Here is a 72,089-nt window from a genome sequence, read left to right on the forward strand (position 1 = left end):
ACCACATAAAGCCAGATCTGGGATCATTTCTACATAATAATAATAATATTAATAATAATATGCCATTTAGCAGTTGAGCTACAGAGGACCACATAAAGCCAGATCTAGGATCATTTCTACATAATAATAATAATAATATGCCATTTAGCAGTTGAGCTACAGAGGACCACATAAAGCCAGATCTGGGATCTTCTACTTACATAATAATAATACACATAATAATAAGGTAGAGTTGAGCCACAGAGGACCACAAGGGTGTTACAGACTGGGATCATTTCTACATAATAATAATAATAATAATAATAGTTTGCCATTTAGCAGTTGAGCTACAGAGAACCACATAAAGCCAGATCTGGGATCATTTCTTAAAAATAATAATAATATGCCATTTTACCGCAAAGTTGAGGCTACAGAGGATACATAAAGAGATCTGGGATCATTTCTACATAATAATAATAATATGCCATTTTAGCAGTTGAGCTAAAGGAGACCACATAAAGCCAGATCTGGGATCATTTCACATAATGAATAATAATAATAATAATTATAATAACAATAATAATAATACATAATATGCCATTTTAGCAGTTGAGCTACAGAGGACCACATAAAGCCAGATCTGGGATCCATTTCTGCATAATAATAATAATAAAAATAATAATATTGCTTAGCAGTTGAGCTACAGGGACATAAAGCCAGATCTGGATCATTCACTATAATAATAATAATAATAATAATATGCCAATTGGTAGTTGAGCCTACAGAGGACCACATAAAGCCAGATCTGGGGGATCATTTTACATAATAATAATAATAACATATGCCATTTAGCAGTTGGAGCTGTACAGAGGACCGCATAAAGCCAGAGATCTGATCATTTTCTACATTATAATAATAATAATAATATATATGCCTTATAGTTGGCTACACAGAGGCCCATAAAGCCAGATCGGGGGATCATTTCTACATAATAATAATAATAATGCACGATTTCTAGGCTGAAGGACCCATGAAAGCCAGATCTGGGATCATTTCTACATAATAGTAATAATAATAATAAATACATACATATATGCCATTTAGCAGTTGAGCTACAGAGGACCAACATAAAGCCAGATCTAGGATCATTTCTACTAATAATAAAAATAATAATAATAATAATAATAATAATAATAATATGCCATTTGCTTAGTTGAGCTACAGAGACCACATAAAGCCAGATCTGGGATCATTTCTACATAATAATAATAATAATAATAATAATAATAATAATAATACATAACATAATAATAATAATAATAATAATAATATGCCATTTGAAGTTGAGCTACAGAGGACCACATAAAGCCAGATCTGGGATCATTTCTACATAATAATAATAATAATATGCCATTTGTAGCAGTTGAGCTACAGAGGACCACATAAAGCCAGAGATCTGGGATCATTTCTCATAACATAATAATAATAATAATAATAATAATAATAATAATAATAGATAATAATAATAATATGCCATTTAGCAAAGTTGAGCTACAGAGGACCACATAGAGCCAGATCTGGGATCTTTCTACACATAATAAATAATAATCATAAAAAACACATAATAATAATAATAATAATGTGCCATTTACCAGTTGGAGCTACAGAGGACCACATAAAGCCAGATCTGGGATCATTTCTACATAATAATAATAATAATAAAAAAAAATAATAATATGCCATTTTAGCAGTTGAGCTACAGAGGACCCATAAAGCCAGATCTGGGATCATTTCTACATAATAATAATAATAATAATAATAATAATAATAATAATAATAATAATAATAATAATATAACATTTAGCAGTTGAGCTACAGAGGACCACATAAAGCCAGATCTGGGATCATTTGCTATAATAATAATAAATATAAAATAATAATAATATAATAATAATAATAATAATACAACACAAATATATATTTAGCAGTTGATTTACAGAGGACCACATAAAACTAGATCTGGGATCATTTTTACACAATAATAATAATAATAATAATAATATGCATTAAACATACAGAGGACCACATATAAAGCAGATCTGGGGATCATTTTACATAATAAAAATAATAAAAATAATATGCCATTTAGCAGTTGAGCTACAGAGGACCACATAAAGCCAGAAAGATCTGGGATCATTTCTACAATAATAATAATATGCCATTTGCTATTTGAGCCACAGAGGACCGTACATAAAGCCAGATCTGGGATCATATCTACATAATAATAATAAGTAATATTAAGAGTACAAACATAATCTAAGGATATTTCTAATAATAATAATAATATGTCCATTTAGCAGTTGGCTACAGAGGACCACTAAAGCCAGAGATCTGGGATCATTTACATAATAATAATAATAATAATAACATAATAATAATACATAATATAATAATAATATATGATTTTACAGTTGAGCTAAGAGGACCCATAACAGATCTGGGATCATTTCAATAATAATAATAATATATGCCATTTAGCAGTTGAGAGCTACAGAGGACCACATAAAGCCCAGATCTGGGATCATTTCGTGCTACATAATAATAATAATAAATAAAAAACATAATAATAATAATAATAATAATATGCCATTTTGCACAGTTGAGCTACAGAGGGCCACATAAAAGCCAGATCTGGGATCCATTTCTACATAATAATAATAATAATGCCATTTAGCAGTTTGTCTACAGAGGACCAAGGCATAAAGCCAGATCTGGGATCATTTCCTTACATAATAATAATAAAATATAATTAATAATAATAATAATAATAATAATAACAATAATACATAGGATAATAGCATGTAGCAGTTTGACTACAAGAGGACCACATGGAGCCAGATCTGGGATCATTTCTACACACAATAATAATAATAATAATAATAATATGTGATTTAGCAAGTGAGCTACAGAGGACCACATCAAAGCCAGATCTGGGATCATTTCTACATAATAGAATAAGGAATAATAAATACTAATAATAATAATGCATTTAGAGAGACCACATAGCCAGATCTGGGATCATTTCTACATAGGACATAATAATAATAATAATATAATAATAAAATAATATATTAATAATAATAAATAATATGCCATTTAGCAGTTGAGCTACAGAGGACCACATAAAGCCAGATCTGGGATCATTTCTACATAATAATAATAATAATAATAATATATAATATGCCATTTAGTAGCAGTTAGCTACAGAGGACCACATAAAGCCAGATCTGGGATCATTTCTACATAATAATAATAATATGTCACATAATATAGCAGTTGAGCTACAGAGGACCACATAAAAAGCCAGATCTGGGATCATATCTTCTACATAATAATAATAATAATAATAATAATAATAATGATAATAATAATAATAATAATAATAATAATAATAATAATATGCCATTTAGCTTGGTTGAGCTACAGAGGACCACATAAAGCCAGGGATCTGGGATCATTTCTACATAATAATAATAATAATAAGTAATACCATTTAGCAGTTCCGAGCTACAGAAACACATAAAGAGATCTGGGATCATTTCAAAGTAATAATAATAATAATAGAAGAATAATAATAATAATAATATGCCATTTAGCAGTTGAGCTACAGAGGACCACATAAAGCCAGATCTGGGATCATTTCTTTACATAATAATAATAATAATAATAATATGCCATTTAGCAGTTGAGCTACAGAGGACCACATAAAGCCAGATCTGGGATCATTTCTACATAATAATAATAAAATAATAATAATAATAATAATAATAATATTATAATAATAATAATATGCCATTTAGCAGTTGAGCTACAGAGGACCACATAAAGCCAGATCTGGGGATCATTTCTACATAATAATAATAATAACATTAGCAGTTAGCCAAAGAAATTAAATAATTGGGATAATAGAATAATAATAATAATATGCCATTTAGCAGTTGAGCTACAGAGGACCACATAAAGCCAGATCTGGGATCATTTCTACATAATAATAATAATAATAATATGCCATTTAGCAGTTGAGCTACAGAGACATAAAGCCAGATCTGGGATCATTTCTACATAATAATAATAATAATAATAATAATAATAATAATAATAATAATAATAATATATTTAGCAGTTGAGCTACAGAGGACCACATAAAGCCAGATCTGGGATCATTTCTACATAACAATAATAATAATATAATAATAATAATATGCCATTTAGCAGTTGAGCTACAGAGGACCACATAAAGCCAGATCTGGGATCATTTCTACATAATAATAATAATAATAATAATAGCCATTTAGAGTTGAGCTACAGACCACATAAAGTTAGTAGGATCATTTACTATGCCATTTAGCAGTTGAGCTACAGAGGACCACATAAAGCCAGATCTGGGATCATTTCTACATAATAATAATAATAATAATAATAATAATAATAATAATAATAATAATAATACGATATGTGACACAGAGGACCACATGCAAGATCTGGGATCATTTCTACATATATAATAATAATAATAATATGCCATTTAGCAGTTGACAAGCTACAGAGGACCACATAAAGCCAGATCCGGGATCATTTCACATAATAATAATAATAATAATAATATGCCATTTAACAGTTGAGCTAAGAGGACCAGCATAAGCCCAGGATCTGGAATCATTTCACACATGTAAAACATAAATAATATGCCCAGTTTAGACAGTTGAGCTACAGAGGACCACATAAAGCCAGATCTAGGATCATTTCTACATAATAATACAATAATAATAATAATATGCCATTTAGCAGTTGAGCTACAAGAGGACATAAAGCTAGATCTGGGAATCATATCTAATAATAATAATAATAATATGTCCATTTGTAGTTAGAGTTACAGAGACCACATAAAGCCAGATCTGGATTCATTTATAAGTATATACATAATATGCCATTTAGCTAGTTGAGCCACAGAGGACCACATAAAGCCAGATCTGGGATCATTTCTATAATAATAATAATAATATCACAATACTAATAAACACAATAATAATAATAATAATAATATGCCATTTTAGCAGTTGAGCTACAGAGGACCACATAAAGCCAGATCTGGGATCATTTCTACATAATAATAATAATAATAATAATAATAATAATAATAATATGCAATTAGCATTTGAGTTGAGCTACAGAGACCACATAAAAAAGCCAGATCTGGGATCATTTCTACATAACAATAATAATAATAATAATAATAATAATATGCCATTTTCAAGTTGAGCTACAGAGGACCACATAAAGCCAGATCTAGGATCATTTCTACATAATAATAATAATAATATGCCATTTAGCAGTTGAGCTACAGAGGACCACATAAAGCCAGATCTGGGATCATTTCTACAAAATAATAATAATAATAATAATAATAATAATATGCCATTTAGCAGTTGAGCTACAGAGGACCCACATAAAGCCAGATCTGGGATCAGCTACATAATAATAATATAAATAATAATAATATGCCATTTAACGCAGTTGAGCTACAGAGGACCACATAAAGCCAGATCTGGGATCATTTCTACATAATAATATATACAATAAATATGCCATTTAGCAGTTGAGCTACAGAGGACCACATAAAAGCCAGATCTGGGATCATTTCTACATAATAATAATAATAATAATAATAGTATACAGAGGACCACATAAAGCCAGATCTGGGATCATTTCTACATAATAATAATAATAATAATAATAATATGCCATTTAGCAGTTGAGCTACAGAGGACCACATAAAAGCCAGATCTGGGATCATTTCTACATAATAATAATAATAATAATAATAATAATGCCATTTAGCAGTTGAGCTACAGAGGACCACATAAAGCCAGATCTGGGATCATTTCTACAAATAATAATAATAATAATATGCCATTTTAGCAGTTGAGCTACAGAGGACCACATAAAGCCAGATCTGGGATCATTTCTACATAATAATATAATAATAATAATAATAATATGCCATTTAGCAGTTGAGCTACAGAGGATCAAGCATAAAGCCAGATCTGGGATCATTTCTACATAATAATAAAATAAAATATGCCATTTAGCAGTTGAGCTACAGAGGACCACATAAAGCCAGATCTGGGATCATTTCTACAAATAATAATAATACACAATAATATGCCATTTAGCAGTTGAGCTACAGAGGACCACATAAAGCCAGATCTGGGATCATTTCTACATAATAATAATAATAATAATAATAACTATGCCATTTAGCAGTTGAGCTAACAGAGGATCACATAAAGCCAGATCTGGGATCATTTCTACATAATAATATAATAATAATATGCCATTTAGCAGTTGAGCTAGAGGACCACATAAAGCCAGATCTGGGATCATTTCTACATATAATAATAATAATAATAATAATAATATGCCATTTAGCAGTTGGAGCGTACAGAGACCACATAAAGCCAGATCCGGGATCATTTCACCATAAAATAATAATAAAATAATAATATAGCCATTTAGCAGTTTGAGCTGACAGAGGTTACAACATAAAGCCAGATCTGGGATCCATTTCTACAAATAATAATAATAATAAACACACATAAATAGATCTGGGGATAATTTCTAATAATAATAATAATATGCCATTTAGCAGTTGAGCCACAGAGGACCACATAAAGCCAGATCTGGGATCATTTCTACATAAATAATAATAATAATTCACATACGGTAATAATAGCAGTTGAGCTACAGAGGACCACATAAAGCCAGATCTGGGATCATTTCTGCATAATAATAATAAAATAATATGCCATTTAGCAGTTGAGCTACAGAGGACCACATAAAGCCAGATCTGGGATCATTTCTACAATAATAATAATAATAATATGCCATTTAGCAGTTGAGCTACAGAGGACCACATAAAGCCAGATCTGGGATCATTTCTACATAATAATAATAATATGCCATTTAGCAGTTGAGCTACAGAGGACCACATAAAGCCAGATCTGGGATCATTTCTACATAATAATAATAATAATATGCCATTTAGCAGTTGAGCTACAGAGGACCACATAAAGCCAGATCTGGGATCATTTCTACATAATAATAATAATATGCCATTTAGCAGTTGAGCTACAGAGGACCACATAAAGCCAGATCTGGGATCATTTCTACATAATAATAATAATAATAATATGCCATTTAGCAGTTGAGCTACAGAGGACCACATAAAGCCAGATCTGGGATCATTTCTACAATAATAATAATAATAATAATATGCCATAGCAGTTGAGCTACAGAGACCATGAGCTAAGCATCTGGGATCATTTCACATAATAATAATAATATGCCATTTAGCAGTTGAGCTACAGAGGACCACATAAAGCCAGATCTGGATCATTTCTACATAAAATAATAATAATATGCCATTTAGCAGTTGAGCTCACAGAGGACCACATAAAGCCAGATCTGGGATCATTTCTACATAATAATGAATAATAATACAAAATATAATAATAATAATAATAATAATAATAATAATATAGCCATTTAGCAGTTGAGCTACAGAGGACCACATAAAGCCAGATCTGGGATCATTTCTACATAATAATAATAATAATAATAATAATATGCAAAGTTAGACATAGATGGCTACAGAGGACCACATAAAGCCAGATCTGGGATCAACATAATAATAATAATAATAATAATAATAATATGCCATTTTAGGTTGAGCTACAGAGGACCACATAAAGCCAGATCTGGGATCATTTCTACATAATAATAATAATAATAATAATAATATATAATATGCCATTTAGCAGTTGAGCTACAGAGGACCACATAAAGCCAGATCTGGGATCATTTCTACATAATAATAATATAATAATATTAGAGGAGAGGACCACATAAAATATTTAATAATAATATGCCATTTAGCAGTTGAGCTACAGAGGACCACATAAAGCCAGATCTGGGATCATTTCTACATAATAATAATAATAATATGCCATTTAGCAGTTGAGCTACAGAGGACTACATAAAGCCAGATCTGGATCATTTCTACATAATAATCAATAATAATAATAATAATAATAATAGCCATTTAGCAGTTGAGCACAGAGGACCAGCATAAAGCCAGATCTTGGGATCATTTCTACATAATAATAATATATGTAGCCGTTTAGCAGTTGAGCTACAGAGGACCACATAAAAGCCAGATCTGGGATCATTTCTACATAATAATAATAATAATAATAATAATAATAATAATAATAGAGGACCACATAAAGCCAGATCGGGATAATTCAATAATAATAATAATAATAATAATACATTTAGCAGTTGAGCTACAGAGGACCACATAAGCCAGATCTGCGGATCATTTCAAATAATAATAATAATAATATGCCATTTAGCAGTTGAGCCACAGAGACCACATAAAGCCAGATCTGGGATCATTTCTACATAATAATAATAATAATATGCCATTTAGCAGTTGAGCTACAGAGGACCACATAAAGCCAGATCTGGGATCATTTCTACATAATAATAATAAGTAATATGCCATTTTAGCAGTTGAGCTACAGAGGACCACATAAAGCCAGATCTGGGATCATTTCTACATAATAATAATAATAATAATAATAATAATATGCCATTTAGCAGTTGAGCTACAGAGGACACATAAAGCCAGATCTGGGATCATTTCTACATAATAATAATAATAATATGCCATTTAGAGTTGAGCTACAGAGGACCACATAAAGCTGATAGCTCTATGATCATTTCTACATAATAAAATAATAATAATAATAATAATAATAATAATAATAATAATAATATGCCATTTAGCAGTTGAGCTACAGAGGACCACATAAAGCCAGATCTGGGATCTTTCTAGCATAATAATAATAATAATAATAATATGCCATTTAGCAGTTGGAGCTACAGAGGACCACATAAAGCCAGATCTGGGATCATTTCTACATAAATAATAATAATAATGCCATTGCAGTTGAGCTACAGAGGACCCACATAAAGCCAGATCTGGGATCATTTCTACACAATAATAATAATAATAATAATAATATGCCATTTAGCAGTTGAGCTACAGAGGACCACATAAAGCCAGATCTAGGATCATTTCTACATAATAACGATAATAATAATATGCCATTTAGCAGTTGAGCTACAGAGGACCACATAAAGCCAGATCTGGGATCATTTCTACAAATAATAATAATAATAATAATATGCCATTTAGCAGTTGAGCTACAGAGGACCACATGAAAAGCCAGATCTAGGATCATTTCTACATAAAATAATAATAATAATAATAATAATAATAATATGCCATTGTTGAGCTACAGAGGACCACATAAAGCCAGATCTGGACTACATAATAATAATAATATGCCATTTAGCAGTTGAGCTACAGAGACCGCATAAAGCCAGATCTGGGATCATTTCTACATAATAATAATAATAATAATAATATGCCATTTAGCAGTTGAGCTACAGAGGACCACATAAAGCCAGATCTGGGATCATTTCTACATAATAATAATAATAATAATAATATGCCATTTAGCAGTTGAGTTACAGAGGACCGCATAAAGCCAGATCTGGGATCATTTCTACACCCGGCAGTGAACCAGTATGGTTTTACTGGCAGAGGGATATAGTGAGCGTCAGGTTGCTTCCATCCTTAAAATTTCAAAGACGCTGGTTCATAAGAACAAGGTCAAGCAGCAGACATTGGGGACAACAAAGCTACAGACCAGCAGAGGGGCAAATCGACTCTCTACTGACCGGGATGACCGCCAACTCATTCGAATGTCACTCAACAACTGTAGGATGACGTCAAGTGACCTACAAAAAGAATGGCAAACGGCAGCTGGGCTAAAGTGCACCGCGAGGACGGTTCGAAACAGGCTCCTAGGGGCAGGGCTGAAGTCGTGCAAAGCTAGAAAAAAGCCCTTCATCAATGAGAAGCAAAGAAGAGCCAGGCTGAGGTTTGCAAAAGACCATAAGGATTGGACCGTAGAGGACTGGAGTAAGGTCATCTTCTCTGATGAGTCCAATTTTATATATATATATATATATATATATATATATATATATATATATATATATATATATATACACACACACACAGGACCAGTCAAAAGATTGGACACACCTACTCATTCACTTCCTCAACTGTAGTCTATGATATACCATTTTCTAGCTCTGAGTCTCCACTTTCATCCAATGAAAAAAACACAATTTCAAATTTTGCTACACAAGACCGAATCGAGCCGGTTGGTCACATACACTACCTGTCAAAAGTTTGGACACCAACTAATTCAAGGGTTTTTCTTTATTTTTACATTGTAGAATAATAGTGAAGTCATCAAAACTATGAAACAACACATATGGAATCATGTACTAACCAAAAACGTGTTAAACAAATCAAAATATATTTTATATTTGAGATTCTTTAAATAGCCACCCTTTGCCTTGATGACAGCTTTGCACACTCTTGGCATTCTCTCAACCAGCTTCATGAGGAATGCTTTTCCAACAGTCTTGAAGGAGTTCCAACATATGCTGAGCACTTGTTGGCTGCTTTTCCTTCACTCTGCCGTCCGACTCATCCCAAACCATCTCAATTGGGTTGAGGTCGGGGGATTGTGGAGGCCAGGTCAACTGATGCAGCACTCCATCACTCTCCTTCTTGGTAAAATAGCCCTTACACAGCCTGGAGGTGTGTTGGGTCATTGTCCTGTTGAAAAACAAATGATAGTCCCACTAAGCCCAAACCAGATAGAATGGCGTATCGCTGCAGAATGCTGTGGTAGCCATGCTTGTTAAGTGTGCCTTGAATTCTAAATAAATCCCAGACAGTGTCACCAGCAAAGCACCTCCTACACCATAACACCTCCTCCTCCATGCTTTACGGTGGGAACTACACGTGCGGAGATCATCTGTTCACCCACACCGCGTCTCACAAAGACCAAACATCTCTAATTTGGACTCCAGACCAAACCATTTTGGGCTGCAATTTCTGAGGCTGGTAACTCTAATGAGCTTATCCTCTGCAGCAGAGGTAACTCTGGGTCTTCCATTCCTGTGGCGGTCCTCATGAGAGCCAGTTTCATCACAGCGCTTGATGGTTTTTGCGATTGCACTTTAAGAAACGTTCAATGTTCTTGACATTTTCCGTATTGACTGACCTTCATGTCTTAAAGTAATGATGGACTGTCGTTTCTCTTTGCTTATTTAAGCTGTTCTTGCCATAATATGGACTTGGTCTTTTACACCCCCTACAGTGGCTTGCGAAAGTATTCACCCCCCTTGGCATTTTTCTTATTTTGTTGCCTTACAACCTGAAATTAAAATTGATTTTTTGGGGGTTTGTATCATTTGATTTACACAACATGCCTACCACTTTGAAAATGCAAAATATTTTCTATTGTGAAACAAACAAGAAATAAGACAAAAAAACAAACATACTTTGTAGAGCCACCTTTTGCAGCAATTACAGCTGCAAGTCTCTTGGGGTATGTCTCTATAAGCTTGGCACATCTAGCCACTGGGATTTTTGCCCATTCTTCAAGAAAAAACTGCCCCAGCTCCTTCAAGTTGGATGGGTTCCGCTGGTGTACAGCAATCTTTAAGTCATATCACAGATTCTCAGTTGGATTGAGGTCTGGGCTTTGACTAGGCCATTCCAAGACATTTAAATGTTTCCCCTTACACCACTCGAGTGTTGCTATAGCAGTATGCTTAGGGTCATTGTCCTGCTGGAAGGTGAACCTCCGTCCCAGTCTCAAATCTCTGGAAGACTGAAACAGGTTTCCCTCAAGAATTTCCCTGTATTTAGCGCCATCCATCATTCCTTCAATTCGGACCAGTTTCCCAGTCCCTACCGATGAAAAACCACCCTTCACTGTGGGGATGGTGTTCTCGGGGTGATGAGAGGTGTTGGGTTTGCGCCAAACATAGTGTTTACCTTGATGGCCAAAAAGCTCAATTTTATTCTCATCTGACCAGAGTACCCTCTTCCATATGTTTGGGGAGTCTCCCACATGCCTTTTGGCGAACACCAAACGTGTTTGCTTATTCTTTTCTTTAAGCAATGGCTTTTTTCTGGCCACTCTTCCGTAAAGCCCAGCTCTGTGGAGTGTACGGCTTAAAGTGGTCCTATGGACAGATACTCCAATCTCCGCTGTGGAGCTTTGCAGCTCCTTCATGGTTATCTTTGGTCTCTTTGTTGCCTCTCTGATTAATGCCCTCCTTGCCTGGTCCGTGAGTTTTGGTGGGCGGCCCTCTCTTGGCAGGTTTGTTGTGGTGCCATATTATTTCAAATTTTTTAATAATGGATTTAATGGTGCTCCGTGGGATGTTCAAAGTTTCTGATCTTTTTTTATAACCCAAGCCTGATCTGTACTTCTCCACAACTTTGTCCCTGACCTGTTTGGAGAGCTCCTTGGTCTTCATGGTGCCACTTGCTTGGTGGTGACCCTTGCTTAGTGGTGTTGCAGACTCTGAGGCCTTTCAGAGCAGGTGTGTATATATACTGAGATCATGTGACACTTAGATTGCACACAGGTGGACTTTATTTAACTAATTATGTGACTTCTGAAGGTAATTGGTTGCACCAGATCTTATTTAGGGGCTTCATAGCAAAGGGGGTGAATACATATGCATGCACCACTTTTCAGTTTATTTATTTTTTAGCATTCATTGAAACAAGTTATTTTTTTTCATTTCACTTCACCAATTTGGACTATTTTGGGGTTGTCCATTACATGAAATCCAAATAAAAATCCATTTAAATGACAGGTTGTAATGCAACAAAATAGGAAAAACACCAAGGGGGATGAATACTTTTGCAAGGCACTGTACCTTGTCACAACACAACTGATTGGCTCAAATGCATTAAGAAGGAAATAAATTCCACAAATTAACTTTTAAGAAGGCACACCTGTTAATTGAAATGCATTCCAGGTGACTACCTCATGAAGCTGGTTGAGAGAATGGCAAGAGTGTGCAAAGCTGTCATCAAGGCAAAGGGTGACTATTTGAAGAATCTCAAATATAAAATATATTTTGATTTATTTAACACTTTTTTTGGTTACTACATGATTCCATATGTGTTATTTCATAGTTTTGATGTCTTCACTATTATTCTACAATGTAGAAAATAGTAAAAAATAAAGAAAAACCCTTGAATGAGTGTCCAAACTTTTGACTGGTAGTGTATACAATGGGGAAAAAAAGTATTTAGTCAGCCACCAATTGTGCAAGTTCTCCCACTTAAAAAGATGAGAGAGGCCTGTAATTTTCATCATAGGTACACGTCAACTATGACAGACAAATTGAGAAAAAAAATCCAGAAAATCACATTGTAGGATTTTTTATGAATTTATTTGCAAATTATGGTGGAAAATAAGTATTTGGTCACCTTCAAACAAGCAAGATTTCTGGCTCTCACAGACCTGTAACTTCTTCTTTAAGAGGCTCCTCTGTCCTCCACTCGTTACCTGTATTAATGGCACCTGTTTGAACTTGTTATCAGTATAAAAGACACCTGTCCACAACCTCAAACAGTCACACTCCAAACTCCACTATGGCCAAGACCAAAGAGCTGTCAAAGGACACCAGAAACAAAATTGTAGACCTGCAACAGGCTGGGAAGACTGAATCTGCAATAGGTAAGCAGCTTGGTTTGAAGAAATCAACTGTGGGAGCAATTATTAGGAAATGGAAGATATACAAGATCACTGATAATCTCCCTCGATCTGGGGCTCCACGCAAGATCTCACCCCGTGGGAGTCAAAATGATCACAAGAACGGTGAGCAAAAATCCCAGAACCACACGTGGGGACCTAGTGAATGACCTCAGAGAGCTGGGAAAGTAACAAAGCCTACCATCAGTAACACACTACGCCGCCAGGGACTCAAATCCTGCAGTGCCAGGCGTGTCCCCCTGCTTGCCAGTACATGTCAGGCCCGTCTGAAGTTTGCTAGAGTGCATTTGGATGATCCAGAAGAGGATTGGGAGAATGTCATATGGTCAGATGAAACCAAAATAGAACTTTTTGGTAAAAACTCAACTCATCGTGTTTGGAGGACAAAGAATGCTGAGTTGCATCCAAAGAACACCATACCTACTGTGAAGCATGGGGGTGGAAACATCATGCTTTGGGGCTGTTTTCTGCAAAGGGACCAGGACGACTAATCCCGTGTAAAGGAAAGAATGAATGGGGCCATGTATCGTGAGATTTTGAGTGAAAACCTCCTTCCATCAGCAAGGGCATTGAAGATGAAACGTGGCTGGGTCTTTCAGCATGACAATGATCCCAAACACACCGCCCGGGCACTAAGGAGTGGCTTCAGTAGAAGCATTTCAAGGTCCTGGAGTGGCCTAGCCAGTCTCAGATCTCAACCCCCATAGAAAATCTTTGGAGGGAGTTGAAAGTCTGTGTTGCCCAGCGACAGCCCCAAAACATCACTGCTCTAGAGGAGATCTGCATGGAGGAATGGGCCAAAATACCAGCAACAGTGTGTGAAAACCTTGTGAAGACTTACAGAAAACGTTTGACCTGTGTCATTGCCAACAAAGGGTATATAACAAAGTATTGAGAAACGTTTGTTATTGACCAAATACTTATTTTCCACCATAATTTGCAAATAAATTCATAAAAAATCCTACAATGTGATTTTCTGGATTTTTTTCCTCATTTTTGTCTGTCATAGTTGACGTGTACCTATGATGAAAATTACAGGCCTCTCTCATCTTTTTAAGTGGGAGAACATGCACAATTGGTGGCTGACTAAATACTTTTTTGCCCCACTGTATACCAGGCGGTGTCAGAGGAAGGCCCTAAAAATGTTCATACTTCAGTCACCCGTCATAGACTGTTCTCTCTACTATCACACGGCAAGCGGTACCAGTGCACCAAGTCTGGAACCAACAGGACCCTGAACAGCTTCTACCCCCAAGCCATAACACTGCTAAATCGGGTAGTTAGTAAATAGTTACCAAATAGCTACTTGGACTATGTGCCTTGACCCTCTTTGCACTAACCTTTTTGACTCATCACATATGCTTTTTAGTAGAGTTTTTTGTTTGTTTAATAATTCATAAAACTTGAAAAAGCCGTACATGCACATGAGTAAAATCATGGAGGAAAACACACATTACAGTCTGGGACTTCTTTCCATGGTGGTCCTCCGGAGACAAGATGGCTGGCAAGATGGAACACAGTATGACAACCAGATTATAAAACGAAGAAGAAGAACATCTATCTCATCATTGCAGTTACATCGTAGGGGTCATTCATATGGGCACAGAAGACATCAAACAGGTTTTTACTTTATTTTTAAAGCTGCCCAGAGAGGACATTGTTTCTATGGGTAGAGGCAGCTCATTCCACTCTGAGGCCCCAGTAGACGTGATAATACCTTTCACAGCATTACCCCTGAACCTGTATAAGCACACAGCATTACCCCTGAACCTGTATAAGCACACAGCATTACCCCTGAACCTGTATAAACACACAGCATTACCCCTGAACCTGTATAAACACACAGCATTACCCCTGAACCTGTATAAACACACAGCATTACCCCTGAACCTGTATAAACACACAGCATTACCCCTGAACCTGTATAAACACACAGCATTACCCCTGAACCTGTATAAACACACAGCATTACCCCTGAACCTGTATAAGCACACAGCATTACCCCTGAACCTGTATAAGCACACAGCATTACCCCTGAACCTGTATAAGCACACAGCATTACCCCTGAACCTGTATAAGCACACAGCATTACCCCTGAACCTGTATAAACACACATTAGCAACACCTGATCTGGTGCTGTGATTGTGTGCATCCCTAACACGGGGAAAGTAATCAGTTAGATATCTGGGCGCAGAACCATTAATACTAGCCTCAACAGGCAGCCAGTTGAGTTCCTGAAAGCAGCTCCTGCCTATGTGAGTACCTGGACTCACCTTCAATACTGCCCTGATCAGCTTATTCTGGGCTCTCTGGAGCTTCCCCTTCATAAGCTTAGATAAGCCCCCAAACCAGGAAGTACTAGCATAGTCAAACTGGCATTGAATGAGGGCAGTGGCTAGCTACCTTAATTACCTCGTACCCCTGCACATCAACTCGGTACTGGTACCCAATGTATACTGAGCGTGAAAAACATTAGGAACACACACCCTTTTGCCCTCAGAACAGCCTCAATTCGTCGGGGAAATGGACTCTACAACGTGTCAAAAGCTTTCCACAGGGATGCTGGCCCATGTTGACTCCAGTGCTTCCCACAGTTGTGTCAAGTTGGCTGGATGTCCTTTGGGTGGGGGACCATTGTTGACACACACGGGAAACTGTTGAGCGTGGAAAAACCCAGCAGCTGTACTTGACACAAACCGGTGCACCTGGCACCTACTACCATACCCTGTTCAAAGACACTTCAATCTTTTGTCTTGCCCATTTACCCTCTGAATGGCACACATTACACAATCCATGTCTCAATTGTCTCGAGGCTTAAAAAATCATTTTTTAACCTGTCTCCTTCCCTTCATCTACACTGATTGAAGTGGATTTAACAGGTGACATCAATAAGGGATCATAGCTTTCACCTGGATTCACCTGGTCAGTCAGTCATGGAAAGAGCAGGTATTCTTAATGTTTTGTATATAGCCAACATATTGTTACTCATTATTACCTGTTATTAGTTTTTTCTATTTCTGCATTGTTGGGAGGGGCAGTAAGTCAGCATTTTCACTGTTAGTCTACACCTGTTGTTTACCAAGCATTTGACAACAATTCCTTTCAATCTCTTTCACGCCAAAACTTACTTTTTAGCATCTTCAAACTAAACGTTGTCCTGTTTTAAAGAAGTCCTGGGTAAGGCCAATTGTAGCAACCGTAACCCAACAACTAGCGACCTCGTCAAGGGGTTCGGAACTCTTGGCATAATGGTTTTGGCTCGACTGTCGCTGGACCCGAGTGGGCGCCCCGGTCAAGGAGACCCCCGGATTCGCTACAATATAGGCCTGTTATTTAATACACATTGTTTTTTTGAAGAAGAATATGAGTGAAGAATGATGAATGATCATAGTCTCACCGCATCGCGACCCAAAATAGAAGCGTATTTTACTACCTTGTTTCTAAACAATGTAATTGTAAATAAATAAATAAATAAACACCATATAGCCTCAAATAAATACAATGTTGAACTCATGGATGGTTAGTCGTTGCATCCATCTCTGTTTATCCCACACCTGTTTAACAAAACAGAGGTGGGGTACCCCGCTTTGTGGTTGTTGTTTTGAACTGCAGATTGACCCTTTTAAGATAAGACTACAATAAATATAACCACAAGGACCTAGAGTGGTCCTCGGTTGGTCGAGCATGTTGCTTAGCAGCTGCAACGCCATGATAGTGGGTTTGATTCCTGGATCCACCGATCTTTGTAAAATGGATATAAGTTGCTATGGATAAAAGAGTCATATATTTTGATGATATATTCGTATGATTTGTACAGGCTACTTGGAAGGGGTGTTTTAGATGAGGTGGACATTTGTAAACAGAAGAGCGTGTGGAAGTGGAAATGTTGTTGTTATCTTAAACCATAGGCTACTTCCCAAAAATCAACTCTTGACACAAATTAATTTGATGCTCTAAATCATCATTTTAACCAGATTGTAGAAAGTTAACACAAGCATACGCTCCATCTCAATCCCTAACGTTGGCCTACGGTAGGGTATGTTAACAGGCTATAACACATCACCCCGGTTACAACAATTGCAGTGACAGTGCAGGCGTTCAACTAGGCGCCGTGGGCTGTCCAGTGCTCTACGTACGGTAATTTGGCAGTTCAACTGTAGTTCTGTTTTTAGCAGTTTAACATAATTACACTGAATAAAAACTGGTTGTTTTGGATACTGGTTGATAGCAGTTATTCACAATAATTCAGGATAATGCCTGTTCACAGTTCCATTGGAATTGTCCAGCAGCCAGGCAATGAACTTAATTTCCCTTGGGAAAAAAGCGTTGTCTAGGACGTCACAGACCTACAGTACGTTGGTAATGTTGGAGGCAATTAGTTTGCCTCTGAAGACAGACCAGTCGCCAACAACACAACGTCAATACTGGAAATACACAAACAAAAAGGAGAAGAACATGAATCGTATTGTAGTGTTCTGTAGTGCTATGTGGTGCTATGTAGTGTTCTGTAGTGCTATGTGGTGCTATGTAGTGCTGTGTAGTGTTATATAGTGCTGTGTAGTGCTATGTAGTGCTATGTGGTGCTTTCTTACACAGAAAGCGGCACAGGTCCTAATCCAGGCACTTGTCATCTCCCATCTGGACTACTGTATCTCGCTGTTGGCTGGGCTCCCTGCCTGTGCCATTAAACCCCTACAACTTATCCAGAACGCTGCAGCCCGTCTGGTGTTCAACCTTCCCAAGTTCTCTCATGTCACCCCGCTCCTCCGCACACTCCACTGGTTTCCAGTTGAGGCTCGCATCTACTACAAGACCATGGTGCTTGCCTACGGAGCTGTGAGGGGAACGGCACCTCCTTACCTTCAGGCTCTGATCAGACCCTACACCCAAACGAGGGCACTACGTTCATCCACCTCTGGCCTGCTAGCTCCCCTACCTCTACGGAAGCACAGTTCCCGCTCAGCCCATTCAAAGCTATTCGCAGCTCTGGCACCCCAATGGTGGAACAAGCTCCCCCACGACGCCAGGACAGCGGAGTCACTGACCACCTTCCGGAGACACTTGAAACCCTACCTCTTTAAGGAATACCTGGAATAGTATAAAGTAATCCTTCTACTCCCCCCTCCCCCACCCCCCCATAAAAACAAAAAAAAGGTGGTTGTCCCACTGGCTATCATAAGTTGAATGCACCAATTTGTAAGTCGCTCTGGATAAGAGCGTCTGCTAAATGATGTAAATGTAATGTGGTGCTATGTAGTGCTATTTACATTTTAGTCATTTAGCAGACGCTCTTATCCAGAGAATCTCTGCTACTTTTATGGTTTTAAATGTCATAAATGTTTAGATACGAAGAAACACTGTGCTGCCCTCTTCATAGACCTGTCCAAGGCTTTCGAACCTGTGGATCACACCTTACTTGTTCAGAAACTCTCTACGATTGGCTTAGATCGGGCTGGGTTGAGAATTATTTAAAAGACAGAACACAGTGTGTACTTACTGATGGCGTTAAATCAGGATTTCTAGACAGAACAAAAGGTGTCCCACCGGGTTCGATTCTTGGTCCAGTTCTTTTCACTATTTATATTAACAGCATTGGTCTATCTGTACAAACCTGTAACTTCCATCTGTATGCAGATGACCCTTTTGTATTCGCTACTGCCCCCTACAGCAGCTCAGACTCTGCTGACTCTTCAATCTGCTTTTACTACCTTATAGAAAGCCTCGGTTGACCTGAAGTTGGGACTAAATGCTGGTAAAACCAAGTACATGTTATTTCCTAAATTATGTAATAATGTAACTGATGATTTGTGCATAAGTACATTAGATGGCGCCCCCATTGATCGTGTCCCCGCTTATAATTATCTGGATTGATGAAAAGCTGATGAGTCAAGAAATTAAGAATTAAGATTATTTTCTTTTTCTATTCTAAATATATTCAAAAATCAGCTGGAGCATCAGGTGGGACCATTCTAGCCAAGGAGAGGGCAGATATGCTGTGAACAACAAGCACAACTCCAATATACAGTATTCTTTCTCAAAGTTGCCAGGATGTCACGTGTCCTACTTATATTCGATCAAATAAGCCATTACATTTAGTGTTAATGAAATCCGACGCTCTCTCATTGACCTCCATACAAAAGGAATCGCTTGATGAGCGAAAAAAAACCGTCACCTGCTGGAGAAGACCAGATTTTGGCCCAGTTTCGCCTCTTCCGCTCTGCTGTAGCGGAACAATAATTTTAGGGGTACATTTGTGCGACTGTTTTGGCAGTGTGCCTACGTTTCCCAAACTGCACTGCGACGGTAAAAATCCGCCATATTGAAATCTCCAGAACGGGAACGCGCTGACCGGATCGTCTGTATCCACAACACAACATGTAAGTACATAAACAAAGACGTTTCGGCGATATTTGATTGTTTTTCAGCTTCGTCGCTAGACGACTACAGTGACGGTAAAACAAGGGTGGACCAGATAATGGTACATTGAAGAACAGATTGCTTGTATATTTTAGTGCGTCGTTGATTGGTCGTGAGGCTCCGTCGCAGCAGAACTAGTAGCTAACCTTAGCTAGCCTTAACTAGCCAGCCTTTCTGTGTTTTATTTCTTGTGATAGTGTAGAATAAATGCATAAAACGCCTTCTGTCTTGTTGCGCATAGACATTATGCATAGATATGATTAGAAGTAAAACGTTCAGTGCTATATAGCATATTTTATCCAGGCGATTCTGTATGCGCACATCTGTAACGTTAGCAGCCAGAATCCAACACAAAGACAAATGGGGAAGCTAACTGCCTAGCTCTGCTAATGCTCTGCTAGCTAGCTAATAATGTATTGTTACAATGTCTGGGACAAAAAACTGGATATATAAAATACAATGAATTTTTAAGACGGTTGCCTCCCAAAATATATTTCAGTATGCATTGGTATGATTGTACTCCAGGTTGCTAGGTAATTAATGTGCTTTTGGAGGCAAACAAAAGGAATCTTAGCTAACTGTCAAACCATCAGATGCTGTCAAAGGGAAATTCCATGGTAACAGAGTGATGATGCTGAGACTTTAAAAGGGATGTCATATAAAAACCAATGGTTGCAAAGTTAAACAAACCATACAACTCTATGCACAATGACTACTTTTAACAATTTCCACAGAAAATTTTACAAACACATTTACTTGAAGAACAGTGCAGACGCAAAGTTTGGTAACAGAAATAATGACAGTTTGTGATGTTTTTTTCCCATAATATATTTTACCAAACTTTGCATCTGCAACAAAACAAACATTGATTTGACATGACTGCGATGTTGAAATTATTTTAGTTTTTGGGTCCTCTGATCTAGCTACCCATTATTAATAATTAATATTAATTAATATCTAATCAATTTATCTGTTTATATTTTCTGCACATAAAATCAAACATTTTGTTAAATGGTGCTGACCAACAGTAAGTGGGAAAGGGAGAGAGAGGGAAAGAGAGATGGAGAGGGAAAGAGAGATGGATGTGTTTTTTGTCTGTTTTAATGATAATGTTTTTTTATTCCAGATTGGGACTATGACGCAGACAGTGCAGACCAATGGGGTGCAACCTCTCAGTAAGACATGGGAACTCAGTCTGTATGAGCTACAGAGGACTCCACAGGTAGGGGAGCACATTTAATGTAACACCTCTCTGTCTCTGAGCTACAGAGGACTCCACAGGTAGGGAGCACATTTAATGTAACACCTCTGTCTCTGAGCTACAGAGGACTCCACAGGTAGGGGAGCACATTTAATGTAACACCTCTGTCTCTGAGCTACAGAGGACTCCACAGGTAGGGGAGCACATTTAATGTAACACCTATGTCTCTGAGCTACAGAGGACTCCACAGGTAGGGACCACATTTAATGTAACACCTCTGTCTCTGAGCTACAGAGGACTCCACAGGTAGGGACCACATTTAATGTAACACCTCTGTCTCTGAGCTACAGAGGACTCCACAGGTAGGGACCACATTTAATGTAACACCTCTGTCTCTGAGCTACAGAGGACTCCACAGGTAGGGACCACATTTAATGTAACACCTCTGTCTCTGAGCTACAGAGGTTTCCACAGGTAGTTATGAACTTCAATTTAAAGTTCATAACGTAGATTTGAAAGTTTGTGTCACAGATCAGTGCATTCGGAAAGTATTCAGACCCCTTGACTTTTTCCACATTTTGTTACGTTACAGCCTTATTCTAAAATTGATTAAATATTTTTTCCCCCTCATCAATCTACACACAATACCACATAATGACAAAGCGAAAACAGTTTTTTATAAATTTTTGCACATTTATTAAAAATAAAAAATAGATACCGTATTCAGACCCTTTGCTATGAGACTCGAAATTGAGCTCAGGTGCATCCTGTTTCCATTGATCATCCTTTAGATGTTTCTACAACTTGATTGGAGTCCACCTGTGGTAAATTCAATTGATTGGACATGATTTGGAAAGGCAAGGGGTCTGAATACTTTGTGAATGCACTGTATATGCTACAGACGCCTACTAGCATCATCATTAGGCTTAGGCCACCTAGTAGAGTAGAGTAGTCTATATGATCCCCGGGGTGTCATTCATTTTGCAGCGGGTAGTAAAAACACATTGAAAACATGACAATAAATATACACCAATACAATATATTCACCAATATGTAGTAGTGCTGAGCAATTAGTGCTTTTTGACGTCGTTTCGGTCCGATGATTTTTAAAAAATAATCATGGATTTCGGTTTCGTAAAAAAAAAAATATATATATATATATATTATTAAATGCATTATGAAATAATGACATTACAATGATTTTAGAGCTTTTTTATGAAAATTCCAAATGCAAAACATAGAAAATATTCCAGTGTATCTGTCAGGTCCACATTGGGTAGAAGAAGAAAAATGTCAGCGTTTTAAACCATTTCACCTGCATTTTATATTGAAAGTCAAGTGTTTTTTTGCTTCAATAGAGTGGTCAGGGACGTGTTACTATAGTTTCCCTTCACAGAAAATACATTAGTGCAACACATTCGGCAGAAAATAGCCGAATGTAGGTGCAGGAGGTCAGTGAACAGGTGGGGGTGCAGGAGGTCAGTGAAACAGGTGGGGGTGCAGGAGGTCAGTGAACAGGTGGGGGTGCAGGAGGTCAGTGAAACAGGTGGGGGTGCAGGAGGTCAGTGAAACAGGTGGGGGGGTGCAGGAGGTCAGTGAACAGGTGGGGGGTGCAGGAGGTCAGTGAACAGGTGGGGGGTGCAGGAGGTCAGTGAAACAGGTGGGGGTGCAGGAGGTCAGTGAACAGGTGGGGGGTGCAGGAGGTCAGTGAAACAGGTGGGGGGTGCAGGAGGTCAGTGAAACAGGTGGGGGTGCAGGAGGTCAGTGAAACAGGTGGGGGTGCAGGAGGTCAGTGAACAGGTGGGGGTGCAGGAGGTCAGTGAAACAGGTGGGGGGTGCAGGAGGTCAGTGAACAGGTGGGGGTGCAGGAGGTCAGTGAACAGGTGGGGGTGCAGGAGGTCAGTGAAACAGGTGGGGGTGCAGGAGGTCAGTGAAACAGGTGGGGGTGCAGGAGGTCAGTGAACAGGTGGGGGTGCAGGAGGTCAGTGAAACAGGTGGGGGTGCGGGAGGTCAGTGAAACAGGTGGGGGTGCAGGAGGTCAGTGAACAGGTGGGGGTGCAGGAGGTCAGTGAAACAGGTGGGGGTGCAGGAGGTCAGTGAAACAGGTGGGGGTGCAGGAGGTCAGTGAACAGGTGGGGGTGCAGGAGGTCAGTGAACAGGTGGGGGTGCAGGAGGTCAGTGAAACAGGTGGGGGTGCAGGAGGTCAGTAAGGTATGTAGCCGCCAGCCCATTGAGTGCTTTATAGGTGAGCATGAGCAATTTAAGGATGATCCTGTATTGAACTGGGAGCCAGTGGGGGTGATGTGGGCTGGGAGCCAGTGGAGTTTGATGTGGGTGGGGGTGATGTGGACTGGGAGCCAGTGGAGTTTGATGTGGGTGATGAGGGTGGGGGTGATGTGGACTGGGAGCCAGTGGAGTTTGATGAGGGTGGGGGTGATGTGGGCTGGGAGCCAGTGGAGTTTGATGTGGGTGGGGGTGATGTGGGCTGGGAGCCAGTGGAGTTTGATGAGGGTGGGGGTGATGTGGGCTGGGAGCCAGTGGAGGGTGATGTGGGTGGGGGGTGATGTGGGCTGGGAGCCAGTGGAGGGTGATGTGGGTGATGAGGGTGGGGGTGATGTGGGCTGGGAGCCAGTGGAGGGTGATGTGGGTGATGAGGGTGGGGGGTGATGTGGGCTGGGAGCCAGTGGAGGGTGATGTGGGTGATGAGGGTGATGTGGGTGATGAGGGTGGGGGTGATGTGGGCTGGGAGCCAGTGGAGGGTGATGTGGGTGATGTGGGTGATGAGGGTGATGAGGGTGGGGGTGATGTGGGCTGGGAGCCAGTGGAGGGTGATGTGGGTGATGAGGGTGGGGGTGATGTGGGCTGGGAGCCAGTGGAGGGTGATGTGGGTGGGGGTGATGTGGTCCCAAGGTCTGGTATATTACCTAGTTTTCATTGGATGACTTTATTATTTTGAATTCCTTAAAGTCATCATCTCTGCTCAGGCAGTAGCAGTCAGCCAGCCAGGCCAACAGTAAGTGGCCTACCCCAATTTGGACTCCAGACCAAAGGACACATTTCCACCGGTCTAATGTCCATTGCTCGTGTTTCTTGGCCCAAGTATGTCTCTTCTTCTTATTGGTGTCCTTTAGTAGTGGTTTCTTTGCAGCAAATCGACCATGAAGGCCTGATTCACACAGTCTCCTCTGAATATTTGATGTTGAGATGTGTCTGTGACTTGAACTCTGAAGCATTTATTTGGGCTGTAATTTCTGAGGCTGGTAACTAGTGATTTTATCCTCTGCAGCAGAGGTAACTCTGGGTCTTCCTTTCCTGTGGCGGTCCTCATGAGAGCCACTTTCATCATAGCGCTTGATGGTTTTTGCGACTGCACTTGAAGAAACTTTAAAATGTCTTTACATTTTCCTGATTCACTGACCTTCATGTCTTAAAGTAATTATGGACTGTCGTTTCTCTTTGCTTATTTGAGTTGTTCTTGCCATAATATGGACTTGGTCTTTTACCAAATAGGGCTATCTTCTGTATATCCCCGTACCTTGTCACAACACAACTGATTGGCTCAAGTGCATTAAGAAGGAAATCAATTCCACAAATTAACTTTTAGGAAGGCACACCTGTTAATTGTAATGCATTCCAGGTGACTACCTCATGATGCTGGTTGAGAGAATGCCAAGAGTGTGCAAAGCTGTCATCAAGGCAAAGGGTGGCTATTTGAAGAATCAAATATATAAAATATATTTTGATTTGTTTAACACTTTTTTGGTTACTACATGATTCCATATGTGTTATTTCATAGTTCTGATGACTTCACTATTATTCTACAATGTAAAAATTAGGAAAAACCCTTGAATTAGTTGGTGTGTCCAAACATTTGAATGGTAGTGTATGTGACCAACCGGCTCGATTCGGTCTTGTGTAGCAAAATTTGAAATTGTGTTTTTTACATTGGATGAAAGTGGAGACTCAGAGCTAGAAAATGGTATATCATACACTACAGTTGAGGAACAATGGGAAAGTAATTATGCTTTGAAAGTTGATAAACTTGTAACCTTACTTTTGAGAAAATGACCCTTGAATGTTTTGGTACCTACTGGAGAGCTCTTCTTTGTCTCCACCCATTCAGCATCGTTCACACCCTTTAGCCCCACCCAGCTCTTTAAGGATTCCCATGTGAGGCCATGTACTAAAGAGTGAGGTAGTGTTCTAAACAACCAAAGATTTCAAGACTAAAGGCTGGTTTATACTACGGGTGTGTTCGTAAATTTAATCTGGAGTGCCAGAGTGTGCTCTGGGCGTTCGTAATCTCAGAGCGTTGTCAGATTGGCCGTTCGTAAATTCAGAGCGTTTCGCTCTCGGAGCGCACACTGGACGCTCTGGCCGAGGAGTAGGGTTGATCCGAGCGTTCTGGCCTAACTACAGCATTAACGTTGGCTAGCATGCTAGCTACTTCCAGACACAAATGAGAGAACCGCTCACTGACCATTTTACTCGCCCTAGCAGAGCTGGTTAGGCTGTGTTTATGGTATCCAGAGTGTTGGTGACTGCAACTGTGTTGCTGGCAACAATTTAATTACGCTTTTTTTGCCAACGTTTACTGACACCGGCCATATTTAACGGGTGTTGAGCGTTCATAAATTCGTCACTTATTCTGCGCTCTGGCACACTCAGATGAGAGTGCTCTGAAATCGGAGTAGATAGCCAGAGAGAATTTACCAGCTATGTCTATCGACAGTTGTCGCAGTGACATCATAAACATTCTATTGAAATAATTACTTGCATAGTCTTTTGTTTAGACATGTAGCTAGCTAGCTAAACAATGAACCATAATCTCAACTCGTAACGGTATCCTGCATGAATCTGCAGGTAGCTAACCAACCAGGTTCAATGTTAGCTAGCTAACATTAGGCTATAACTAGCAATGCAAATGGCTCTGAGATACGAACAATATTACTACACAGATCATACACGTAACGTTAGCTATCTAGCCAGCCAGCTAACGTTAGCTAGCTAGCTAACAGTACACTAACTTGAAATGAAAACGACTTTCTGACAAAATTAGAAACGTGTAATATCTGAAAATGTAGCTAGCTAGACTATCTTACCCGTATACATGGATGGACGCTTCTCCCTCTCTGTCACGGATGCCATGGTTGCCCTTAGTTTGAAGATGTAATCCGGAGCCTTCTGTGTTCTCTTTTCGACTCCGTCTGCATATTTGCAATCAAACGCCAGAATTTTCTTAATCTCCTTAGCTATCATACTCTAATTCCACTGATTTCAAAACTCGGTCCTCCAGAATGTGGAGAGCAACTCTTATGCAGTTCTACTACGTGATATATATTTTTTAAAGCAGCGTTAGAAAGGATTACCTACACGTACTGACCAGCTCATATTATAAACAGAAGCGTGCTACATGGCAGACCAATCCAAACTCATCTCTCGGCATGTCCAGCCCACTCATTATCTCAGCCAATCATGGCTAGCGGGAAGGTTGCTGTCTTTTTCCATGGCTAAACCAACTAGGCTCGTAATAACAATTTTATTCGTATTTACAGATGGAATACAAGTTTGTTATTAAGGCACATGAAAGTTCACATGTTCCAGAAGCCATTTCTGCCAAAAAAAAAGCATTTCGATAAAAATATTTAAAAAAGTTTACGTTCAAATGGCTCTCCTGTGAAGTAGTGACGCGCGACATACGACTAGTTTCCTGAAACGAGTCACATGACTAGTGTCTGGGATTCCCTCAGAATGGATGGCCCCTTACAAATGACTAGTGTCTGGGATTCCCTCAGAATGGATGGCTCCTTACAAATGACTAGTGTCTGGGATTCCCTCAGAATGGATGGCTCCTTACAAATGACTAGTGTCTGGGATTCCCTCAGAATGGATGGCTCCTTATAAATGACTAGTGTCTGGGATTCCCTCAGAATGGATGGCTCCTTACAAATGACTAGTGTCTGGGATTCCCTCAGAATGGATGGCTCCTTACAAATGACTAGTGTCTGGGATTCCCTCAGAATGGATGGCTCCTTACAAATGACTAGTGTCTGGGATTCCCTCAGAATGGATGGCTCCTTATAAATGACTAGTGTCTGGGATTCCCTCAGAATGGATGGCTCCTTATAAATGACTAGTGTCTGGGATTCCCTCAGAATGGATGGCTCCTTATAAATGACTAGTGTCTGATACAGGTGACAAAGGTGAAAGTTCAGTTCATACCAATGATCCTGCTACTTAGTTTAACAATGTTACCTGTTCTTACTCTGTCTAGATTACCAAAACAGCAGATCATATTGAATATTAAAATGGATTCAATTAACGATCTGTAAAAAATGGTCATCAGCGTCTTATCCACCCTGAAACTGCTGAGTTTCCTCAGGAAGAACAAGCGCTGATTTCCCTTTGAACAGATAGTATCCACATTGGCCTCAACCTTGTTTGCTGTCAGGGAAAGTGCCAAGATATTTGTATGGATCAACGGTAGGGCTGTGGCGGTAATACGGTCTAATCAACGGTAGGGCTGTGGCGGTAATACGGTCTAATCAACGGTAGGGCTGTGGCGGTAATACGGTCTAATCAACGGTAGGGCTGTGGCGGTAATACGGTCTAATCAACGGTAGGGCTGTGGTGGTAATACGGTCTAATCAACGGTAGGGGTGTGGTGGTAATACGGTCTAATCAACGGTAGGGCTGTGGCGGTAATACGGTCTAATCAACGGTAGGGCTGTGAGCGTAATACGGTCTAATCAACGGTAGGGCTGTGGCGTAATACGGTATAATCAACGGTAGGGCTGTGGCGGTATACGGTATAATCAACGGTAGGGCTGTTGGCGTAATACGGTATAATCAACGGTAGGGCTGTGGCGGTAATACGGTCTAATCAACGGTAGGGCTGTAGGCGTGTACTGGTATAATCAACGGTAGGGCTGTGGTGGTAATACGGTCTAATCAACGGTAGGGCTGTGGCGGTAATACGGTCTAATCAACGGTAGGGCTGTGGCGGTAATACGGTCTAATCAACGGTAGGGCTGTGGCGGTAATACGGTATAATCAACGGTAGGGCTGTGGTGGTAATACGGTCTAATCAACGGTAGGGCTGTGGCGGTAATACGGTCTAATCAACGGTAGGGCTGTGGTGGTAATACGGTCTAATCAACGGTAGGGCTGTGGTGGTAATACGGTCTAATCAACGGTAGGGCTGTGGCGGTAATACGGTCTAATCAACGGTAGGGCTGTGGCGGTAAACGGTCTAATCAACGGTAGGGCTGTGGCGGTAATACGGTCTAATCAACGGTAGGGCTGTGGCGGTAATACGGTCTAATCAACGGTAGGGCTGTGGCGGTAATACGGTATAATCAACGGTAGGGCTGTGGCGGTAATACGGTCTAATCAACGGTAGGGCTGTGGCGGTCACACGGTCTAATCAATCGGTAGGGCTGTGGCGGTGACACGGTCTAATCAACGGTAGGGCTGTGGCGTGTCACAGGTCTAATCAACGGTAGGGCTGTGGCGGTAATCACGGTCTAATCAACGGTAGGGCTGTGGCGGTACACGGTCTAATCAACGGGTAGGGCTGTGGCGGTATCACGGTCTAATCAACGGTAGGGCTGTGGCGTGTACACGGTCTAATCAACGGTAGGGGTGTGGTGGTAATACGGTCTAATCAACGGTAGGGCTGTGGTGGTAATACGGTCTAATCAACGGTAGGGCTGTGGCGGTAATACGGTCTAATCAACGGTAGGGCTGTGGTGGTAATACGGTCTAATCAACGGTAGGGCTGTGGCGGTAATACGGTCTAATCAACGGTAGGGCTGTGGCGGTAATACGGTCTAATCAACGGTAGGGCTGTGGTGGTAATACGGTCTAATCAACGGTAGGGCTGTGGCGGTATTACGGTATAATCAACTGTCTCCAATGGCTCACCATCTATCAGAGTGTATTGGTGGCAGTGAGCTCCTCTGGAAATCAATAGACATATCCTTAGTTTTGTTTACAAGTAGGAGCGGTCCATCCAAGAACCATCCAAGAAACTGCTCCACCACTGGGCCAGGGGGGCTATCTTGGGGCCTACTGAGAGTTTGCACCTTAGGTCAATGGAATTGCTCCAGAGCTCTCCTAAACTCTGCCTAAATGGTGCTTCAGACGTGGTAAATCAAGTGTCTTATTATGATCAGTTACCCCTGTAGGAGACCATAGAGAGTATATGACCTGTACTGTAGGGTCATGGTTTGGTCTGTTTGTCCCCTGCAGGAGACCATAGAGAGTATATGACCTGTACTGTAGGGTCATGGTTTGGTCTGTTTGTCCTGCAGGAGGCCATAGAAGTATAGACCTGACGAGGTCTGGTTTGGTCTGTTTGTCCCCTGCAGGAGACCATAGAGAGTATATGACCTGTACTGTAGGGTCATGGTTTGGTCTGTTTGTCCCCTGCAGGAGGCCATAGAGAGTATATGACCTGTACTGTAGGGTCATGGTTTGGTCTGTTTGTCCCCTGCAGGAGGCCATAGAGAATATATGACCTGTACTGTAGGGTCATGGTTTGGTCTGTTTGTCCCCTGCAGGAGACCATAGAGAATATATGACCTGTACTGTAGGGTCATGGTTTGGTCTGTTTGTCCCCTGTACAGGAGGCCATCACCGACGGGCTGGAGATAGCAGTCTCTCCCAGGAGCCTCCACAGTGAGCTGATGTGTCCCATCTGTCTGGACATGCTCAAGAACACCATGACAACCAAGGAGTGTCTGCACCGCTTCTGTGCCGACTGCATCATCACCGCCCTCAGATCAGGGTATGTTAGTATGTTCACTCACAACACCACCACATGCCACAACAACACCACCACATGCCACACCACCACCACATGCCACAACAACACCACCACATGCCACAACAACACCACCACATGCCACAACAACACCACCACATGCCACAACACCACCACCACATGCCACAACAACACCACCACATGCCACAACAACACCACCACATGCCACAACACCACCACCACATGCCACACCACCACCACATGCCACAACACCACCACATGCCACAACACCACCACCACATGCCACAACACCACCACCACATGCCACAACAACACCACCACATGCCACAACACCACCACATGCCACAACAACACCACCACATGCCACAACACCACCACATGCCACAACAACACCACCACATGCCACAACAACACCACCACATGCCACAACACCACCACATGCCACAACAACACCACCACATGCCACAACACCACCACCACATGCCACAACACCACCACCACATGCCACAACAACACCACCACATGCCACAACAACACCACCACATGCCACAACACCACCACATGCCACAACAACACCACCACATGCCACAACAACACCACCACATGCCACAACAACACCACCACATGCCACAACAACACCACCACATGCCACAACAAAACCACCACATGCCACAACAACACCACCACATGCCACAAACACCACCACATGCCACAACACCACCACCACATGCCACAACACCACCACCACATGCCACAACAACACCACCACATGCCACAACACAACACCACATGCCACAACAACACCACCACATGCCACAACAACACCACCACATGCCACAACAACACCACCACATGCCACAACACCACCACCACATGCCACAACACACACCACCACATGCCACAACAACACCACCACATGCCACAACAACACCACCACATGCCACAACAACACCACCACATGCCACAACAACACCACCACATGCCACAACAACACCACCACATGCCACAACAACACCACCACATGCCACAACACACACCACCACATGCCACAAACACCACCACATGCCACAACAACACCACCACATGCCACAACAACACCACCACATGCCACAACAACCCACCACATGCCACAACAACACCACCACATGCCACAACAACACCACCACATGCCACAACACCACCACCACATGCCACAACAACACCACCACATGCCACAACAACACCACCACATGCCACAACAACACCACCACATGCCACAACAACACCACCACATGCCACAACAACACCACCACATGCCACAACAACACCACCACATGCCACAACACAAAAAAAACACCACCACATGCCACAACAACACCACCACATGCCACAACAACACCACCACATGCCACAACAACACCACCACATGCCACAACAACACCACCACATGCCACAACAACACCACCATGCCACAACAACACCACCACATGCCACAACAACACCACCACATGCACACAACAACACCACCACATGCCACAACAACACCACCACATGCCACAACAACACCACAGCCACAACAACACCACCACATGCCACAACAACACCACACATGCCACAACACCACCACATGCCACAACAACACCACCACATGCCACAACAACACCACCACATGCCACAACAACACCACCACATGCCACAACACCACCACCACATGCCACAACACCACCACCACATGCCACAACAACACCACCACATGCCACAACAACACCACCACATGCCACAACAACACCACCACATGCCACAACAACACCACCATGAAACACCACCACATGCCACAACAACACCACCACATGCCACAACAACACCACCACATGCCAACAAACACACAAGCCACAACAACACACACATGACAACACCACACACATGCCACAACACCACCACCACATGCCACAACAACACCACCACATGCCACAACAACACCACCACATGCCACAACAACACCACCACATGCCACAACACCACCACCACATGCCACAACACCACCACCACATGCCACAACACCACCACCACATGCCACAACAACACCACCACATGCCACAACAACACCACCAATGCCACAACAACACCACATGCCACACAACACCACCACATGCCACAACAACACCACCACATGCCACCACAACAACACCACCAACACCAACATGCCACAACAACACCACCACATGCCACAACAACACCACCACATGCCACAACAACACCACCACATGCCACAACAACACCACCACATGCCACAACAACACCACCACATGCCACAACAACACCACCACATGCCACAACAACACCACCACATGCCACAACAACACCACCACATGCCACAACAACACCACCACATGCCACAACAACACCACCACATGCCACAACAACACCACCACATGCCACAACAACACCACCACATGCCACAACACCACCACAGCACAACACCACCACATGCCACAACACCACCACCACATGCCACAACACCACCACCACATGCCACAACAACACCACCACATGCCACAACACACCACACACCACACACCACATGCCACAACAACACCACCACATGCCACAACAACACCACCACATGCCACAACAACACCACCACATGCCACAACAACACCACCACATGCCACAACAACACCACCACATGCCACAACAACACCACCACATGCCACAACAACACCACCACATGCCACAACAACACCACCACATGCCACAACAACACCACCACATGCACACACCACCACATGCCACAACAACACCACCACATGCCACAACAAACACCACTGCCACAACACCGCCACCACATGCACAACACCACCACATGCCACAACAACACCACCACATGCCACAACAACACCACCACATGCCACAACAACACCACACATGCCACAACAACACCACCACATGCCACAACTCACCACCACCGCAACAACACCACATGCCACAACAACACCACCACATGCCACAACAACACCACCACATGCCACAACAACACCACCACATGCCACAACAACACCACCACATGCCACAACAACACCACCACATGCCACAACAACACCACCACATGCCACAACAACACCACCACATGCCACAACAACACCACCACATGCCACAACAACACCACCACATGCCACAACACCACCACCACATGCCACAACAACACCACCACATGCCACAACAACACCACCACATGCCACAACAACACCACCACATGCCACAACAACACCACCACATGCCACAACAACACCACCACATGCCACAACAACACCACCACATGCCACAACAACACCACCACATGCCACAACAACACCACCACATGCCACAACCATGCCACAACAACACCACCACATGCCACAACAACACCACCACATGCCACAACAACACCACCACATGCCACAACAACACCACCACATGCCACAACAACACCACCACATGCCACAACAACACCACCACATGCCACAACACCACCACCACATGCCACAACACCACCACCACATGCCACAACACCACCACCACATGCCACAACACCACCACCACATGCCACAACACCACCACCACATGCCACAACAACACCACCACATGCCACAACAACACCACCACATGCCACAACAACACCACCACATGCCACAACACCACCACCACATGCCACAACACCACCACCACATGCCACAACAACACCACCACATGCCACAACAACACCACCACATGCCACAACAACACCACCACATGCCACAACAACACCACCACATGCCACAACAACACCACCACATGCCACAACAACACCACCACATGCCACAACAACACCACCACATGCCACAACAACACCACCACATGCCACTACAACACCACCACATGCCACAACAACACCACCACATGCCACAACAACACCACCACATGCCACAACACCACCACCACATGCCACAACACCACCACCACATGCCACAACACCACCACCACATGCCACAACACCACCACCACATGCCCCAACAACACCACCACATGCCACAACAACACCACCACATGCCACAACAACACCACCACATGCCACAACACCACCACCACATGCCACAACAACACCACCACATGCCACAACAACACCACCACCACATGCCACAACAACACCACCACATGCCACAACAACACCACCACATGCCACAACAACACCACCACATGCCACAACAACACCACCACATGCCACAACAACACCACCACATGCCACTGTTGACGCAACACCACCACATGCCGCTACAACACCACCACATGCCACTGTTGACGCAACACCACCACCACATGCCGTAACACCACCACATGCCACAACACCACCACATGCCGCTACAACACCACCACATGCCACTGTTGACGCAACACCACCACCACATGCCGTAACAACACCACCACATGCCACAACAACACCACCACATGCCACTGTTGACGCAACACCACCACCACATGCCACTGTTGACGCAACACCACCACCACATGCCACAACAACACCACCACATGCCACTGTTGACGCAACACCACCACCACATGCCACAACAACACCACCACATGCCACTGTTGACGCAACACCACCACCACATGCCACAACAACACCACCACATGCCACAACAACACCACCACATGCCACAACAACACCGCCACAACAACACCACCACATGCCACAACAACACCACCACATGCCACTGTTGACGCAACACCACCACCACATGCCACAACACCACCACCACATGCCACAACAACACCACCACATGCCGCAACAACACCACCACATGCCGCAACAACACCACCACATGCCACAACAACACCACCACATGCCACAACAACACCACCACATGCCACAACAACACCACCACATGCCACAACAACACCACCACCACATGCCGCAACAACACCACCACCACATGCCGCAACAACACCACCACCACATGCCGCAACACCACCACCACATGCCGCAACACCACCACCACATGCCGCAACACCACCACCACATGCCACAACAACACCACCACATGCCACAACAACACCACCACATGCCACAACACCACCACATGCCGCAACAACACCACCACCACATGCCGCAACAACACCACCACCACATGCCGCAACACCACCACCACATGCCGCAACAACACCACCACATGCCGCAACACCACCACCACATGCCACAACAACGCCACAACACCACCACCACATGCCGCAACACCACCACCACATGCCGCAACACCACCACCACATGCCACAACAACGCCACCACATGCCGCAACACCACCACCACATGCCGCAACACCACCACCACATGCCGCAACACCACCACCACATGCCGCAACACCACCACCACATGCCGCAACACCACCACCACATGCCGCAACACCACCACCACATGCCGCAACACCACCACCACATGCCACAACACCACCACCACATGCCACAACAACGCCACAACACCGCCACCACATGCCGCAACACCGCCACCTGAGTGGCGCAGTGGTCTAAGGCACTGCATCGCAGTGCTAACTGTGCCACTAGAGATCCTGGTTCGAATCCAGGCTCTGTCGCAGCCGGCCGCGACCGGGAGACTCATGGGCGGCGCACAATTGGCCCAGCGTTGTCCAGGGTAGGGGAGGGAATGGCCGGCAGGGATGTAGCTCAGTTGATAGAGCATGGTGTTTGCAATGCCAGGGTTGTGGGTTCGATTCCCACGGGGGGCCAGTATAAAAAAATATGTATTCACTAACTGTAAGTCGCTCTGGATAAGAGCGTCTGCTAAATGACTAAAATGTAAATGTAAATGCCGCAACAACACCACCACATGCCGCAACAACACCACCACATGCCGCAACAACACCACCACATGCCGCAACAACACCACCACATGCCACTGTTGACGCAACACCACCACCACATGCCACAACAACACCACCACATGCCACTGTTGACGCAACACCACCACATGCCGCAACAACACCGCCACTGTTGACGCAACAACACCACCACAGGCCGCAACAACACCACCACAGGCCGCAACAACACCACCACAGGCCGCAACAACACCACCACATGCCGCAACAACACCACCACATGCCACTGTTGACGCAACACCACCACCACATGCCACAACACCACCACCACATGCCACAACAACACCACCACATGCCACTGTTGACGCAACACCACATGCCGCAACAACACCACCACATGCCGCAACAACACCACCACATGCCGCAACAACACCCCCACATGCCACAACAACACCCCCACATGCCACAACAACACCACCACATGCCACAACAACAGCACCACATGCCACAACAACACCACCACATGCCACTGTTGACGCAACACCACCACCACATGCCACAGCAACACCACCACATGCCGCAACAACACCACCACATGCCGCAACAACACCACCACATGCCGCAACAACACCACCACATGCCGCAACAACACCACCACATGCCGCAACAACACCACCACATGCCGCAACAACACCACCACATGCCGCAACAACACCACCACATGCCGCAACACCACCACCACATGCCGCAACAACACCACCACATGCCACAACACCACCACCACATTCCGCAACACCACCACCACATGCCACAACAACACCACCACATGCCACAACAACAACACCACATGCCACAACAACACCACCACATGCCACTGTTGACGCAATACCACATGCCGCAACAACACCACCACATGCCACTGCTGAAGCAATTCTCTATTAGTTTTCTCTGACACTGATTACCCAGTGTCTGTGTGGGCGACCCCAGTGTCTGTGTGGGCGACCCCATTGTCTGTGTGGACGACCCCAGTGTCTGTGTGGGCGACCCCAGTGTCTGTGTGGGCGACCCCAGTGTCTGTGTCGGCGACCCCAGTGTCTGTGTGGACGACCCCAGTGTCTGTGTGGACGACCCCAGTGTCTGTGTGGACGACCCCAGTGTCTGTGTGGACGACCCCATTGTCTGTGTACGACCCCAGTGTCTGTGTACGACCCCAGTGTCTGTGTCGACGACCCCAGTGTCTGTGTGGGCGACCCCAGTGTCTGTGTCGACGACCCCAGTGTCTGTGTCGACGACCCCAGTGTCTGTGTCGATTGCCAAGTGTCTGTGTCGACGACCCCAGTGTCTGTGTCGATTGCCAAGTGTCTGTGTCGACGACCCCAGTGTCTGTGTCGACGACCCCAGTGTCTGTGTGGGCGACCCCAGTGTCTGTGTCGATTGCCAAGTGGCTGTGTATTGCATTTATCAATGTCTACTAACCGTATCAAACGTCATGATCAACTGCTGATCACTTTAGTGACACAGGACATAATTACCTCAAGTTCTAACCTTGTTTCTCTCTCTGTCTCTCTGTGTGTGTTCGTTCTACCCAGCAACAAGGAATGCCCTACGTGCTAACTCTCTGTCTGTTCTACCTAGCAACAAGGAATGCCCTACGTGCAGAAAGAAGCTGGTGTCTAAACGATCCCTGCGGCCGGACCCTAACTTCGACGCCCTCATCAGTAAGATCTACCCCAGCAGAGATGAGTACGAGGCCCATCAGGAGAGGGTTCTGGCCCGCATCTCCAAACACAACAACCAGCAGGCCCTGTCCCACAGCATCGAGGAGGGCCTCAAGATACAGGCCAAGAACAGGTACTGTACCCTGACCCCTGACCTTTAACCCCTAATCCTGGCCCACAACATTGAAGAGGGCCTTCGATACAGGCCATGACTGTACTGCTAATCTTATCTCTATTTTCCCATTCAGGTGTCTCCCCTCACCAATGTCAGAACAACTTACCCTGTGAATATGGTCAAATTGAATGTTACTTTATATAATGGAATTTAAATCATCTGACCTCTCTCTGCTCTTCCCTCCTCCCACCACTGGGTGTCACTCCAGGCTGCAGCGGGGGAAGAAGCACCAGCTGGAGAACGGGAGCGGGGCGGAGGACAACGGCGACTCCTCCCATTGCAGCAACGCATCCGTCCACTCCAACCAGGTATTAGCACACCTTCATTCCCATGCAAGGTTGCAGAATTCCAGTAACATCCCCAAAATCCCGGTATGGGAAATTCCCGGTATCAGAAAAATAAAGCAGGAAATCCGGATTCCTCCAACCAGGATTTATTGAAAACCCGACTGGATTTGTGCAATCGTATTCCCATGTCTATCAAATACCTAAACACAATCAGTAAAGTTGAGCTGTGTTAGTTCATGTGTATTATGTATGTGGCTCTACGAGATGTGTATGACATGGGATGGGTAACGTGCAGGGTATTATTAACGGATTGTGTAGATGGGATGGGTAACGTTTATTGTAAAGCAGGGGTGTAAATGTGTTATTGTAAATCAGGGGTGTAAATGTGTTATTGTAAAGCAGGGGTATAAATGTGTTATTGTAAAGCAGGGGTATAAATGTGTTATTGTAAAGCAGGGGTATAAATGTGTTATTGTAAAGCAGGGGTATAAATGTGTTATTGTAAAGCAGGGGTATAAATGTGTTATTGTAAAGCAGGGGTATAAATGTGTTATTGTAAAGCAGGGGTATAAATGTGTTATTGTAAAGCAGGGGTATAAATGTGTTATTGTAAAGCAGGGGTATAAATGTGTTATTGTAAAGCAGGGGTATAAATGTGTTATTGTAAAGCAGGGGGTATAAATGTGTTATTGTAAAGCAGGGTATAAATGTGTTATTGTAAAGCAGGGGTATAAATGTGTTATTGTAAAGCAGGGTATCAATGTGTTATTGTAAAGCAGGGGGTATCAAATGTGTTATTGTAAAGCAGGGGTATCAATGTGTTATTGTAAAGTAGGGGTATCAATGTGTTATTGTAAAGCAGGGGTATCAATGTGTTATTGTAAAGCAGGGGTATAAATGTGTTATTGTAAAGCAGGGGTATAAATGTGTTATTGTAAATCAGGGGTATAAATGTGTTATTGTAAATCAGGGGTATAAATGTGTTATTGTAAATCAGGGGTATAAATGTGTTATTGTAAATCAGGGGTGTAAATGTGTTATTGTAAATCAGGGGTATAAATGTGTTATTGTAAATCAGGGGTATAAATGTGTTATTGTAAAGCAGGGGTATACATATTTTATTGTAAATCAGGGGTATAAATGTGTTATTGTAAAGCAGGGGTATAAATGTGTTATTGTAAAGCAGGGGTATAAATGTGTTATTGTAAAGCAGGGGTATAAATGTGTTATTGTAAAGCAGGGGTATAAATGTGTTATTGTAAAGCAGGGGTATACATATTTTATTGTAAATCAGGGGTATAAATGTGTTATTGTAAAGCAGGGGTATAAATGTGTTATTGTAAAGCAGGGGTATAAATGTGTTATTGTAAAGCAGGGGTATAAATGTGTTATTGTAAAGCAGGGGTATAAATGTGTTATTGTAAAGCAGGGGTATAAATGTGTTATTGTAAAGCAGGGGTATAAATGTGTTATTGTAAAGCAGGGGTATAAATGTGTTATTGTAAAGCAGGGGTATAAATGTGTTATTGTAAAGCAGGGGTATAAATGCATTCAAATGTACATTTTGTTGAGTAAATGACACCAGGAATTTTACAGCAGGATAGCCAGTCAGTGTCTTTTCCTCGTTAAAGCATCTTATCGCTTTAACATTTTATCCCCATGGTTGTATTCGGCGCATCTTTTCCCCCCAATAAATCAATCATTCAATCAAACCAGGAGGCGGGGCCGAGCATCAAGCGTACCAAGACATCAGATGACTCCGGCCTGGACATGGATAATGCTACAGAGAACGGAGGAGGAGGAGACCTGGCGATGGACGGGGCCAGCGAGATAGAGCTGGTGTTCTGCCCTCACCCTATGCTCATGGACAAGGACGACACCGTGCAGACCAGGTGGGGAACTGAGGCTGAGTGGGATACAGGATGGATGGATGGATGGATGGATGGATGGATGGATGGATAGATAGATGGATGGATGGATGGATAGATGGTTTGTTCCAGATACACAAATTGCACAATATTAAAGCTGCAATATGTAAATTTTTGGGCGATTCGACCAAATTCTAACTGAAAGGATGTATAGGAAGCTGTAGATCTGTTCTATCTGCTCTATTTCTATGCTTCCCGTTCGTAAGTTTTGCTTTTGCGTCTTTTACTTTAGGTTTTGTACACCAGCTTCAAACAGCTGAAAATATAATATTGTTGGTTATGGAAAATATATTTCACAGCGGTTTAGATGGTACAATGATTCTCTACACTATACTTGGTTGTTCTGTCACATTAACTGAAATTAGGCGAACTATTTAGAATTTTAGCAACCAGGAAATGGCGGAGCGATTTCTGCATAGTGCAGCTTTAAATCTTCCCAATGACTGGAGTAGTGTTGATCTTCTAATCTGCATAGGCATGTGTATTTGAAGCCTGTCTGTGAAAAACTGTGAGACTGTACCTGTGGACGTTTGGAAAGGATTCAAGACCAAGTTTAGATGGGGGACAGTTTAGTTGGGGAAAGTTTAGATGGTGAAAGTGTGTGTATATCTTTCTAAACCTCAGGTAATGTGTTGAGTTAGTGCCCAGGTTCATCAAGAAGTCTGCTAATGCCAGTGTGTGTGTGGCAGTGTTGAGTTTGTTCCCAGGTACATCAAGACGTCAGGTAACGCCACAGTGGACCACCTGTCTAAGTACCTAGCGGTGCGTCTGGCCCTGGAGGAACTGAGGAAGAATGGAGAGGCCAGCCCAATCAATGTAGACGCTGCCTCCGAGAAACAATACACCATCTACATCCCTACAGCCAACGGCCAGTTCACGGTAATAATACAATATATTACTACTACAACAAGAAAATAATTCCATAAATGTATCATTCTTGTGCAATTCATCTATAGGCTACATTTAGATTTTTCTTTCATTATTTTAGGCTATCTGAGGTTAAGGCCAAGCTTTAGGGCCTAACTTTACGCTTTAGGGCCTAACTTTACGCTTTAGGGCCTAACTTTACGCTTTAGGGCCTAACTTTACGCTTTAGGGCCTAACTTTACGCTTTAGGGCCTAACTTTACACTTTAGGGCCTAACTTTACGCTTTGGGCCTAACTTTACGCTTTAGGGCCTAACTTTACACTTTAGGGCCTAACTTTACGCTTTAGGGCCTAACTTTACGCGTGCCAAATAGCCTACTCTTCAAACGCTTTTGGGAACGGCCAGAAAACGTTAATATTGATCGAAAAAGTAATATGTCGGATTTTAATGAAATAAGAAAAATCAGAGAAATGGAGAGTTGAAAATAAAGAGAAGGGAGGTCCAGAACAGTCATCTAATGTTATAGAATGGAGGTCCAGAACAGTTATCTAATGTTATAGAATGGAGGCCCAGAACAGTCATCTAATGTTATAGAATGGAGGCCCAGAACAGTCATCTAATGTTATAGAATGGAGGTCCAGAACAGTCATCTAATGTTATAGAATGGAGGTCCAGAACAGTCATCTAATGTTATAGAATGGAGGTCCAGAACAGTCATCTAATGTTATAGAATGGAGGTCCAGAACAGTCATCTAATGTTATAGAATGGAGGTCCAGAACAGTCATCTAATGTTTAGGAAAGATTAGGTGAAGTGGTAAAAGAGGATGCTAGCAGTGCTGCTGTGTTATGTGTGATGATAACCATCATGGTCTGTGCCACTAGAGATCCTGGTTCGAATCCAGGCTCTGTCGTAGCCGACCGGGAGACCCATGGGGCGGCGCACAATTGGCCCAGCGTCGTCCAGGGTAGGGGAGGGAACGGCCGGCAGGGATGTAGCTCAGTTGGTAGAGCATGGCGTTTGCAACGCCAGGGTTGTGGGTTCGTTTCCCACGGGGGGCCAGTATGAAAAATAAAAAAATAATGTATGCACTCACTAACTGTAAATCGCTCTGGATAAGAGCGTCTGCTAAATGACTAAAATGTAAATGTAAATAGGCACACACTCTAATCTCTCTGGTCACCCAGGTGACCTTTAGCCTAGTGTTGTTTCTAATCACTCTGGTCACCCAGGTGACCTTTAGCCTTGTGTTTCTAATCACTCTGGTCACCCAGGTGACCTTTAGTCTAGTGTTTCTAATCTCTGGTCACCCAGGTGACCTTTAGCCTAGTGTTGTTTCTAATCACTCTGGTCACCCAGGTGACCTTTAGTCTAGTGTTTCTAATCACTCTGGTCACCCAGGTGACCTTTAGTCTAGTGTTTCTAATCTCTGGTCACCCAGGTGACCTTTAGCCTAGTGTTGTTTCTAATCACTCTGGTCACCCAGGTGACCTTTAGCCTAGTGTTGTTTCTAATCACTCTGGTCACCCAGGTGACCTTTAGTCTAGTGTTTCTAATCTCTGGTCACCCAGGTGACCTTTAGCCTAGTGTTGTTTCTAATCACTCTGGTCACCCAGGTGACCTTTAGCCTAGTGTTGTTTCTAATCACTCTGGTCACCCAGGTGACCTTTAGCCTTGTGTTTCTAATCACTCTGGTCACCCAGGTGACCTTTAGTCTAGTGTTTCTAATCTCTGGTCACCCAGGTGACCTTTAGCCTAGTGTTGTTTCTAATCACTCTGGTCACCCAGGTGACCTTTAGTCTAGTGTTTCTAATCACTCTGGTCACCCAGGTGACCTTTAGTCTAGTGTTTCTAATCTCTGGTCACCCAGGTGACCTTTAGCCTAGTGTTGTTTCTAATCACTCTGGTCACCCAGGTGACCTTTAGTCTAGTGTTGTTTCTAATCACTCTGGTCACCCAGGTGACCTTTAGTCTAGTGTTGTTTCTAATCACTCTGGTCACCCAGGTGACCTTTAGCCTTGTGTTTCTAATCACTCTGGTCACCCAGGTGACCTTTAGTCTAGTGTTTCTAATCTCTGGTCACCCAGGTGACCTTTAGCCTAGTGTTGTTTCTAATCACTCTGGTCACCCAGGTGACCTTTAGTCTAGTGTTTCTAATCACTCTGGTCACCCAGGTGACCTTTAGCCTAGTGTTGTTTCTAATCTCTGGTCACCCAGGTGACCTTTAGCCTAGTGTTGTTTCTAATCACTCTGGTCACCCAGGTGACCTTTAGCCTAGTGTTGTTTCTAATCACTCTGGTCACCCAGGTGACCTTTAGTCTAGTGTTTCTAATCTCTGGTCACCCAGGTGACCTTTAGCCTAGTGTTGTTTCTAATCACTCTGGTCACCCAGGTGACCTTTAGCCTAGTGTTGTTTCTAATCACTCTGGTCACCCAGGTGACCTTTAGCCTTGTGTTTCTAATCACTCTGGTCACCCAGGTGACCTTTAGTCTAGTGTTTCTAATCACTCTGGTCACCCAGGTGACCTTTAGTCTAGTGTTGTTTCTAATCACTCTGGTCACCCAGGTGACCTTTAGTCTAGTGTTGTTTCTAATCACTCTGGTCACCCAGGTGACCTTTAGCCTTGTGTTTCTAATCACTCTGGTCACCCAGGTGACCTTTAGCCTTGTGTTTCTAATCACTCTGGTCACCCAGGTGACCTTTAGTCTAGTGTTTCTAATCACTCTGGTCACCCAGGTGACCTTTTAGTCTAGTGTTGTTTCTAATCACTCTGGTCACCCAGGTGACCTTTTAGTCTAGTGTTGTTTCTAATCACTCTGGTCACCCAGGTGACCTTTAGTCTAGTGTTTCTAATCACTCTGGTCACCCAGGTGACCTTTAGTCTAGTGTTTCTAATCACTCTGGTCACCCAGGTGACCTTTAGTCTAGTGTTTCTAATCACTCTGGTCACCCAGGTGACCTTTAGTCTAGTGTTTCTAATCACTCTGGTCACCCAGGTGACCTTTAGTCTAGTGTTGTTTCTAATCACTCTGGTCACCCAGGTGACCTTTAGTCTAGTGTTTCTAATCACTCTGGTCACCCAGGTGACCTTTAGTCTAGTGTTTCTAATCACTCTGGTCACCCAGGTGACCTTTAGTCTAGTGTTTCTAATCACTCTGGTCACCCAGGTGACCTTTAGTCTAGTGTTTCTAATCACTCTGGTCACCCAGGTGACCTTTAGCCTTGTGTTGTTTCTAATCACTCTGGTCACCCAGGTGACCTTTAGTCCTAGTGTTTCTAATCACTCTGGTCACCCAGGTGACCTTTAGTCTAGTGTTTCTAATCACTCTGGTCACCCAGGTGACCTTTAGTCTAGTGTGTTTCTAATCACTCTGGTCACCCAGGTGACCTTTAGTCTAGTGTTGTTTCTAATCACTCTGGTCACCCAGGTGACCTTTAGTCTAGTGTTGTTTCTAATCACTCTGGTCACCCAGGTGACCTTTAGTCTAGTGTTTCTAATCACTCTGGTCACCCAGGTGACCTTTAGTCTAGTGTTTCTAATCACTCTGGTCACCCAGGTGACCTTTAGTCTAGTGTTTCTAATCTCTGGTCACCCAGGTGACCTTTAGTCTAGTGTTTCTAATCACTCTGGTCACCCAGGTGACCTTTAGCCTTGTGTTTCTAATCACTCTGGTCACCCAGGTGACCTTTAGTCTAGTGTGTTTCTAATCACTCTGGTCACCCAGGTGACCTTTAGTCTAGTTGTTTCTAATCACTCTGGTCACCCAGGTGACCTTTAGTCTAGTTGTTTCTAATCACTCTGGTCACCCAGGTGACCTTTAGTCTAGTGTTTCTAATCACTCTGGTCACCCAGGTGACCTTTAGTCTAGTGTTTCTAATCACTCTGGTCACCCAGGTGACCTTTAGTCTAGTGTTTCTAATCACTCTGGTCACCCAGGTGACCTTTAGTCTAGTGTTTCTAATCACTCTGGTCACCCAGGTGACCTTTAGTCTAGTGTTTCTAATCACTCTGGTCACCCAGGTGACCTTTAGTCTAGTGTGTTTCTAATCACTCTGGTCACCCAGGTGACCTTTAGTCTATGTTTCTAATCACTCTGGTCACCCAGGTGACCTTTAGTCTAGTGTTTCTAATCACTCTGGTCACCCAGGTGACCTTTAGCCTTGTGTTTCTAATCACTCTGGTCACCCAGGTGACCTTTAGTCTAGTGTTTCTAATCACTCTGGTCACCCAGGTGACCTTTAGTCTAGTGTTGTTTCTAATCACTCTGGTCACCCAGGTGACCTTTAGCCTTGTGTTGTTTCTAATCACTCTGGTCACCCAGGTGACCTTTAGTCTAGTGTTTCTAATCACTCTGGTCACCCAGGTGACCTTTAGTCTAGTGTTTCTAATCACTCTGGTCACCCAGGTGACCTTTAGTCTAGTGTTTCTAATCACTCTGGTCACCCAGGTGACCTTTAGTCTAGTGTTGTTTCTAATCACTCTGGTCACCCAGGTGACCTTTAGCCTTGTGTTGTTTCTAATCACTCTGGTCACCCAGGTGACCTTTAGTCTAGTGTTTCTAATCACTCTGGTCACCCAGGTGACCTTTAGTCTAGTGTTTCTAATCACTCTGGTCACCCAGGTGACCTTTAGTCTAGTGTTTCTTATCACTCTGGTCACCCAGGTGACCTTTAGTCTAGTGTTGTTTCTAATCACTCTGGTCACCCAGGTGACCTTTAGTCTAGTGTTGTTTCTAATCACTCTGGTCACCCAGGTGACCTTTAGTCTAGTGTTTCTAATCACTCTGGTCACCCAGGTGACCTTTAGTCTAGTGTTTCTAATCACTCTGGTCACCCAGGTGACCTTTAGTCTAGTGTTTCTAATCTCTGGTCACCCAGGTGACCTTTAGTCTAGTGTTTCTAATCACTCTGGTCACCCAGGTGACCTTTAGTCTATGTGTTTCTAATCACTCTGGTCACCCAGGTGACCTTTAGTCTAGTGTTTCTAATCACTCTGGTCACCCAGGTGACCTTTAGTCTAGTGTTGTTTCTAATCACTCTGGTCACCCAGGTGACCTTTAGTCTAGTGTTGTTTCTAATCACTCTGGTCACCCAGGTGACCTTTAGTCTAGTGTTTCTAATCACTCTGGTCACCCAGGTGACCTTTAGTCTAGTGTTTCTAATCACTCTGGTCACCCAGGTGACCTTTAGTCTAGTGTTTCTAATCACTCTGGTCACCCAGGTGACCTTTAGTCTAGTTGTTTCTAATCACTCTGGTCACCCAGGTGACCTTTAGTCTAGGTGTTTCTAATCACTCTGGTCACCCAGGTGACCTTTAGTCTAGTGTTTCTAATCACTCTGGTCACCCAGGTGACCTTTAGTCTAGTGTTTCTAATCACTCTGGTCACCCAGGTGACCTTTAGTCTAGTGTTGTTTCTAATCACTCTGGTCACCCAGGTGACCTTTAGTCTAGTGTTGTTTCTAATCACTCTGGTCACCCAGGTGACCTTTAGTCTAGTGTTGTTTCTAATCACTCTGGTCACCCAGGTGACCTTTAGTCTAGTGTTTCTAATCACTCTGGTCACCCAGGTGACCTTTAGTCTAATGTTTCTAATCTCTCTGGTCACCCAGGTGACCTTTAGCCTTGTGTTTCTAATCACTCTGGTCACCCAGGTGACCTTTAGTCTAGTGTTGTTTCTAAACACTCTGGTCTGAAGGACGATAAATCAGTCAATGCTCTCTGTCGGTCCTCTAGGTGCTGAACGGGTCTTTCTCTCTGGAGCTTGTCAGTGAGAAGTACTGGAAGGTCAACAAGCCCATGGAGCTGTACTTCGCCCCCACCAAGGAGCACAAGTAGACCACCTGGAGTACCATTTGGGACACAGACCTGGACAAGACCTGCCAGGAGGACGAGACCTGCCAGGAGGACGAGACCTGCCAGGAGGAGGAGTCTAATGGAGACTATGGACTGATCCCCCCCTCTACATCTCTCTGATCTCTACATCTCTCTCTGATCTCTACATCTCCCTCTCTCTGATCTCCCTCTCTCTGATCTCTCTCTCTCTGATCTCTCTCTCTCTGATCTCTCTCTCTCTGATCTCTGCATCTCTCTCTTTAACCATGTCTGGTGTATATTAGTTGGTAACATGTTAGTATAGGGGGCCTAGATAAGGAAAACCTGACTCATCCACGAGCAAGGCATAACATCTTCATAAGCATTACTGGGGATGGAACTGCAGTAGCAAGGTACCAGGGTGGTGTTCAGTGGGGCGGTACCAGGGTGGTGTTCAGTGGGGCGGTACCAGGGTGGTGTTCAGTGGGGTGGTACCAGGGTGGTGTTCAGTGGGGTGGTACCAGGGTGGTGTTCAGTGGGGTGGTACCAGGGTGGTGTTCAGTGGGGTGGTACCAGGGTGGTGTTCAGTGGGGTGGTACCAGGGTGGTGTTCAGTGTTGCACCCTACTGAACACAGCCCTGATGTCGACCAGTGGTAGTTCAATTTCACACCACCTGACTAAACTCTGAGACTGGGTCACAAATGGCAGCTTATTCTCTATGTAGTGGACTGCTTTGACCACAGCCCTACAGACCCTGGTCTGAAGTAGTGCACTGCATATGGAAGAGGGTACCATTTGGGATGCCCTGAATGTATTATGACTTGCTGTCTGAAGGTGTTGTGACTAGCCTGTGGTCCTGTCAGATAGTCCCTGGTGTAGGGTCCTCTTACTGAGGTAGTGGTTCCAGGGTATACCTTCTACCAGCTCTGGATAACTGTGGCGACTTTGGATTGTCTTTTTGTATCTGGGGTACAGGGAGCTGGGTTGGGAACGGGACGGGTAGGAGGCTTTTGAAGATATATTACCATTGTGTACGTACGGAGGGCTTCTTGTTTTTTTTTTTTTTTTAAATCTTTGTCGACTGACACCATGGGTTTGGAATATCAAGAAGCTTTGTTTTATATGAACCCATGATCCTGCTGTATCCGTTGACATAGGGTGTGTCTGAAATGGCTCCCTATATAGTGCAATACATAGGGCTCTGGTCAAAAGTAGTGCACTATATAGGGAAAAGAGTGGCATTTGGGACAGAACTTTTAATAATGTCGCTGTCACCTGACTGATCTGGTAGCCATGGCAATCATCTGATATGACATGTCGCTGTCACCTGACTGATCTGGTAGCCATGGCAAACATCTGATATGACATGTCGCTGTCACCTGACTGATCTGGTAGCCATGGCAAACATCTGATATGACATGTCGCTGTCACCTGACTGATCTGGTAGCCATGGCAAACATCTGATATGACATGTCGCTGTCACCTGACTGATCTGGTAGCCATGGCAAACATCTGATATGACCTAACGACATTCTATTAGTAACCTGAAGACAGACCTCATCTCATTATTACCCATCTCTCTCTCTAGTCTGGTTGGCTTTCGTACTGTTGTCCGAGAAATGGTTATCATTTACAGCAGGCTTGGGGGTCCCATTCCTCTTCAGTTCAGGAAGTGGAATGATCTCTGAACCTTCTCTCTCTGAGGAGGACTTCCTGTGTGCTGTGACATCTTTAAGCATCCAGTAGTGTATCATATACACTCATAGAAAACCATCAATTAACTTAGTAGGAATTCTATTGACCCCAACACTGCGTCACACTGACATTTTATTAGCTCAGTCTAGTTCAGTACAACATGGCGTAGTAACACCTTCGTTCATTCATCTCAACCACGGATTTATCACTAAGCTGTATGGGGGTAAACTCTCTGTGTACATAAACCAACCAGCTCTATTCATCCCCTGTGGAGGGACCCAAATCGTGTTTTCTCTCCAAAAATATTTCATAACGATGTTACGATGGAAGAAGCATTTACAATATACTTTTTAGAAGCATGTTTTTTTTTTTTTTTTTAGTTTGATAATATTATTTGCATAAATATCAGTTATTGTTTTTGTTTGGGAAAACTGCGAACTGCATTATATGTTTGGAAAATAAACAACAAAATGTGTGTAAAAACATGGAACCCAAGAGCCATGATATCTCAATGCTCCGGTGTGAAGTTTTCCCTTTAGGTACTGATCTAGGATCCGTTTCCTCTCCCCCAGTCCTTCCCCCTAACCATTAGGTACTGATCTAGGATCCGTTTCCTCTCCCCCAGTCCTTCCCCCTAACCATTAGGTACTGATCTAGGATCCGTTTCCTCTCCCCCAGTCCTTCCCCCTAACCATTAGGTACTGATCTAGGATCCGTTTCCTCTCCCCAGTCCTTCCCCCTAACCATTAGGTACTGATCTAGGATCCGTTTCCTCTCCCCCAGTCCTTCCCCTAACCATTGGGTACTGATCTAGATCCGTTTCCTCTCCCCAGTCCTTCCCCCTAACCATTAGGTACTGATCTAGGATCCGTTTCCTCTCCCCCAGTCCTTCCCCCTAACCATTAGGTACTGATCTAGGATCCGTTTCCTCTCCCCCAGTCCTTCCCCCTAACCATTAGGTACTGATCTAGGATCCGTTTCCTCTCCCCCAGTCCTTTCCCCTAACCATGGGGTACTGATCTAGGATCCGTTTCTCTCCCCCAGTCCTTCCCCCTAACCATTAGGTACTGATCTAGGATCCGTTTCCTCTCCCCCAGTCCTTCCCCCCTAACCATTGGGTACTGATCTAGGATCCGTTTCCTCTCCCCCAGTCCTTCCCCTAACCATTAGGTACTGATCTAGGATCCGTTTCCTCTCCCCAGTCCTTCCCCCAACCATTATGGATAACCTGATCTAGGATCCGTTTCCTCTCCCCCAGTCCTTCCCCCTAACCATTAGGTACTGATCTAGGATCCGTTTCCTCTCCCCCAGTCCTTCCCCCTAACCATTAGGTACTGATCTAGGATCCGTTTCCTCTCCCCCAGTCCTTCCCCCTAACCATTAGGGTACTGATCTAGGATCCGTTTCCTCTCCCCCAGTCCTTCCCCCTAACCATTAGGTACTGATCTAGGATCCGTTTCCTCTCCCCCAGTCCTTCCCCCTAACCATTAGGTACTGATCTAGGATCCGTTTCCTCTCCCCCAGTCCTTCCCCCTAACCATTAGGTACTGATCTAGGATCCGTTTCCTCTCCCCCAGTCCTTCCCCCTAACCATTAGGTACTGATCTAGGATCCGTTTCCTCTCCCCCAGTCCTTCCCCCTAACCATTAGGTACTGATCTAGGATCCGTTTCTCTCCCCCCAGTCCTTCCCCCTAACCATTAGGTACTGATCTAGGATCCGTTTCTCTCCCCCAGTCCTTCCCCCTAACCATTGGGTACTGATCTAGGATCCGTTTCCTCTCCCCCAGTCCTTCCCCTAACCATTAGGTACTGATCTAGGATCCGTTTCTCTCCCCCAGTCCTTCCCTAACCATTAGGTACTGATCTAGGATCCGTTTCCTCTCCCCCAGTCCTTCCCCCTAACCATTAGGTACTGATCTAGGATCCGTTTCCTCTCCCCCAGTCCTTCCCCCTAACCATTAGGTACTGATCTAGGATCCGTTTCCTCTCCCCCAGTCCTTCCCCCTAACCATTGGGTACTGATCTAGGATCCGTTTCCTCTCCCCAGTCCTTCCCCCTAACCATTAGGTACTGATCTAGGATCCGTTTCCTCTCCCCCAGTCCTTCCCCCTAACCATTAGCGGGGAAAATGCAAAACTGACCCAAGATAAGCATCTAGGGAGCAACTTCACCATAAACCATTTTTCACCAACACCTTTAGAGAGGTAAAAACGTTATTCCTCACCTCCCTCTCAAAGCGCATTGGAGGAGACAAGGACAGGAAGCAAGGATTTGACAGCTAGTGGGGTCACCCATTGAACATGTTTGGGATGCTCTGGATCGACGGCGTGTTCCAGTTCCCGCCAATTAACAGCAACTTCGCACAGCCATTGAAGAGGAGTGGGACAACATTCCACAATCAACAGCCTGATCAACTCTATGCGAAGGAGATGTGTCGCGCTGCATGATGCACACCAAGTACTGACTGGTTTTCTGATTTTTTTAAAGGTATCTGTGACCTATAGATGCATATCTGTATTCCCAGTCATGTGAAATCCATAGATTAGGGCCTAATGAATTCATTTAAATTGACCGATTTCCTCATAAGAACTGTAACTCAGTAATATCTATGAAATTGTTGCATGTTTCGATCATATTTTTGTTCAGTGTAGAAACAGGTGAACAGTTTTGGAACACTGAGCCATTGACTGCCTGGCTGCACCAGGTGGCTGTGTTACGAGTGGGTTGCTTTTGACAATTCGCCCAGTTCAATGTAACATGGATAGGTTTAGGCTGCTACATGATACTCACATTTTCCCTATACCCATCATGAGCTTGCTGCAACCTAGCCTATGAATTAAAGTTTACAACGTAGGAGCACACAGGTCGAGAGAAAGATTTGAGATGACAGACAGGCAGTGACCCATTCAATACTGCCTTGCACACTCTTGCCTGCATCTAGCTGATCTAGGGTGTAATCATTAGTCCAGCAGTTGCAAACAAGAGTTTCTATTGGACAAATTCAGGTATTTTTTATCCCCGTTTCGTTTGCTTCCGTTTTAAGAAACCTTTTTCAACAGAATCGGCGGAATGAATACACCCCTGATCACACGTAAACACAGTTCACTTTCATAGCAGCCACGTTGTATTCCTTCTCACCTCAATGCACAACACATCAGCTGTCTGTGACCAGGCGAAATAACCCTTCCAAGCCAAACCATGTCATAACCGCTAACCGCTACACACAGCCTACATCATTGTCACCATATTAGCTAAAGTAACGTCATAGTCAACATAGCTAATAGAACTAATGTGTTAGTAAACCCACTACAATCATGCAGTAACGTTACAGTGTAGTTCAACGTTCAATGTAACATCAATAGGTTTAGGCTACTACATGATACTCACATTTTCCCTATACCCATCATGAGCTTGCTACAACCTGGCCTATGAATTAAAGTTTACAACGTAGGAGCACACAGGTCGAGAGAAAGATTTGAGATGACAGACAGTGACACATTCAATACTGCCTTGCACACTCTCGCCTGTATCTAGCTGATCTGGGGTGTAATCACAAGCAGTTATACGCACCATCAGTGATCCCTCCACTTCTCCTTCTCTTCCAGTGTCCTTAACGTCTGTAGTAACATCCTGTTAAAGTAATGTCCTGTTTAACCTCTCTGCGGGCTTGCCTTGAGAGCGGTAGGGGTGACGTTCTGGAATGACCCAACACCTGAAAGCTTCTGGAGAGTTCTGAAGAGCTCATTTTCGAACTCACTGCCTTGGTCATGATGTAACTTTGACGGGGAACCAAACCTCGGGATGAAATCATTTTAAAGATGCATTCGGCTGCAGTCCGACCGGACTTGTTCTTTGTGGGGTAGGCCTGAGCGAACCTTGTAAAATGATCTACTACTACTAGGATATACTCATAGACACCTCGGCTGGTTTCTAGGTGCAGGTAATCAATACAGACAAGCTCTAGGGGAAAGCTAGACATGATGCTTCCCCTGGGAGCTCGGACAACTGGTTTCTTTTGTTTTATATAAGGACATCTTGTGACACATTCCTCAATCTCTCTCTTCAGAAATGGCCAATAAAATCGTTCCCTCGCGAGGTTGAGCACTCCATGGCCCAGGTCATCATGGAGATGCTTCAGTACAGTACTTAACGAGGAGAACAACTGTCATTTCTCACTTGTCCTTCGATACTAATCCATCTTCCAAGTGAAGTTTACTCATGTAGTAATATCCTTGTAAGCCCCATTCACTGTTCTCTGTGTGTCATTGTCAAGTGTCCTGTTGTCTTCTTTCAAATGGATTACTTCTCCAATGGCCTGGTCCTCTCACTGTGCTTCAGTCAGCTCATCATGACCTATCGTTGGTAGAAGTTCACGTGGTCGTTGGTCAGCACCCTGAGAAGCTGTAACCCAGGCAACGTCCTTTTTCTTTATTTTCGATCCCCAGTTGGTAGTTACAGTCTTGTCCCGTCGCTGCAACTCCCGTCCCGTCCTCCGAAACACGACCCTGCCAAGCCGCACTGCTTCTTGACACACTGCTCGCTTAACCCGGAAGCCAGCTGCACCAATGTGTCGGAGGAAACACTGTACAACTGGCGACCGAAGTCAGCGTGCATGCGCCCGGCCCGCCACAGGAGCCGATAGAGCGCGATGGGACAAGGAAATCCCGGCCGACCAAACCCTCCCCTAACCCGGACGACGCTGGGCCAATTGTGCGTCGCCTCATGGGTCTCCCGGTCGCGGCTGGCTGCGACACAGCCCGAGATCGAACTCGGGTCTGTAGTGACGCCTCGAGCACTGCAGTGCCTTAGACCGCTGCGCCACTCGGGAGGCCTCAACGTTCTTCTTCTAAGCAGCCTTGCTCCCTTCCCAGGTGCCGTGGACAACATCCTGTGACAGTTCCTCAGAACATGTGGTCACATTTGTTTATGTCAAGAGGCAAGGCTGACAAGGTGTCGGCGTCAATGTTGATGTATTTTATGTCAAACCGGAAATCTGACAGCTCTTTCACCCAGCGGTGGCCAACAGCGTTGAATTTTGCGGTACTCATGACATAAGTGAGAGGATTATTACCAGTGTAAATGGTGAAGTGGGGCGCATAGAACAGATGGTCTTTCAACTTTGTGCCCATTTCAAAGCGAGGAACTCCAGTTTCCCAGAATGGAGATTGTAGTTTCTCTCGGCTGGTGTGAGCGTCCTTGAGCCGTATCCAAGAACCTTCAACGTCCCTTCCTGGCGTTGGCCCTTCTCTGAGGCATCGTTGTGAAAGCGTGAATGGTAAGTCGAAGTTGGGATACGCCAACACAGGTGGGTTGGCTAACGTGTTGATCAGCAATGTTCCCTCAAAAAAATGTAGGCACTGAGCAAATTTCAGGGCTGCTGAGCGCAAACTTGAAGGTTGTGAAAATTCTGTGCAACTTCCAGCGCATGTTTACTGTGAACCCTGAGGCTGTACCTATTTTAAGTTACAGTTTTAACAGTGGTCAAGTAGGCTACTGTGGCTATTTGATCATAATGTAGGCCTGCCAGAGTGGCCTACCATCAAAAACTATGGAGAAAATGCATCCCATAACATTTTAACATGGAAATAGCTGTTCTATCATTCAGCCTACAGTAGCAGCCAATGGGTGGTGTTCAATGTAGGGCTACATTCCATGACACTTTAGAAAAAACTATTGACATTAACCTGTTTATCCACTTGTCCTTCAGACAAGGAGGTGACTGAAAATATTGTGTTGTTTGATGCAAGAAACCACTTTACAAAGTAAAATGCATTATTATTCCCATACCATTATTACAGAGAATCAGACAAATTATGCTGCCCTCTGCCTATTGGCTACTTAGCTTATTCAAGCCTGTCTCAAAATACAACACTGCACCTTTAAGACATGAAAAATGCTTTTTACCTGACTGGCTTTTCAAAGATGTCTAGAAATGCACACATGTTGTGCTCTTGTAGGAAGCAACTACTCTCCCATTGTTGACTAGAAATTAGCTGTAACTTGGCTAATAACTCACTAACTAGCAAAAAATACACCAGTGGCTACATGTAGCTCTCACTTTGATCTCAAAACAAGCGCATCTACTCGTGACCTCTCACACTGTAGCCTAAACACAGTCCGAAGTGAACGGTACAGATCCATATTTGGCCATGGCTATTTGCATACTGTATAGGCCTACTGCAGCTCTGATTGGTTAGTTTCGGCACATCCCCAACCGTCTGAAGTGTATTCTCTCTGAGTGCCAAGACAGCCTCCAGGTCCTTGGGGTCTATCCTTGCACCATCTGCGGAGACCAGACGCCCCAACGTACACGACCTCGCGCTGGTCTGGTCTGAGTTTGACCCCTTGACTTCCCTGAACAGGGGCTTTGGAACTGAAGCATAAGGGATTTCAAGTTGATTGGCATTCGTAAGCTGGGAATAAACCCGATGTCACTGCAGATTCTTCACTCAGCATCTTTTTCCACCTTCTCTTGCTGCTCGTCTTCCAGGTGACTGATGTCAACAGGCGGGTGCCACGGCGCCGTCGTTGGCTTAACAGCATTGGGCGAGTCTGACTGTGTTGACCTTCACACTGGACTCCTGCTTAACGGGTCTCAACTACTCTAGCTATTGGCTGGATGCTACCAATGGCTGCTCTCTGCGGCTGGATGCTACCAATGGCTGCTCTCTGCGGCTGGATGCTACCAATGGCTGCTCTCTGCGGCTGGATGCTACCAATGGCTGCTCTCTGCGGCTGGATGCTACCAATGGCTGCTCACTGCGGCAGGATGATGTCATGTTTGGTGTGGTTCCCGACTGGGATCTCCACATGTGTTTGCTTGTCTCTTGACTTCTACAAGGCCCTCTCCAAAATCTAGTTATTCTAACTGATTGTTGTCTTCATCTGGCTCGAACAGGACGAGGGAGTCAGACAGACTTGATTTGGGAGGGACACTACACCTAACCTTAGCTACTTGACTGGGGTGGATAAAGAAACACTGTGGACCAACTCTCAGGCGGGCAGGTGCTGGGTCTGTACAAAGCCTTACGGAGTAGACTAACTAGAGTTAACAACAGCCCTCCTGTCTGGCCTGACAGTTCAGAGCGAGGCCTGACATTTCAGAGAGGGGCCTGACAGTTCAGAGAGGGGCCTGACAGTTCAGAGAGGGGCCTGACAGTTCAGAGAGGGGCCTGACAGTTCAGAGAGGGGCCTGACAGTTCAGAGAGGGGCCTGACAGTTCAGGGAGAGGCCTGACAGCCTGACAGGGCGGGGCGGGGCTTTGCCTCTAACGCCTCCCTGCTGATACTTTGACTCTGAGAGACTAGCAGTTTGGGAATGTGACTGTGGCCCGATCACTGATTGTCCCTCCACAGCGACCGGCTCCCGTTTCCAGAGCACTAACAGTATCCTGTAAAACAGGAGTAATTATGAGAATGGAAATAAGGTGTCAATTATTGAACATCTTCTCAAAATATAATTGTATTTTCCTTTTTTTCTTTTGGTATCAAAAATAATAATTTCATACAAAAATAACCACTCACATGTACATCATCCATCACAAACACATGTGGAAATACACTACCAGTCAAAAGTATAAAATATTAAAAATTAAGAAAAACCCTTGAATGAGTGTTACATCTGTGCTGGCTTGTGTGTGAATGGTCTTGCACTGGGTAATGAATGAGTCAGTGTGTTAGATAGGACTTAGGTCCAAATGTACAGTACCAGTCAAAAGTTTGGACACACCTACTCATTCCAGGGTTTTTCTTTATTTTGCTATTTTCTACAAAACTATGAAACAATAACACAAATACACATATGGAATCATGTAGTAACCAAAAAAGTGTTAAACAAATCAAAATATATTTTATATTTGAGATTGTTCAAATAGCCACCCTCTGCTTTTCCTTCACTCTGCGGTCCGACTCATCCCAAACCATCTCAATTGGGTTGAGGTCGGGGGATTGTGGAGGCCAGGTCATCTGATGCAGCACTCCATCACTCTCCTTCTTGGTAAAATAGCCCTTACACAGCCTGGAGGTGTGTTGGGTCATTGTCCTGCTGAAAAACAAATGATAGTCCCACTAAGCCCAAACCAGATGGGATGGTGTATCGCTGTAGAATGCTGTGGTAGCCATGCTGGTTAAGTGTGCCTTGAATTCAAAATAAATCATAGACAGTGTCACCAGCAAAGCACCCCCACACCATAACACCTCCTCCTCCATGCTTTACGGTGGGAAATACACATGCAGAGATCATCCGTTCACCCACACCGCGTCTCACAAAACACGGCGGTTGGAACCAAAAATCTCAAATTTGGACTCCAGACCAAAGGACAAATTTACACTGGTCTAATATCCATTGCTTGTGTTTCTTGGACCAAGCAGGTCTCTTCTTATTATTGGTGTCCTTTAGTAGTGGTTTCTTTGCAGCAATTCGACCATGAAGCCCTGATTCACACATCTTCTGTATACCACCCCTACCATTTCACAACACAACTCAAACAATTAAGAAGGAAAGAAATTCCACAAATTATATTTTAAGAAGGCACACCTGTTAATTGAAATGCATTCCAGTTGACTACATCATGAAGCTGGTTGAGAGAATGCCAAGATTGTGCAAAGCTGTCATTTAGATTTTTACATTTTAGTCATTTAGCAGATGCTCTTATCCAGAGCGACTTACAGTTAGTGAGTGCATACATTTGTCATCAAGGCATTAAGTTTGCCGACGACACAACAGTGGTAGGCATGATCACCGACAACGATGAGACAGCCTATAGGGAGGAGGTCAGAGACCTGGCAGTGTGGTGCCAGGACAGCAACCTCTCCCTCAACCTGAGCAAGACAAAGGAGCTGATCGCGGACTACAGGAAAAGGAGGGCTGAAAAAAATGCAGCCGTAGAAGATGGCTGCCGTTTTACAGCCCTCTAACCAATTGTACTATTATGTGTTTTTTCGCATTATTTGTAATTTATTTTGTACATAATGTTTCTGCCATCGTCTCTTATGACCAAAAAGAGCTTCTGAATATCAGGACAGCGATTACTCACCTCGTATTGGATGAAGATTTCTTCTTCAACGAGGCGGCCGCAAAGGATATCCTACAGACCCCCGACAAGGCTCAAATCCCCTTCATTCGCATGAGAAAGCGACGGAGATATCGTGGACGTAGGTCGGGGTGCCTTGTAAGGATCAGACGGCGAGCGAGTAAACTGCCTCTTCCATCAATCCTATTAGCCAATCTTCAATCATTGGAAAATAAATTGGACGACCTAAGATTATGGTTATCCTACCAACGGGACATTCAAAACTGTAATATCTTATGTTTCACCGAGTCGTGGCTGAACGACGACATGGACAACATACAGCTAGCGGGCTATACGCTACATCGGCAGGATAGAACGGCTGACTCCGGTAAGACAAGGGGTGGCGGTCTGTGTATATAACAGCTGGTGCATAAAATCTAATACTAAGGAAGTCTCAAGGTTTTGCTCGCCTGAGGTAGAGTATCTCATGATAAGCTGTAGACCACACTATTTCTTTTGTTGTTAAAAAAAATAAAATGTTTTTTTGTTTTTTGGTGGAGTGGATCAGCTTTAATATTGCAGATAGATTGTAACTTCCATCAATGTAATTGTCTCCATCACTTCCAATCCCCCATTTTTCTTCTCACAAATATATATATACAGCAGATTTTTCCACCTTTCTGGCTCGGGGATTCGAACCAGCGGCCTTTTGGTTACTAGCCCATGGCTCTTAACCACTAGGCTACCTGTCGCAAATGGTGGTCACACCAGATACTGACTGGTTTTCTGATCCATGCCCCTGCCTTTTTTAAGGTATCTGTGACCAACAGATGCATATCTGTATTCCCAGTCATGAAATTCATAGATTAGGGCCTAATGAATGTATTTCAATTGACTGATTTCCTTATATGAATTGTAACTCAGTAAAACCTTTGAAATTGTTGCGTTTATATTTGTGTTCAGTATAATAACCATCATATCGAAGTAAACTTGGAGTCACACGATGACATGTTGTGTGGTCCTCCCACTATCACGACTGTCTTGGTGTGTTTGGACCATGATAGTTTTGGAGATGTGGACACCAAGGAACTTGAAACTCTCGACCCGCTCCACTTCAGCCCCGTCGATGTGAATGGGGGCGTGTTCTGCCCTCCTTTTCCTGTAGTTCACGATCCACGATGTGTTGTTGCCTACCCTTACCACCTGGGGGTGGCCCGTCAGGAAGTCCAGGGTCCAGTTGCAGAGGGAGGTGTTTAGTCCCAGGATCCTTAGCTTAGTGATGAGCTTAGAGGGCACTATGGTGTTGAATGCTGAGCTGTAGTCAATGAATAGCATTCTCACGTAGATGTTCCTCTTGTCCAGGTGGGAAAGGGCAGTGTGGAGTGCAATTGAGATTGCATCATCCGTGGATCTGTTGGGGCGGTATGCAAATTGGAGTGGGTCTAGGGTTTCCGGGATAATGGTGTTGATGTGAGCCATGACCAGCCTTTCAAAGCACTTCATGGCTACAGACGTGAGTGCTACGGGTCGATAGTCATTTAGGCAGGTTACCTTCGCTTTCTTGGGCAAAGGGACTATGGTGGTCTGCTTGAAACATGAAGTTATTACAGACTCGGTCAGGGAGAGGTTGAAAATGTCAGTGAAGACACTTGCCAGTTGGTCCGCGCATGCTCTGAGTACACGTCCTGGTAATCCGTCTGGCCCCCAGATGAATAGCTAACAAATATATTTGTTCACCTAAGTGTCCCTTGTAGCAGCTAGCTGACCCATGTTTTGATGCATGCCTCCACATGGTAAAGCTGGTCATCTGGAGATGCCTCGTCTATTAGCTGCGGCCAGCACCACCAGCACCACCTATGTGAAGCTAGCCACAGTAAAGATTATTGTGGAATTTGCGGTTCGCCTTCAAAATAAAGACTGAAACGGATTGTAGAATCATGCCATATTTGGACTAGATAATGCTTAACAATTTTGGAATGTTATATAAATTCGACAAAATACAATAGTTAGTTAATTTGACAAAAAATGACAAATTAGTTGAAATCACACTGTGGATGTATTTGACTTCATAATTGCATTGGGGACATAATTATATTTCACTATACAGCCTCACCTATGGATTATGGATTGCAGGACTTTGACTGTGGGAAATCACCTCATTATTCAGCCTATTGACTGGTGAGCTAATGTGGCTCATTTCACAGTGGTGTCAAAGTCCTGCAATAAGAGTTATGCCGTTCATATTTGTGTAAACTCTTCACAGTTGTGTTCTGTGGGTTTCACTGAGTAGGCTGATAACCCATTTTGTGGACCCAAGATCCAATGCAATTCTGAAGTCTAATACATCCACAGTGTGATTTCAACTGTTTTTAGTTTTAAAAAATGTGTATTGTCTTTTGTTGAATTTGTATAACAACAGTCCAAACTTGTTAAGCATTATCTAGTCCAAATATGGCATGATTCCACAATTTGTATCTGTTTGCGTCAGTTTCAATGTGGGACTTTTATTTTGAAGGTGAACCGCAAATTCTACTATTGTGGCTAATCGTTGTTGTGGCTAGCTTCACGTAGGTGGTGTAAAAGCAATCGAGCAACGCAAGGTGACATTGATCAGCCAATGGTGTGTTAGATACCACCCACAGGAGTTTGATTGACATCTCATTATCATATTGGAGGAAGGAATATAGAAATTAATGAATAAATATATAAATGAATATAATTGATTAAAGTTTGAATAATTGGATGATACATAGATAAATAATTAAATACATACATATATGTAGAGAAAATTAATTAATTTTAGTCAGTATTTTTGTATTTCCTTGCTCATTTATTTAATAATAATAATAATTTAAAGTGGCAATATGTAACTTTTTGGGCGACCTTGACCAAATTCTAAATATTTGTAGGCCTTGTGTTACAGGAGGGGGTCGCAGTACTGGAGTGACCAGAGGCCTTACCTTTAAATTAGAATGCTATCGAAGGCCTATAAATAAGGCAGCACAATGATTTTTATGATCCAAGCAATTTAACACTAAAATTGCAAGCGTAGCAGCTGAAACTGTGCTATGTCCAGGTCTAACACCGTATCGGTGCACATTAATTGGCCCGCGGAAATCGAATTAACTTAATAAAAAACAAACATCAAAATCCATCTGTTTAAACTAGAGATGTTTTTGTTGACCACTCCATTGAAAGAAGAGACTCACGAACACGATGGTGTTCTCCCACAAGACTCGGCTGAAGTCGGTGCAGCCTCTTCTGCTAACTTCTGTCTGTAGCGTCCGAATGGTTTGGGCTACACACTAATATGACCCCTCTGTGGAAAGCTGAAACTATCACGAACACACCCACAAGACTTATCTTAAGGTTCCCAGTACCTGTTTAAAAAATGAATGGAAGTATATATGGAGATAGTTTAGTGCCTAAAGTAAGGGGATAAATACATGTAATTTTCTTTTATAAAAATGGTTTCCTGATCTCTCTTATATTTATCAAATATAGGACAGACAATTCAGAACAAACTTCCTTTAGATTTATTGGGGGACTATCTGTTGTTCCATGTAGTGAATCTGTTATTCAATACGTTTATTGGCTAATAACAGTAATGCCAAATTAAATGTTTCATCCAATAATATTTTTTATATATTTTTTTGATACCTTAAGGGGTCTTAAAATTCAATGATAAAAGTCAGTTATTTTGTATTTTGGCTTCGGGACCACCAGTAGAGATCCTTGTTTCACCACCTCTGCCTACTGTATATCATAGCACTACACCTGGGTCACACCTCATCCCAACCCTTACAGAAAACTGAGCCAATATGGACCCAGTGGAGGCAGCACAGTATCGGAGCGCATTGGCAACACAAGGAGCTATGCTGAACCAACACGACCGCAGCCTGCAGTAGATCACTGAGAATCTCCGCCAGCTGACGATCGCCGTTCAGAGCCGGGTGGACACCCGACCAGCCCCGGCAGCCGGCGGAGCAGAAGCCGCGGCGTCTCCAGTCTCGCCTGCAACATCGCGGGATATCGGAGGGGATGAAGGACAAACTCTCCAACAGGGAGCTGCCTGAGAAATTGGACGGCCTCGTCAAACTCTCGGTGCGGGTAGACAATCTGCGTCGTGAGAGGGCGCATGAGAGAGGGATGACGCAAGGCGCCCTATCAACCCGGAGGCTGGTTCAGGGAGGGGACTCATCAGGAGGGGCTGGGGGGCGGTGCGCTTATCCAGGATGTAGAGGCAGAGGCGTCTGCCCCAGGGACGTTGCCAGTACTGTGGCCAGGCAAGTCACAACTGCGACTCATTCCCGGAGAAGCCGGGAAACGGGAAGGCTCGCTAGTATCGGGAGGGGACTTTTCTCCCTGTCAGGGTTCAGTGGGCCCGTGCTGCGCGTCGGGCGCATGCACTGGTGGATTCTGGGGCCGCGGGAAACCTGGTGGATGCGTGGCTGGCCCAAGAGTGGAGCATTCCGTTACTCTCCCTCTCCGAGCCGGTTCCGGTCATGGGCCTGGACGGCCGGCCGTTGGGGTTGGGCTTCATCACCCGGCGCACCGTCCCCAAACGTGTCCGGGTGGCGGGGGGGGCTATGGGAGGAAATCCAGTTTTTCATTGTGGACTCTCCAGAGTGTCCCCTCATCAGTCTCCTTCCTGGGGTTCATCATCACCCAGCCAAGGCCAGCGCGGTACTGGATTGGCCCCAGCCCTCATCCCTCAAGCAACTACAACGGTTTTTAGGGTTCGCTAATTTTTATAGGCGATTTTATTCGCAATTTTAGCTCCCTAGCCGCTCCCCTGACAGCCCTCACCCAGACGAGCGTACGCTCCTTCGCCTGGACCCCGGAAGCGGGGAACGCATTTGATGCGTTTAAGCGGTGCTTTACATCGCCCCCGGTCCTCAGGCATCCTGCTCCGTCCCTGCCGTTCATTGTGGAGGTGGATGCTTCAGACGTTGCGGTGGGAGAAATCCTGTCCCAGCGGTTCCTCACGGACAGTAAGACTCACTCCTGTGCATTTTTCTCCCGTCGGCTGTCCCAGGCGGAGCAGAATTACGACGTGGGGAACCGTGAGCTGCTAGCGGTCAAGCTCGCCCTGGGGGAGTGGACTGACCACAAGAACTTAGCCTACATTCAGGGGGCCAAGAGGCTCAACTCAAGCCAGGCCAGGTGGGCGTTTTTCTTCACCAGGTTCTGGTTCACCATCTCATACCATCCGGGGATGAAGAACACCAAGCCTGACGCGCTCTCCTGGCAGTTCGACCCCATGGACCTGGTGGAGAGGGACGACCCCATTGTCCCCAACGCCCTGATTGCTGCCCCAGTTTCATGGGGAATTGATAGGCTGATCAGAGCAGCACTACGGCGGAAGCCAGATCCGGGCGGAGGTCCATCGGGGAGGATGTACGTACCCAAGGCTGAGCGCTCGCGACTGCTTCAGTGGGCGCACGCGTCCGACTTCACCAGCCATCCGGGGGGGCAGGACGTTGGAGTTCCTGTGTAGGAGGTTCTGGTGGCCATCTGCTAAGGGGGATACACGCACCTTCGTGGCTGCTTGCCCAGTGTGCACGCGCACGAAGAGCTAACGTCAGCCCGCGGCAGGGCTGCTCCGACCCCTGCTTATCCCCAAGCGCCCCTGGTCCCGACCCCTGCCTATCCCCAAGCACCCCTGGTCCCGACCCCTGCCCATCCCCAAGCGCCCCTGGTCCCACATCTCGCTGGATTTAATTTCCGCCCTACCCCCCTCTGATGGATACCCAGTCATCCTGGTCGTTGTGGACCGGTTCTCAAAGGCTGCTCACTTCATTCCCCTTCCCAAACTCCTGTCGGCCCGGGAGATGTCTAAGTCGGTGGTGCAGCACGTTTTCCGGGTCCATGGCCTTCTCCAAGATGTGGTGTCGGATCAAGGCCCTCAGTTCGCCTCCACATTCTGGAAGGCGTTCGCCACCTGCCTCTGCACCTCCGTCAGCTTGTCTTCCGGCTTCCATCCCCAGTCGAACGGGCAGACAGCGCGTCAACCAGGATCTGGAGGGGATGCTGAGGTGCTACGTCTCCAGCAACCCAGCTACGTGGAGTCAGAGACTGGCGTGGGCGGAGTACGCCCACAACACCCTTCTCTGCTCGTCCGCCCACCGGCCTGTCCCCCTTCCAGTGCCAATACTGGTACCAACCCCCGCTATTCCCCGAACAAGCGGAGGAGGCGGCGGTCCCGTCGGTCCAGGCCCACATCAGTCGCTATCGCCGCACCTGGAGGCAGATATATTTAAGCGGGCCTCGGTCAGGTCTCAACATTAGGCCAACCGCAGGCATCGCCCGGCCCCGGTCTTTCGCCCGGGACAGAGGGTGTGGCTCTCCCTCCGCGTGGAGTCCAGGAAGCTGTCCCCCCGGTTCGTCGGGCCATTCAGAGTGGTCCGGCGAGTCAACCCAGTGGCCTACCGCCTGCAACTTCCCCCCACCATGCGGGTGCATCCCACATTCCATGTGTCCCTCCTCATGCCGTTGCCACCTGTCCCCTGGCTCCTCCTCCTCGTCCTGTTCCCCCACTGCGCCTCGTCGGAGGGCAACCGGCTTTAACTGTGGACCGGATCCTGGACTGCCGGCAGGTGGGGAGGGGTCTCCAATTTCTGGTGGACTTGGAGGGTTATGGGCCGGAGGAGCAGTCCTGGGTGCACAGGAGGGACATTCTGGACCCAGGGCTGATAACAACATTTAGTAGCCTCCACCCGGAGGCGCCGTGGTGAAAGGCTGCGGCACTGTTTCAGGAGGGGGTCGCAGTTCCGGAGCGACCCACTAGGTGTCATCCTCCGACAACCTTAGGCACCTCATCACTCACAGTTGGGACTAATCATCATCCTATTGGTGTCATCTGTGTCTACCTGTTCATCTGTGTATTTATGCTGTCACTTCCCTGTGTTCACTTGCTCAGTTTTCTCTGCTATGTCCAGCAGTACTACTCAGTGTCTGATCGGAGATCTATGTACAGGTACTTGAGAAGTGTTCTCCCTGTTTCGTTATTTGTTTCAGTCGTAGGTAGTATTTCGTATTTTTGCTGTCAGCCGGTTTTTGGAGACTTATTTGCTCCACCTTTCTTTAACGTGATAAGTCCGTTATTTAGTATTTTGGCTTCAGGACCACCAGTAAAGATCCTTGTTTCACCATCTCTGCCTACCGCCTACTGTATGTCCTGCACCACACCTGGGTCACACCTCACCCCAACCCTTACATACAGGTAGGAACACACACATTAAATACAGGTAGGAACACACACATTAAATACAGGTAGGAACACGCACATTAAATACAGGTAGGAACACATTAAATACAGGTGGAAACACACACATTATATACAGGTAGAAACACATTAAATACAGGTGGAAACACACACATTAAATACAGGTAGAAACACACACATTAAATAAAGGTAGGAACACACACATTAAATATACATTTGAAGTCGGAAGTTTACATACACCTTAGCCAAATACATTTAAACTCAGTTTTTCACAATTCCTGACATTTAATCCTAGTAAAAACTGTCTTAGGTCAGTTAGGATCACCACTTTATTTTAATAATGTGAAATGCCAGAATAATAGTAGAGAGAATGATTTATTTCAGCTTTAATTTCTTTCATCACATTCCCAGTGGGTCAGAAGTTTACATACACTCAATTAGTATTTGGTAGCATGGCTTTTAAATTGTTTAACTGGGTCAAACGTTTCGGGTAGCCTTCCACAAGCTTCCCACAAAAAGTTGGGTGAATTTTGGCCCATTCCTCCTGACAGAGCTTGTGTAACTGAGTCAGGTTTGTATGCCTCCTTGCTCGCACACGCTTTTTCAGTTCTGCCCACAAATGTTCTATAGGATTGAGGTCAGGGCTTTGTGATGGCCACTCCAATACCTTGACTTGGTTGTCCTTAAGCCATTTTGCCACAACTTTGGAAGTATGCTTGGGGTCATTGTCCATTTGGAAGACCCATTTGCGACCAAGCTTTAACTTCCTGACTGATGTCTGGAGATGTTGCTTCAATATATCCACATAATTTTCCTTCCTCATGATGCCATCTATTTTGTGAAGTGCACCAGTCCGTCCTGCAGCAAAGCACCCCCACAGCATGATGCTGCCACCCCCGTGCTTCACGGTTGGGATGGTGTTCTTCGGCTTGCAAGCAACCCCATTTTTCCTCCAAACATAACGATGGTCATTATGGCCAAACATTTCTATTTTTGTTTCATCAGACCAGAGGATATTTCTCCAAAAAGTAAGATCTTTGTCCCCATGTGCAGTTGCAAACCGTAGTCTGCCTTTTTTATGGCGGTTTTGGAGCAGTGGTTTCTTCCTTGCTGAGCGGCCTTTCAGGTTATGTCGGTATAGGACTCGTTTTACTGTGGATATAGATACTTTTGTACCTGTTTCCTCCAGCATCTTCACAAGGTCCTTTGCTGTTGTTCTGGGATTGATTAGCATTTTTCTCACCAAAGTACGTTCATCTCTAGGAGACAGAACGCGTCTCCTTCCTGAGCGGTATGACGGCTGCGTGGTCCCATGGTGTTTATACTTACGTACTATTGTTTATACAGATGAACGTGGTACCTTCAGGCGTTTGGAAATGCTCCCAAGGATGAACCAGGCTTGTGGAGGTCTATTTCTTTTCATTTTCACATGATGTCAAGCAAAGATGCACTGAGTTTGAAGGTAGGCCTTGAAATACATTGACAGGTACACCTCAAATTGACTCAAATGTTGTCAATTAGCCTATCAGAATCTTCTAAAGCCATTTAATCATTTTCTGGAATTTTCCAAGCTGTTTAAAGGCACAGCCAACTTAGTGTATGTAAACTTCTGACCCACTGGAATTGTGATACAGTGAACTATAAGTGAAATAATCTGTCTGTAAACAATTGTTGGAAAAATTACTTGTATCATGCACAAAGTAGATGTCCTAACCGACTTGCCAAAACTATAGTTTGTTAACAAGAAATTTGTGGAGTGGTTGAAAAACAAGTTTTAATGACTCCAACCTAAGTGTATGTAAACTTCCGACTTCAACTGTAGGTAGGAACAAACAGACACATTAAATACAGGTAGAAACACACACATTAAATACAGGTAAAAACACACACATTAAATACAGGTAGAAACACACACATTAAATACAGGTAGAAACACACACATTAAATGCAGGTAGAAACACACACATTAAATACAGGTAGAAACACACACATTAAATACAGGTAGAAACACACACATTAAATACAGGTAGAAACACACACATTAAAGTAGTCAACATAATTGAAAATGGTCCAAAATGAATCAAAGCATGTTATACAGTGCCTTCGGAAAGTATTCCGACCCCTTGACTTTCTCCACATTTTGTTATGCTACAGCCTTATTCTAAAATGCATTTCTCCCTCATCAATCTTCACACAATATCCCATAATGACAAACCAAAAACAGGTTTTTAGGAATTTTAGAAAACCTTTTACATAATTTTTTACATAATTTATAAAACCTTTACATAAGTATTCAGACCCTTTACTCAGTACTTTGTTGAAGAACCTTTGGCAGTGATTACAGCCTTGAGTCTTCTTGGGTATGACGCTACAAGCTTGGCACACCTGTATTTGGGGAGTTTCTTCCATTCTTCTCTGCAGATCCTCTCAAGCTCTGTCCGGTTAGATGGGGAGTGTCGCTGCACAGCTATTTTCAGGTCTCTTCAGAGATGTTAGATCGGGTTCAAGTCCGGGCTCTGGCTGGGCCACTCAAGGACATTCAGAGACTTGTCCCGAAGCCACTCCTGCGTTGTATTGGCTGTGTGCTTAGGGTCGTTATCCTGTTGCAAGGTGAACCTTCGCCCCGGTCTGAGGTCCTGAGCGCTCTGGAGCAGGTTTTCATCAAGGATCTCTCTGTACTTTGCTCCGTTCATCTTTGCCTCAATCCTGACTAGTCTCCCAGTCCCTGCCGCTGATAAACATCCCCACAGCATGATGCTGCCACCACCATGCTTCACCGTAGGGATGGTGCCAGGTTTCCTCCAGACGTGACGCTTGGCATTCTGGCCAAAGAGTTCAATCTTGGTTTCATCAGACCAGAGAATCTTGTTTCTCATGGTTTAAGAGTCCTTTAGGTGCCTTTTGGCAAACTCCAATTGGGCTGTCATGTGCCATTTACTGAGCAGTGGCTTCCGTCTGGCCACTTTACCATAAAGGCCTGATTGGTGGAGTGCGGCAGAGATGGTTGTCCTTCTGGAATGTTCTCTCATCTCCACAGAGGAACTCTGGAGCTCTGTCAGAGTGACCAATGGGTTCTTGGTCACCTCCCTGACCAAGGCCCTTCTCCCCCGATTGCTCAATTTGGCCGGGCGGCCAGCTCAAGGAAGAGTCTTAGTGGTTCCAAACTTCTTCCATTTAAGAATGATGGAGGCCACTGTGTTTTTGGGGAACTTCAATGCTACAGACATTTTTTGGTACCCTTCCCCAGATCTGTGCCTCGACACAATCCTGTCTCGGAGCTGTACGGACAATTCCTTCAACCTCATGGCTTGGTTTTTGCTGTGACATGCACTGACAACTGTGTGACCTTATATAGACAGGTGTGTGCCTTTCCAAATCATGTCCAATGAATTGAATTTACCACAGGTGGACTCCAAGTTGTAGAAACATTTTAAGGATGATCAATGGAAACAGGATGCACCTGAGCTCAATTTTGAGTCTCATAGCAAAGGGTCTGAATACTTATTCTACAATAGATACAAATAAAAAAAATCCTCATCAATCCACAAACCATAATGACAAAGCAAAAACTGGTTTGTAGATATTTGTGCAAAATTTATAAAAAAATATAAAAAACTGATACTTTATTTACATAAGGTTGTAACGTAACAAAATGTGGAAAAAGTCAAGAGGTCTGAATACTTTCCGAATGCACTGTATTGCGTGATTAGTTTGATTTTGAGTTCTGATATTGGCAACTGTGGTAAACAGTAGAAAAGTAACTTGTCCTAACCTGACCCCATTTAGTTGACTGGTCGATGGGCTGTTGGTCAACCGAGATTTCTTTCGTCGAGCAGGTGGCAAATATATGTATAAAAAAACATGGCACACAAGACACCTGTCTCTGGACTAATCCATCGTGGAGGCCGCAGTAGTACATTTACCCTTAATTACCATCATTTCTAATCTACAATATTTGTTTGGTTACGGTAATTTCTGTTAATGCGTTCAATATATTATTATTACAGTCTGACCGTTGTCGTTGTAGGAGTGGACACGTTGTTTGCAGAGTCACAACCGACCAATCAAACCTCGGCTACACAAAAAGTTTGGGTGCATTTCATTCCATTTACGAGTTGTCAATTTATGAATTGTCTTTTTGTTTGGAGCGCTCCTGTCAATCTTGTGTAAGGACACGCACCTGATTTACGCATATAGAAGTAGGACTAGTCTGCCTGGCCTGCGCGCAAATGTAGGCCTACAAGTGTGCCCATTTGGGGATCTGATACTATTTTTGATTGTCTTAACTCACCACCAAAAGTAGTTTTTTTTCTTTGCCTCAAAAAGCAAGTAAACTAAATCTGTTTTTACATCCATTGAGAATGTCACTAGTTCCTCAAAGTAGCCTATTTGTAAAATCTTTCCAGCTCTCTCCCTTTCGATTACCACTCAGCATGAAAGGGGGAAAAAATGTCATGCTCCTATCCGGCATAATATAGGCCTACCTGATTACTTCTTATCCCTTGTAGTATCGCATCATAGCCTACAGCTGTGTCTGTCAGGAGCTCACTGGTGCAGGGAAACTATTTTATAGAAATAAATAAAAATTAATAAATATGCCATTTAGCAGACGCTTTTATCCAAAGCGACTTACAGTCATGCGTGCATACATTTTTATGTATGGGTGGTCCCGGGGATCGAACCCACTACCTTGGCGTTACAAGCGCCGTGCTCTACCAGCTGAGCTACAGAGGACCATAGAAGGTTGCAAGTTTTCTAGCTCAAACTTCTGGCTGGACCCAAGTTAATAGTTGATACAATGTTTCAAGGAGCTTCAGGCTGGACCCAAGTTAATAGTTGATACAATGTTTCAAGGAGCTTCAGGCTGGACCCAAGTTAATAGTTGATACAATGTTTCAAGGAGCTTCAGGCTGGACCCAAGTTAATAGTTGATACAATGTTTCAAGGAGCTTCAGGCTGGACCCAAGTTAATAGTTGATACAATGTTTCAAGGAGCTTCAGGCTGGACCCAAGTTAATAGTTGATACAATGTTTCAAGGAGCTTCAGGCTGGACCCAAGTTAATAGTTGATACAATGTTTCCAGTTGGTTGCAGACAGGCCATGAGTAGCCAATGTAATTGATAGGATATTTTCCTCAGGATATTTTCTACCTGCGTGCTGCAATGTTTTTATTTGTTGGCATTATGGAGGCTATGTTTACATATTGGCAATGGCCATAGTTTTAGATTTGTATAATTTTCATTCAGGATTTTGATTCACCACATGACATTGATTTTGAGATATGAAGACTTTATTATAAATTAAATTAAACTGTTCCACAAAAATGTCCATATGAAAATCCTAACTGGCACGTAGATCAGTATAAATGGTAAGATAACTTGGCACTCCAAATGGAAAAGGACCCCTGGTGTAGACTATTACCTACAGGCAACTTCAGGAGCGTAACGGCAGAATCTGGCCAGCGGCAGCGGGAGGAAGAGGGTCGGGAGGAGGAGGGGTCGGGAGGAGGAGGGGGTCGGGAGGAGGGGGTCGGGAGGAGGAGGGTCGGGAGGAGGGGGGTCGGGAGGAGGGGGGTCGGGAGGAGGGGGGTCGGGAGGAGGAGGGTCGGGAGGAGGGGGGTCGGGAGGAGGAGGGTCGGGAGGAAGAGGGTCGGGAGGAGGGGGGTCGGGAACAGCATTTCTCTCCTTCTGGTTAGGCGATATTGATCTCTGGCTCCCTCTTTAGTAATTTGTGTGTCTTCATTTTTTTATCGCCGTGCTATCTCAGTAGCCTACAGATTTGAGTTGATTTTATTCAAACATAGGGTGTATCTATATGTGGAAAAATACACGTTTTTAAAATGTTGACTAGTCGATTGGTCGAAAGAACAAACGACTCTTGGTCAACCAAGATGGTTTTTGTCGGGGACAGCCCTAGTCCTAGGGGTACCGCAGTGGGCCCATAGCTGAACCTAGGGGTACCGCAGCGGACCCATAGCTGAACCTAGGGGTACCACAGCGGGCCCATAGCTGAACCTAGGGGTACCGCAGTGGGCCCATAGCTGAACCTAGGGGTACCGCAGTGGGCCCATAGCTGAACCTAGGGGTACCACAGTGGGCCCATAGCTGAACCTAGGGGTACCACAGCGGGCCCATAGCTGAACCTAGGGGTACCACAGCGGGCCCATAGCTGAACCTAGGGGTACCACAGTGGGCCCATAGCTGAACCTAGGGGTACCGCAGTGGGCCCATAGCTGAACCTAGGGGTACCGCAGTGGGCCCATAGCTGAACCTAGGGGTACCGCAGTGGGCCCATAGCTGAACCTAGGGGTACCACAGCGGGCCCATAGCTGAACCTAGGGGTACCACAGCGGGCCCATAGCTGAACCTAGGGGTACCACAGCGGGCCCATAGCTGAACCTAGGGGTACCGCAGTGGGCCCATAGCTGAACCTAGGGGTACCACAGTGGGCCCATAGCTGAACCTAGGGGTACCACAGTGGGCCCATAGCTGAACCTAGGGGTACCACAGTGGGCCCATAGCTGAACCTAGGGGTACCACAGTGGGCCCATAGCTGAACCTAGGGGTACCACAGTGGGCCCATAGCTGAACCTAGGGGTACCACAGCGGGCCCATAGCTGAACCTAGGGGTACCGCAGTGGGCCTGAGATGAGATGGTAAGGCCTAGGAGGGTGCAACCTGGCAGGATGGTAAAGGGCCATGGGCCACACCCTCTCACATAATACCATGCCAATTGGCCACATGGTGGCGCTATAACAATCGATTTAACATTAAAACTTAGCAAGGTCACGTGCCTCACCCCGCGTGAGCTAGTTCTAAAAATTGGTACATAGGTCCCTCTCCTCACAAGGAACAAATTTGCTTCAAGAACCCATAAGGTCTGCCATGATGGATTTTTCCGCCATTTAGAATTTTGTCAAAAACATTCAAAACATTACTAAAACAACATGGCCACTATTGACCAATAAACATTCAGATGGGCGTGGTCTGACACCTAAATGCATATAAATCAGACATGGATATTCGTATTGTTACAGAACTTGTCCTTGACGGTGTTCCAAACACTGTCAAGAATTAACATTTGCAAGCACATTCAGATCGAGCACACGGTGGCGCTATAACGGGCAAATGTTGATATCTGTTGATCTGTTTGATTTGATAGCGAGGGACACATTTCACTTTACATCTGGTAAGAAGAGTTCAGAGAGATTATACATATGCCTTTGTTGACGGGAAACGTTTGATTTGGTGTAGCCGGCTATATTGTGGTAGGGTTATTTTCCGTCGCCAGCCACCAGAACGATTCACAAATCAGGGAGTCTAACCAATACACAGACTCCCAATGTTGTGTCCCACAGCTAAC

General features: G+C 44.3%; 1 protein-coding gene across 2 annotated transcripts; it reads left to right on the plus strand.

Moving 5' to 3' along the window:
* Window positions 1-20,054: 20,054 nt before the first annotated feature.
* LOC121580532 (E3 ubiquitin-protein ligase RING2-like) lies at window positions 20,055-46,932 on the plus strand. Of its 2 annotated transcripts, none has more exons than XM_041895457.2 (8): window positions 20,055-20,152; window positions 21,319-21,414; window positions 30,024-30,184; window positions 37,639-37,854; window positions 38,105-38,204; window positions 39,900-40,075; window positions 40,801-40,990; window positions 46,714-46,932. In XM_041895457.2, the coding sequence occupies exons 2-8, from the start codon at window positions 21,328-21,330 to the stop codon at window positions 46,813-46,815; spliced, it is 1,032 nt and encodes a 343-aa protein (XP_041751391.1). In that variant the 5' UTR covers window positions 20,055-20,152; window positions 21,319-21,327; the 3' UTR covers window positions 46,816-46,932. The 2 variants fall into 2 exon arrangements, with proteins under 2 accessions (XP_041751391.1, XP_041751390.1); XM_041895456.2 differs by lacking the exon at window positions 20,055-20,152 and adding an exon at window positions 20,159-20,253.
* The last annotated feature ends 25,157 nt before the right edge of the window (window positions 46,933-72,089 follow it).

This window comes from Coregonus clupeaformis, unplaced genomic scaffold, assembly GCF_020615455.1.
Source record: "Coregonus clupeaformis isolate EN_2021a unplaced genomic scaffold, ASM2061545v1 scaf0409, whole genome shotgun sequence".
In the NCBI taxonomy this organism is placed as follows: Eukaryota; Metazoa; Chordata; class Actinopteri; order Salmoniformes; family Salmonidae; genus Coregonus; species Coregonus clupeaformis.

Excerpts from the sequence above, each read along its gene's own strand:
- LOC121580532 (XM_041895456.2), top strand. Across the intron at positions 21,415-30,023 it reads AGCTACAGAGGACTCCACAG|GAGGCCATCACCGACGGGCT; the intron begins GTAGGGGAGCAC and ends TCCCCTGTACAG. Across the intron at positions 38,205-39,899 it reads CATCCGTCCACTCCAACCAG|GAGGCGGGGCCGAGCATCAA; the intron begins GTATTAGCACAC and ends CAATCAAACCAG.